General features: G+C 43.2%; 1 protein-coding gene across 1 annotated transcript; it reads left to right on the forward strand.

The window, feature by feature from the left end:
• Nucleotides 1–21,486: 21,486 nt before the first annotated feature.
• Nucleotides 21,487–59,205, forward strand: NELFA (negative elongation factor complex member A). Its single transcript, XM_050947756.1, has 11 exons — nt 21,487–21,711; nt 30,403–30,574; nt 31,813–31,974; nt 33,589–33,678; nt 39,004–39,134; nt 40,272–40,341; nt 46,709–46,797; nt 47,533–47,644; nt 51,076–51,329; nt 52,859–52,958; nt 54,871–59,205. Exons 1-11 carry the CDS (start codon nt 21,502–21,504, stop codon nt 55,053–55,055), a joined length of 1,575 nt encoding a protein of 524 aa, XP_050803713.1. The 5' UTR covers nt 21,487–21,501; the 3' UTR covers nt 55,056–59,205.
• The last annotated feature ends 1,743 nt before the right edge of the window (nt 59,206–60,948 follow it).

Here is a 60,948-nt window from a genome sequence, read left to right on the forward strand (position 1 = left end):
CCACTCTTTGCAACACCTCACAAGACCGGACATAATTAGCAACATCCTTGCCCATCCCCTCCCAGTGGAAGGACTTCCCCAACCTGTCTTTGGTTCTGTTCACCCCAGAATGGCCACTGGGATGATCATGAGCTAAGCTTAAGAGCCTTCCCTGAGACTTAGTTGGAACTACCAACTGTTTTTGAGGATGCCAGTCTTCCTGGTGTGCACCAGAAAGAGTCTCCTTGTATAAATGTCCTTGTTCTACAACAAACTGGGATCTGATAGAAGAGCTGAGAGGCAGTGGGGTGCACCGTGCCGCCACCCAAGCTTTTTGAAGGCTGTCATCTGCTTCCTGCTCAGTCTGGAACTGTTCCCTTGAGGCTGGAGACACCAGTTCCTCCTTAGACTGTGGACTTGGGCTTGGTCCCTCTGGAAGCAATGTAGGTGATGGGGTTGTTTTCGTTGATGGTGAACCGCTTTCCGCTGGTGCACTATGCGATATTTCAGGCTCTGGCTGAGCCTCTTGGGTAGGGTTGTCTGCCGCTTCTGCCAGTTCAGGCCCGCTGGAGCCCTCTGGCGTTGGGGTTGGAGATGAGTTTGCAAGCGCTGGCATCAGTGCTGGCAACGGTTCTATTGCTGGTTGCTTTTCCAGTTCCGGTTCTGGGACTGGATGCACTGTGGCTGTTGCAGTCGTTGGCAGGCGATCTGGGTTCACCACATCTGTCTGGATCTTTGGTAACATAGACAGGGCCCTTGTGGACGGCTCAGCAACAGCGATGGGTCTGGAAGCTTGCCTGGCTTGGCTGTGTGTAACCATTCCCACCGTCTTGGCCCGCTTCACCTGGTTGGCCAAGTCTTCCCCCAGTAGCATGGGGATGGGATAATTGTCATAGACTGCAAAAGTCCACATTCCTGACCAGCCTTTGTACTGGACAGGCAGTTCAGCTGTAGGCAAGTCTACAGATTTTGACATGAATTGGTAAATTGTCACTTGGGCCTCTGGGTTGATAAATTTGGGGTCCACTAAGGATTGGTGGCTAGCTGACATTTGTGCCCCCGTGTCTGTCCACGCGATAACCTTCTTTCTGCCCACTCTCAAAGTTTCCCTTCGCTTTGAGGGTATTTGAGAGGCATCTGGGCCTGGGGATCTTTGGTGTGATGGTGGTGTAATGAACTGCACTCGGTTGGGGTTCTTGGGGCAGTTGGCCTTTATATGTCCCAGTTCATTACATTTAAAGCATCGCCCAGCTGACTGGTCACTGGGCCGAGGTGGGTTGCTAGAGACTGGTGAGGGGAGACAATAAGGAGTCTGGGGCTTTTCTTGGGTTGTAGGTGGGGTCTTGGGTTGCCCTCTGTGATAGGGTTTATTTTCTGTTTGCCCCCTGTGATATTCGCTCCCCTTGCTAGTAGCTTTTTTCTTTTCTGCCACTTCCACCCATCTAGCTCCAATCTCCCCAGCCTCAGTTAAAGTTTTGCGGTTTCCCATCTAGGATGTACCTTTCTATTTCCTCAGGAATCCCCTCTAAAAACTGCTCCATTTGTATTAGGAGGGACAGCTTGTCCAAAGATTTAACATTTGCTCCTGATACCCAGGCATCCCAATTCTTTCCAATCTGGTAGGTGTGTCGGATAAATGACACATCTGGTTTCCACCTTAGCGCTCTGAACCACCGACGGGCATGCTCAGGTGTTAGCCCCATTCTGATTCCGGCCTTGGTTTGAAAAAATTTATAATCATTCATGTGTTCCTTAGGCAATTCAGCCGCCATCTCTGCTAAGGGTCCACTGAGCTGTGGCCTCAGCTCTATCAGGTACTGGTCTGCAGAGATGTTATACCCATGGCAGGTCCTTTCAAAATTTTCTAAGAAGGCCTCAGTGTCGTCACCTGCCTTGTAGGTGGGAAATTTCCTGGGATAGGGAACAGTACCTGGAGAAGGGTTGTTAGGGTTGGCTGTGTCATTCTGCTCAGCCTTTGCTAATTCCATGGCCTGCTGGTGGGCCTCCCTTTGGAGCTCCAAAGCCCTCCGGTGGACAGCCTCTTTCTCTCTTTCTTTTATCTCCACCTCTTTTTCTTTTATCTCTAGCTGTCTCCTGTGGTCAGCTTCTTTAGCTTGTTCTTCTGCACCCAGTCTTGCCTGTTCCTATTTAACTGCTTCCTTGGTGCTCATTTTCTTTTCTTTTTTTTTCTTTTTTCTGTGCTGGCCACACTACCTCTGCAGCTTACAGACTGCTTGGTTAACAGAGATTTTCTAACTAGTTATGCTCGAGAGCTAGAAAGAAAAAAAACAATTCACTTGTAAATGCCTTTTGCTGGTTGTCTGCTGGCTCACAGCTCGAGCCTCCTTTTAACAAAGACCCTTGTTAAAAAACTTAACACCTCTGCCCTCAGGCTGTCTTCCGAACAGCCAGAAAGGAGAGAAAAAGAAAAAACTCACTGGCTTTGGTTTTTAAATCCCAATCCTCTCAGGCTGCTTCCAAGCAGCTAGAAAGGAAAGCAAAAAAAATCCTACTGGCTTTTGCTTTTAAACCCAATCCCACCGCTGTACACCATGTCAAGGTCTTTTTCCCCCACTTTGAACTTTAGCGTCCAAAAAGTGGGAACCTGCATGGACCCTTTTAAGCTTAATTCCTAGCTTAGATCTGATAACGCTGCCACCAGCCAAAATATAGTGTTTGGCACACTTTCTGTTCCCCCAAAACCTTTCCTGGGGAACCCAAGACCCAAACCCCTTGGGTCTTAAAACAAGGAGAAATAAACCATTCCCCCCTCCTTTCCTCCTCTCAGACTTTCCCCTCCCTGGGTTACCCTGAGAGGCTACACTGATCCAAACTCCTTGGATCTTAAAACAAAGAGGAATTAACCTTCCCTCGCTCCTTTCCCCCCACCAATCCCTGGTGAGTTCAGACCCAATCCCCTTGGGTCTTAAACAAGGAGAAAAAAAATCAGTCAGGTTCTTAAAAAAGAAAGCTTTTAATAAAAGAAAAAAAAAAGTAAAAATTATCTCTGTAAAATCAGGGTGTAAAATGCTTACAGGGTATTCAGATTCATATAGACTAGAGGGACTTCCCCCGCTCTCAGCCTGAGATTCAAAGTTACAGCAAACAGAGGTAAAGATCCTTCCAGCAAAATACACATTTACAAGTTAAGAAAACAAACATAAGACTAATCCACCTTTCCTAGCTAGTACTTACTATTTTGAAACATGAGAGACTGATTCAGAAAGATTGGAGAAAACCTGGGTGCACGTCTGGTCCCTCTTAGCCCCAAGAGCGAACAACGAACAACACAAACAGCACAAACAAAGACTTCCCTCCACCAAGATTTGAAAGTATCTTGTCCCCCAATTGGTCCTCTAGTCAGGTGTCAGCCAGGTTCACTGAGCTTTTTAACCCTTTACAGGTAAAAGAGACATTAACCCTTAACTATCTGTTTATGACAAGGTCTTTAATACTGGTTTTGGTTTAAAGGAATTACTATAGGATGAATACCACATTATGATCCATGCTGCCCTAGCCCTTGGGCCTATGGAACATCTATCTCAGGATCCCGAAATATATGCATTGCTGGAGCAGCAAGGTAACAAGTGGCAGATGTTCTGAAATCTAGGGAAAATAAAAAATGGATTACGATATTTTAAATTATAAAAATTGGAAAAAAAAACCCATATTCTATTCGATCTCCCAGAACAGGATAATCTAGGATTCATTTATCAGGCCTCCTGTGAGAGGCAACTTTAGTCAGAATGGTGGTTTTTTAGAATGTTTGAAAGTGCTCTACTATGCCTGCTAGTTGTGATATAGATGAGGGACACATGCAGAAAAGAACCATTTATCTAGACAGTTATATCATTTAACTGACATGACTTTCATCATCATACAAAAACGTGAACCAGATTGTTTTCAAAAGCATCATGAAAGATGTACAAACTAGCCACTAGCAACAGAACTTTGAAATCACCTTTATAAGCTATTTGAAAATCTATTAAACTTTATTTTTCTAGTGCCCTGACACTTAAAGCTTTTGCCATTACTTATCTGAAAGTAAAAAGAACAGAAGTACTTGTGGCACCTTAGAGACTAACAAATTTATCTGAGCATAAGCTTTTGTGGGCTACAGTCCACTTCATCAGATGCATAGACTGGAACATACAGCAAGAAGATATTTATACAGAGAACATGAAAAGGTGGAAGTATGCATACCAACTGCAAGAGTCCAATCAATTGAGATGAGCTATCATCAGCAGGAGAAAAAAAACTTTTGAAGTGATAATCGAGATGACCCATAGAAGGTGTGAGGCTACTTAACATGGGGAAACAGATTCAATTAGTGTAATGGCCCAACCATTCCCAGTCTCTGTTCAAACCTAAGTTAATTGTATCTAATTTGCACATTAATTCAAGTTCAGCAGTCTCTCTTCGGAGCAGGGCCAGCTCTGGCTTTTCTGCCGCCCCAAGCAAAAAAAAAAAAAAAAAAAAAAAAGGAGGGGGGCGCCGGATCAGCAAAGCAGGAAAAAACAAACAAACCAACAACAAAAAACCACGGTGCGGCCGGAGCGGTAAAGCAGAGTGTGGGGGGGAATAAAAATAAAAAAATGGTGCAGCTGGAGTGGCAAAGCAAGTGAAAAAAAAAAAACCTGCAGCACGGCCGGAGCCATAAAGCGGGTGGAGGGGGAACAAAAAACCAAAAAACATGGCATGGCTGGAGCGGCAAAGCAGGTGAAAAAAAAATCTGCAGCACGGCAAAGCCGGGGGAGGGGAACAAAACAAAAACACGGCGTGGCCGGAGTGGCAAAGCAGCGGGGTGGGGGATGACAATGGCGCAGCTGGCAGAGCAGGGGAAAAAACAAAACAAAAAAACCCCTACAGGGCAGCCGGAGCCAGGGTGCAGGGGGACTTCCTGTGCTGCAGAGTGCGCACCTGGTCTAGTGCGGAGGAGGAGGGAGCGGAGCGGGGAGAGAGAGAAGGAGGCGGCCAGCACTTCAGCAGGGCACCCACCCTGCGGCCCTGACCGCCGCGCCGCCTGCGGGAGGGCTCCGCGCTGCTCCAGTAGGCAGGTAGGGAAGGACACAGGCTGCCCTGCTGAGTTTGCTGCAGGGCGCTCCCCTCCTCCGCCCCCTACGGGGCGGCCAGAGCAGCAAACAAACAAACAAAAAAGGCGGCCGTACCGCCCTAGGTTTGGGCGGAATGCCGCCCCCTAGAATTTGCCGCCCCAAGCATGAGCTTGCTCAGCTGGTGCCTGGAGTCGGCTCTGCTTTGGAGTCTGTTTTTTAAGGTTTTTTTGTTGTAAAATTGCCACCTTCAAGTCTGTCACTGACTGGTTAGAGAGGTTGAAGTGTTCTCCCACTGGTTTTTGAATGTTATGATTCCTGATGTCAGATTTGTGTCCATTTGTTCTTTTGTGTAAAGACTGTCCGGTTTGGCCCATGAAAGCATATATTCAAATAAATATGTTAGTCTCTAAGGTGCCACAAGTACTCCTGTTCTTTTTGTGGATACACACTAACACGGCTGCTACTCTGAAACTTATCTGAAAGTATAATTCATGACAATCCAGGACAATCAAATACAATGCAAGACACTGAGGGACTGAGTAACAACAATAATAATAATAATAATAATACATGGGCCTCAACATTCATACCCAGGATGGTCCTCACACAATGCAGGACAGCTCCTGCAGCGCTGCCAATAGGTTCCCTGCTGCAAACGAAGCACAAGAGTGGGCCATAACACAGCTGTACTCTGATCAATGCTCAGCCACACTTGCCGCTGCAGAAATCATGGAGGTCTTTGATTGTCACAGCAGGTGGATTTCTATCTTCTTTTGAAAGACTGGCTCTTTGGGAGGTTAGAAATTAGAAGACTCCCCTGGAACATTTTTTAAAACAAGGCACATGTTCCTTTAAATGAAGAACCCTTCGATCCTTACTACAGCAAGCCTTAGGGCCATATTTTCAGAAGAGCTCAGCATGCTGGGTACATATTGGGTGGTCAGTTCTTTTTGAAAAAGTCCAGCCCCGCATGTGTCCATGTTTCCATTTCCATAGAAACCTACCTTCTTACCCCGTAAAATAAAACACATAGCAAACAACTTACATTTGCAAACTGGAGAGAAATTCCATTAATGTCTTCAAATAATTTTCAAGGTTTCAAACTTTTTCCCCTACATTTTTGCTAGGGACGTGTTTTTCAGCTCATACACATTAACAGGGGGGGAAAAAGGCATAACTTACTGTGTTCATCAAATACTGAATGTGACTATAGCCAGCATGGAGGGAGGGACCGAGTGATCAGGGTGTAGGGGAGTCCTCTTACACGAGGAACAAAGTGAGTAGAGGTCCAGAGAAAGGAAGAGAGGGAGCTTGTTGATTAAGGGAGATTTGAGAGGGAGAGAAATGGCAGCAGGAAAGAAAGCTAGAGGCACTTTAAAGAAAAGGAGCCTGGGAGCAGGCATGAGACAGCAACCATTTTAACGATTCACTACTTGTATTTACTTAACACCAAAATGGCCAAACTCACAGATGGAGCAAGTAAAAACTGAAGATTAATCGTAGGGCTAATGTGAAAAAATAAGTGTGCTACAGTACTTTTCATCTTAGCCCTACCAGCAACCTCTCCACATGGCTGCACCTCACATATAATTGAGTTAGAATCCTTTATTATGATTTCATTGTTAGGCAGTTTTGAGGCATTTCATTCCAGTGTAAAAAGGCGTTTCAGTGAGATATTTAAGAAGTCATAGCCACTCCATTTTGTGAATCTCACTCTCAAACTGCCACAGGTCAGGACAGAACCAACATAAATTAGGGTGTTAATTTGCATGTGCCCCAGTGTGATTTTGTACTTCTATTACTGCAAACAGCAGTAAAGCAAAAGCCATGGACACTGATACAACATAGCACAATTTCACAACATAGCAGCAGTGCTATTTAGATTACAGGCAGGGACTGGATTATAGGCAGGGTTAGTAGTATCATCACCTATTATTAAGACTGCCCAACACTTTTCATTGTAAGACCATGTATTCAGTTGCTGTTGTTTGCCAAACTTTAACTGCTAGGGCTGAAATTTTCTATGCAGGACGTCAGCCTCCGGCTGAATTTTCTGGATAATTTCAGCTAAAATAGTTCAGCCATTTCCAAGACTGAGGCTAAGGAAAAATAAGGTGTTTTGCCCATGTTAAATTCTGGTGACCTTTTCTTTGAAAGGCTCTGGCACCTCCATGCTTTGAAGCAGGGCCTTAAATTTTGGCAGGGGGGTTGGCCTTTAAGTTAGGATGTGCCTTTTGCCAGTCCTTGAAAATCTGCCCAAATGTGGCAAAATTTTAAATATTTGGAAAAAAATAAATAAAATAAAATACAAATTGCATGTGCTCACCCGACACTTCTTAGGCCAGGTCTACGCTACAAAGTTAGGGTGATGCCAGGCAGCTTACGTCAAATTTGTCTCCTACCAATGCAAGTGCCCCATTACCCCGACATAGCAACACCACCTCCATGAGCGGCGTAGAACCATGGTCGATGTACTTAGGTTGATGTAGCACAAGTGTAGACACCCCATTCTCTGAGTGCCCTTAGCTTCAGTTTTCCAGAAGCAGGGAGTGGATAACCATGGATGGATCACTCATTGATTGCCTGCTCTGTTCATTCCCTCTGAAACATCTGGCACTGGCCACTGTTGGAAGACATGATTCTGGGCTAGATGAACCATTAGTCTGACCCAGTATGGCCATTCTTATGTTAGTTATATCAACCTTGACTATCCTCCAGCAGCTGTCCCACAGTGTCCCACACTGACCAGTCTGGTCACCATTGTGAACTCCACTGCCCAGGTGTCATGGAGACCAGAAGTCCCTACATCCCCTTTAAAGCCCTGCAAATGTTTGAAATTCTTTTTGCTGAATGTCTGGCTTGGCAAGCACACATAGCAGCTCTCTATTGTCGAGTACAACTGCCCAGCTGACCATGCTGGCTACATGCTCCAGATGTGCTCCTGCCTGGAGTGGACAGGAGGTATTGGATCGCCTGGGCCTGTTGGGGGAAGAGGGTAGGCAGGCACAGCTCCAAAGCAGCTGTAGAAATGTTGACCTCTAGGAGCAGATTGCTCAGGGGATGCAGCAGAAAGAGTGCAACAGAGTGTGTGTGTGTCTCTGAAAGCCGGTAGGTGGGAGGAGGATAACTAGGAGCCAGTAGGTGGAGTAAACAAAATGAGATCTCATGAGGAACTGAAGAGGGAAACTGGGACTGCTTGGGCAACGGGACTGGCACTGACAGCCTGTGAGAAAGGGGGGGAAGATGTTAACTGGGAAGAGGAGACTGATCTGAAGAGGGGCCAAGGTGTGGGAAAGGACTGGAATGGGCTGGACAAAGAGATTGAGACAAGAAACTGGGGGAGAGGACACTGAGATTGGGTGAGGAGCCCAGTGAAGGAGATTGGGATTGGGAGCCACTGGGAATGTGGGTACGGTGGGCGGCTGAAGGGAGACTGGAACTGGCTAGGTAAGGGGAATGGGACCTGGATTGGGACAAGGGGACAAGGACAGATTAGAGGGGCTGGGACAGAAGGGGTCACCCTTGGAAGGGATGGGAAGAAGACTGTACTCACAGCATGCTCCCCTCCAGAGTCTGGCATGGTATCCAAGATCCCTGAGATTCACCATTCATTCCTCTGCTGCCAGAAAAGATTTGTGAAACCTCCTGGCAAAGTATCCATCCCCTACTGGGCTGATGATGACACCTACTACTGCTATTGGTTTCTCCCTTAGTTCAAATGGCAGAGGTCTGTGTTACAGATCCAAATATTCCAACAGTGCCTGTGATGCTGGCAAACCAGCTGCCAGCTCATGCCAAAGCCCCCGTGTCTCAGTGGAACACTGACAAATACACAGCAGGAATCAGTCTGGCTTACTTATGCGTAGGGCTCTGTGGTTGTCATGGAGGTCCTGGAAGCCACAGATACTGTGACATCCTGTGACCTCCATGATTTCTGCAGCGGCAAGTGTGGCTGTCCCTGGAGCCAGTCACTCAGGTGGCCCCACAGCCAGTCTCACCAGCCGCTGCTAGAACCGACCCGGACCCAGGGCCAGCCGCTGCTCTGGAGGCCCTGGGAAGCTGGCCCCGGGGACCGCCTGAACAGCAGCTGATGCAGCTGGCCCTGGGGAATGCCTGAACAGTGCTTGGGGGGGGGTGGGAGCAGCAGCTGGCCCCTGGGAGCCCCCCTGGTGGTGGCTGGAGCAGCCACAGGTCCCTTGGGGCTCCCTCCCTGGCAGCTCCTGCCACAGGCTCCCCTTCAGGCAGTGCAAACACCTTCCCGCGCCCTCCCAAGATTCAATCCAAGGTATTTATGGTATAAGTCATGGACAGATCACGGGCTGTGATTTTTTGTTTCTTGCTCATGACCTGTCCATGACCTTTACTAAAAATGCTCATGATTAAATCATGGCCTTACTTATGTGTTATTAGTATTTAAATAGGAATTAGCATTATAAGAATGTGTGTGGACTTTACTGATTGCTAGTCAGTTGCACATGCATTAATCTCATTTACAACATCTGCATCCCTTACTGTAAGGTAGTATTTGAGCCTGTATTGTGAGCCTCTCTGACTGTGTAAATTACAAGACAGGAGAACGACATTTACAGTGAAGTGCTGATCTTCAGCAGAAGCCGTTATATCCTGCCCAACAGGAAAGGTCTGGACTATTGTGGAAAGTTACAGCGGATGAAAGACTGTTGTTCTGCTCTCCATCCCCTATGAAGACAAGTCATACACGTAGATTACCTTCTTTATTCACGTAAATAACTCTTTAATTTCCTTTTCTTATTTAATAAATCTTTATATAGTTTATTAGGATTGGCTACAAGCATTGTCTTTGCTGTGAGATCTGAGATTCAATTGAGCTAGGGTAAGTGACTGGTCCTTTGGGAGTAGGAGTAATCTGAAAATTATTGTGATTCTTGGTGTAAGGGACCATCTATCACAAAGGTATGCTGATGCAGCTAGCAATGTATTGACTGGGTACTTGTCACCTCAGGACACGATACAGAGACAAAGTTTCTTGACACCTTAAATGACCACTTCTTGGAGGAGCTAGTTCTGGAACCCTCAAGAGGAAAGGCAATTCTTGATTTAGTCCTAAGTGGAGCACAGAATATGGTCCAAGAAGTGAATATAGCTGAACCGCTTGGTAATAATGATCATAACATAATAAAACGTAACATCCCTGGGGGGGAGGGGGGACACCACCACAGCAGCCCATAGCATTTAAATTTCAGAAAGGGGATTACACAAAAATGAGGAAGTTAGTTAAACAAAAATTAAAAGGAACAGTGCCAAAAGTGAAATCTCTGCAAACTATATGAAAACTTTTTAAAGACACTATCATAGATGCTCAAATTAAATGCATATCCCAAATTTAAAAAAATGTAGTAAGAGGACCAAAAAAGTGCCACCGTGGCTAAACAAAGTCAAAGAAGCAGTTAAAGCAAAAAGGCATCCTTTAAAAAGTGGAAGTTCTTTCTATTTTCCTCAATAGAATTTGAGCATAAACTCTGACAAGTGAAATATAAAAATATAATTAGGAAGGCCAAAAAAGAATTTGAAGAATAGCTAGCCAAAGACTCAAAAAGTAATAGCAAAAACCCTAAGTATATCAGAAGCAGGGAGCCTTTCTAAACAACCAGTGGAACCACTGGACAATCAAGATGCATGTATCCCCCTTAAGGACACTGTGGAGAAACTAAATGATTTTTTTTGCATCAGTCTTCATGGCATTGGTCTTCATGGAGGGAGATTCCCAAACCTGAGACATTCTTTTTAGGTGAAAAATCTGAGGAACTGTCCCAGATTGAGATGTCATTAGAGGAGGTTTTGGAACAAATTGATAAATTAAGCAGTAATAAGTCACCAGGACCAGATGGCAATCACCCTAGAGTTCTGAAGGAACTTAAATGTGAAATTGCACAACTACTAACTGTGGTTACATAACCTATTATTTAATTCTGCTTCTGTACCAGATGACTGGAGGATAACTAATGTGGCATCAATATTTTTAAAAGGCTCCAGAGGTGATCCCAGCAATTACAGGCTGGTGAGCCTAACTTCAGTACTGGGCAAACTTGGAAACTATAGCAAAAAACAGAATGATCAGACACACAGATGAACATGATTTGTTGGAGAAGAGTCAACATGGTTTTCGTAAAGGGGGAAATCATGCCTCACCAAGCTACTAGAATTCTTTGAGGGGGTCAACAAACATGTGGACAAGGGGGAATCCAGTGGATATAGCATACTTAGATTTTCAGAAAGTCTTTGACAAGTTCCCTCACCAGAGGCTCTTCATGGATCAGTAACTGGTTAAAAGACAGGAAACAAAAGGTAGGAATTGTCATAAACAGATAGCTAAGGGTTAATGTCTCTTTCACCTGAAGCACCTGACCAGAGGACCAATCAGGAAACCGGATTTTTTCAACTTTGGGTGGAGGGAACTGAGTGTTTTTGTCTTTGTTTCTGGCTGCCTGCTTGCTCTGAGCTTTGGAGAAGTAGTTCTACTTTCTAGTCTTCTGTTTCTAAGTGTAAGGACAAAGAGATCAGATAGTAAGTTCTATGGTTTCTTTTCTTTGGTATTTGCATGAATATAAGTGCTGGAGTGCTTTGATTTGTATTCTTTTTGAATAAGGCTGTTTATTCAATATTCTTTTAAGAAATTGCCCTGTATTGTGTCATCTTAATACAGAGAGACTATTTGTATTTTTTCTTTCTTTTTTATATAAAGCTTTCTTTTAAGACCTGTTGGAGTTTTTCTTTACTGCAGGGAAATTGAGTCTGTACTCACCAGGGAATTGGTGGGAGGAAGAAATCAGGGGAGATCTGTGTGTGTTGAAGTGGCTAGCCTGATTTTGCATTCCCTCTGGGTGAAGAGGAAAGTACTTTTTGTTTCCAGGATTGGGAACAGAGAGGGAGATTCACTCTGTTTGGATTCACAGAGCTTGTGTCTGTGTATCTCTCCAGGAGCACCTGGAGGGGGGAAGGGAAAAAGGATTATTTCCCTTTGTTGTGAGACTCAAGGGATTTGGGTCTTGGGGTCCCCAGGGAAGGTTTTTCAGGGGGACCAGAGTGCCCCAAAACACTCTAATTTTTTGGGTGGTGGCAGCAGGTACCAGGTCCAAGCTGGTAACTAAGCTTGGAGGTTTTCATGCTAACCCCCATATTTTGGACGCTAAGGTCCAAATCTGGGACTAAGGTTATTACATGAGTGACAGCTGGTGGGAGACAGAATCCAGAAGCCAGTAGAAAAATTATATTTTTCTTTTCTCTGCTAAGGGCTTTTTAGCAGAGAGAAGCAGTTGGTTTTAAAAGGGAACCAGAGAGAATTTTTTTTTCTGCTCTCTCTCGCAGTTTGTGGCTTGCATGTTAAGGGTCTTTTGTCATGCAATAGCCCTCCCATTAGGAGTCAAGTACCAGCACTTATAGGCATGCAAATAAAGTGGTTTTTCTGGTTTCCCTTCATTGAACATTAGCTAGAGAGAGAAAAGGAAAATTAGCTAAAGGCACTGTTGCTAGGCAGACTTCAGGAGGCAACAGAGAACCTGCAGTGCAGAAGATAAACACCGGAGGGCACCCCAACACAAGAAAACAGGAATCATGACTTCTAAGGCAAAAATTGACGCCGAAGAGCAAATCAAAGAAGCTGAACACAGGCGACAACTGGAAATAAAACAAAAAGAGATGGAGATGAAAGAAAGAGAAGAACAGATCAAAGAGGCAGCCTTCCAAAGAGAACAGGCAGCCCAAGAGGCAGCACACAAAAGAAAACTAGAAGAAGAAGAGGTGGCCCACCGCCGAGAAATGGAAAAGCACCAAAAAGAAATGGAAAAGCACCAAAAAGAAATGGAAAAACAACAAAAAGAGAATGAAGAGAAGGAAAAACAGAGAAAACATGAACTGGAGTTGGCAAAAGCTGGGCTGCATGTGCCAGCCAACCCTAACAACCCGGTGCCAAATATTGCTCCACAGCACAGGAAATTTCCCACCTACAAGGCAGGTGATGACACCGAGGCCTTCTTGGAAAATTTTGAAAGAGCCTGTCTTGGGTACAGCATTCCCGAAGACCAGTACATGGTAGAATTGAGGTCACAGCTCAGTGGACCTTTAGCAGAGGTGGCAGCTGAAATGCCTAAGCACCAAATCAATGACTATAAACTTTTTCTAACCAAGGCCAGATACAGGATGGGGATAACCCCAGATCATGCCCGTCGGCGTTTCAGAAACCAAAAGTGGAAACCAGAGGAGTCATTTCCCAAACACGCCTACTACATTGCAAAAAACTATGAGGCCTGGCTAACAGGAAACAACATTCAAACCTTGGAAGAACTGAACCTCCTCATACAAATGGAGCAGTTCTTGGATGGTGTTCCTGAAGACATCACACGGTACATACAAGATGGAAACCCCAAGAATATCGCTGAGGCGGGGGAGATTGGAGCCAAATGGATGGAACTGGCAGAAAGCAAGAAAGCTACTGTCAAGGGGAACGATTACCCCAGGGGGCACACAGACCATAAACCCTACCACCGAGGACAGCCAAAGACCCCACATACCACCCAAGTAAAGCCACAGATACCCTACCCTTCAACCTCACCAGTCTCCAGTAACTCACCTCGGCCCAGTGACCCATCAGATGGAAGATGCTTTAAGTGTAATGAACTGGGACATATCAAGGCCAAGTGTCCCAAGAACACCATGCGAGTGCAATTCATTACACCACCATCACACCAAAGATCCCCAGGCCCGGATGCCTCCCAAATACCCTTGGAGCGAAGGGAAAATTTGAGAGTGGGCGGAAAGAAGGTTACTGCGTGGAGAGACACGGGAGCACAAGTGTCAGCTATCCACCAATCCTTCGTTGACCCCAAATTCATCAACCCAAAGGCCAAAGTTACAATTTACCCCTTCATGTCACAAGCTGTAGACTTGCCTACAGCTCAACTGCCTGTCCAGTACAAAGGCTGGTCAGGAATGTGGACTTTTGCAGTCTATGACAATTATCCTATCCCCATGCTACTGGGGGAAGACTTGGCCAACCAGGTGAGGCGGGCCAAGAGAGTGGGAATGGTTACACGTAGCCAAACCAGGCAAGCTTCCAGACCCATTCCTGTTCCTGAACCGTCCACAGAGGCCCCGTCTGTGTTACCAGAGACCCAGACAGAGGTAGTGGACCCGGATTCCATGCCTACCACTGAAACAGCCACAGCATCTCCAGTCCCAGGCCCGGAACTGGAACAGCAACCAGCACCAACAAGTGCAACTACATCTTCAAACTCAACGCCAGAGGGCGCCAGCGAGCCAAAACTGGCAGAAGCCACAGACAGCCATACCCAAAAGGCTCGGCCAGAGCCTGAAATACCCTCAGGTGCACCAGCGGAGAGCGGTTCACCAGCAACGGAAACAACCCCATCACCTACATCGCTTCCAGAGGGACCAAGCCCAAGTCCACAGTCTGAGGAAGAACTGGTGACCCCAGCCTCAAGGGAACAGTTCCAGACTGAGCAGGAAGCAGATGACAGCCTTCAGAAAGCTTGGGCGGCGGCACGGAGCACCCCACCGCCTCTCAGCTCTTCTAATCGATCCCGGTTTGTTATAGACCAAGGACTTTTATACAAGGAAATTCTTTCTGGTGGACACCGGGAAGAATGGCAGCCGCAAAAACAGTTGGTGGTTCCAACTAAGTACCGGGGGAAGCTCTTAAGCTTAGCCCATGATCATCCCAGTGGCCATGCTGGGGTGAACAGAACCAAGGACCGGTTGGGGAAGTCCTTCCACTGGGAGGGGATGGGCAAGGATGTTGCCAAGTATGTCCGGTCTTGTGAGGTATGCCAAAGAGTGGGAAAGCCTCAAGACCAGGTCAAGGCCCCTCTCCAGCCACTCCCCATAATTGAGGTCCCATTTCAGCGAGTAGCTGTGGATATTCTGGGCCCTTTCCCAAAAAAGACGCCCAGAGGAAAGCAGTACGTACTGACTTTAGTGGACTTTGCTACCCGATGGCCAGAAGCAGTAGCTCTAGGCAACACCAGGGCTAACACTGTGTGCCTGGCCCTAACAGACATCTTTGCCAGGGTAGGTTGGCCCTCCGACATCCTTACAGATTCAGGGTCTAATTTCCTGGCAGGGACCATGGAAAAACTGTGGGAAACTCATGGGGTGAATCACTTGGTTGCCACCCCATACCACCATCAAACCAATGGCCTGGTGGAAAGGTTCAATGGAACTTTGGGGGCCATGATACGAAAATTCATCAACGAATTCTCCAATAATTGGGACCTAGTGTTGCAGCAGTTGCTGTTTGCCTACAGGGCTGTACCACATCCCAGTTTAGGGTTTTCACCATTTGAACTTGTGTATGGTCACGAGGTTAAGGGGCCATTACAGTTGGTGAAGCAGCAATGGGAGGGGTTTACGCCTTCTCCAGGAACTAACATTCTGGACTTTGTAAGCAACCTACAAAGCACCCTCCGACACTCTTTAGCCCTTGCTAGAGAGAACCTAAAGGATGCTCAAGAAGAGCAAAAGGCCTGGTATGACAGACATGCCAGAGAACGTTCCTTCAAGGTAGGAGACCAGGTTATGGTCTTGAAGGCGCAACAGGCCCATAAGATGGAAGCATCATGGGAAGGGCCATTCACGGTCCAAAAGCGCCTGGGAGCTGTAAACTACCTCATAGCATTTCCCAATTCCTCACTAAAGCCTAAAGTGTACCATGTTAATTCTCTCAAGCCTTTCTATTCCAGAGACTTACAGGTTTGTCAGTTTACAGTCCAGGGAGATGATGCTGAGTGGCCTGACGGTGTCTACTACGACGGGAAAAAAGACGGTGGCGTGGAAGAGGTGAACCTCTCAACCACCCTGGAACGTCTGCAGCGGCAACAAATCAAGGAGCTGTGCACTAGCTTCGCCCCATTGTTCTCAGCCACCCCAGGACGGACTGAACGGGCATACCACTCCATTGATACAGGTAATGCTCACCCAATCAGAACCCCACCCTACCGAGTGTCTCCTCATGCCCAAGCTGCTATAGAACGGGAGATCCAGAACATGCTACAGATGGGTATAATCCGCCCATCTACCAGTGCATGGGCATCTCCAGTGGTTCTGGTACCCAAACCAGATGGAGAAATACGCTTTTGCGTGGACTACCGTAAGCTAAATGCTGTAACTCGTCCGGACAACTATCCAATGCCACGTACCGATGAGCTATTGGAGAAGTTGGGACGTGCCCAGTTCATCTCTACAATAGACTTAACCAAGGGGTACTGGCAAGTACCGCTAGATGAACCTGCCAAGGAGAGGTCAGCATTCGTCACCCATGCAGGGGTGTATGAATTCAATGTCCTTCCTTTCGGCCTTCGAAATGCACCCGCAACCTTCCAGAGGCTGGTAGATGGTCTACTAGCTGGACTGGGAGAATTTGCAGTTGCCTACCTCGATGATGTGGCCATTTTTTCAGACTCCTGGCCCGAACACCTACTACACCTGGAAAAGGTCTTTGAGCGCATCAGGCAGGCAGGACTAACTGTTAAGGCCAAAAAGTGTCAAATAGGCCAAAACAGAGTGACTTACCTGGGGCACCAGGTGGGTCGAGGAACCATAAACCCCCTACAGGCCAAGGTGGATGCTATCCAAAAGTGGCCTGTCCCAAGGTCAAAGAAACAGGTCCAATCCTTCTTAGGCTTGGCCGGATACTACAGGCGATTTGTACCACACTACAGCCAAATCGCTGCCCCACTGACCGACCTGACCAAAAAGACCCAGCCAAATGCAGTTAAGTGAACTGATAAGTGTCAAAAGGCCTTTACCCAACTTAAGGCAACGCTCATGTCTCACCCTGTGCTCAGGGCCCCGGACTTTGACAAGCCATTCCTAGTAACCACAAATGCATCTGAGCGTGGTATAGGAGCAGTGCTCATGCAGGAAGCAACAGATCACAACTTCCATCCTGTCGTGTTTCTCAGCAAGAAACTGTCTGAGAGGGAAAGTCACTGGTCAGTCAGTGAAAAGGAATGCTATGCCATTGTGTACGCCCTGGAAAAGCTACGCCCATATGTTTGGGGACGGCGGTTCCAACTACAAACTGACCATGCTGCACTAAAGTGGCTTCATACTGCCAAGGGGAACAACAAGAAACTTCTTCGTTGGAGTTTAGCTCTCCAAGATTTTGATTTTGAAATTCAACACATCACAGGAGCTTCTAATAAAGTTGCTGATGCACTCTCCCGTGAGTTTCCCAGAATTCAGTAGTTAAAAAGTGTTCCTAAATTGTAGAAGTCTGTTAGTTATATACTTAGGAGTATATGTAAAGGTGTATGTGTTGTATTAATCTGTTTATTTTCAAGTTCTAGAAGGAAATCGCCGCCAGTGAGCTTCCCCACTGTCTGCAATTTGGGGGGCGTGTCATAAACAGATAGCTAAGGGTTAATGTCTCTTTCACCTGAAGCACCTGACCAGAGGACCAATCAGGAAACCGGATTTTTTCAACTTTGGGTGGAGGGAACTGAGTGTTTTTGTCTTTGTTTCTGGCTGCCTGCTTGCTCTGAGCTTTGGAGAAGTAGTTCTACTTTCTAGTCTTCTGTTTCTAAGTGTAAGGACAAAGAGATCAGATAGTAAGTTCTATGGTTTCTTTTCTTTGGTATTTGCATGAATATAAGTGCTGGAGTGCTTTGATTTGTATTCTTTTTGAATAAGGCTGTTTATTCAATATTCTTTTAAGAAATTGCCCTGTATTGTGTCATCTTAATACAGAGAGACTATTTGTATTTTTTCTTTCTTTTTTATATAAAGCTTTCTTTTAAGACCTGTTGGAGTTTTTCTTTACTGCAGGGAAATTGAGTCTGTACTCACCAGGGAATTGGTGGGAGGAAGAAATCAGGGGAGATCTGTGTGTGTTGAAGTGGCTAGCCTGATTTTGCATTCCCTCTGGGTGAAGAGGAAAGTACTTTTTGTTTCCAGGATTGGGAACAGAGAGGGAGATTCACTCTGTTTGGATTCACAGAGCTTGTGTCTGTGTATCTCTCCAGGAGCACCTGGAGGGGGGAAGGGAAAAAGGATTATTTCCCTTTGTTGTGAGACTCAAGGGATTTGGGTCTTGGGGTCCCCAGGGAAGGTTTTTCAGGGGGACCAGAGTGCCCCAAAACACTCTAATTTTTTGGGTGGTGGCAGCAGGTACCAGGTCCAAGCTGGTAACTAAGCTTGGAGGTTTTCATGCTAACCCCCATATTTTGGACGCTAAGGTCCAAATCTGGGACTAAGGTTATTACAGGAATAAATGGTCAGTTTTCAGAATGGAGAGAGGTAAGTAGTGGAGCCCCCAGGTGCCTGTACTGGGACCAATATAGTCATAAATGATCTGGAAAGAGAGGTAAACTGCGAGATGGCAAAATCTGCAGATACAAAAGTATCCATGATAATTAAGTCCATAGGAGACTGTGAAGAGGTACAAAGGCACCTCACAAAACTGGATGATTGGGCAACAAAATGGCAGATGAAATTCAATGTTGATAAATGCAAAGTCATGCACGTTGGAAAACAGAATCCCAATTATAAATATAAAATGATGGGGTCTAAATTAGCTGTTATCAATCAAGAAAGATTTTGGAGTTGTTGTGAATAGTTCTCTGAAAACGGCCACTCAGTGTGCAGCAGCAATCAAAAAAAGCTAACAAAGTTGGGAATCATTAGGAAAGGGACAGATAAGACAACAGAAAATATCATATTGCCTCTATATTCATCCATGGTATGCCCATATCTTGAATACTTCATGCAGATCTGGTCATCTCATCTCAAAAAGGATATATTGGAATTGGAAGAGGTTCAGAAAAGGGCAACAAAAATGATTAGGGATATGGAACAGCTTCCATATGAGAAGAGATTAATAATACTGGTGTCAAGTACCAGAGGGGTAGCCGTGTTAGTATGGATCTGTAAAAGCAGCAAAGAGTCCTGTGGCACCTTATAGACTAACAGACGTTTTGGAGCATGAGCTTTCGTGGGTGAATACCCACTTCGTCAGATGCATGTCATGCATCTGACGAAGTGGGTATTCACCCACAAAAGCTCATGCTCCAAAACGTCTGTTAGTCTATAAGGTGCCACAGGACTCTTTGCTGCTAATAATACTGGGACTTTTCAGCTTGGAAAAGAGACAACTAGGGGGGGGTCTATGAAAATCATAGAGGTAGAGTCTATGAATAGACAGAGGTCTATAAAATCATGACTGGTGTGGAGAAAGTAAATAAGGAGGTGTTATTTACTCCTTCTCATAATAAAAAAAGCTAGGGATCACCAAATGAAATTAATAGGCAGCAGGTTTAAAACAAACAAAAGGAAATATTTCTTCACACAATCTGTGGAACTCTTTGCCACTGGTTGTTGTGAAGACCAAGACTATAACAGCATTCAAAAAAGAACAGGTCCCTCAGTGGATATTAGCCAGGATCGACAGGGACAGTGTGCTTAGCTTTTGTTTGCCAGAATCTAGAAATGGGTGACAGGGGATCGATCACTTGGCGATTATCTGTTCTGTTCATTCCCTCTGAAACGCCCAGCATTGGCCGCTGTCGGAAGACAGGATACGGAGCTAGATGGACCTGTGGTCTGACTCAGAATGGCCGTTCCTATGTTAAATCTTACTATGCAGCATCAGTTGGCACAATAAATTATTACTTAAAAAAAATAAGTCTATCAGATTAAAATATTGTACAGGACAGTTTCTCCCTACACTTTTATGGCATTAGCAAGCTACATCTGTTACTTGCACTCATTTCAGAAATGACTGGTTAAGAACAAAGAAAAAAAGCATGACTCTTTCCCTTGTGCTGATTTATAATAAAATCCATTCACATCACCCCTTTTCGCTCCAAAGTACTTTACAAAGCACATACAAAATCAGCACTGCATGTGCAGAATTTTAGATGCTGTGAGACACACAGCATTTCAGATATTAACAAAGAGAAAATTCCACAATAGTAGAGATACCAGAAGAGTGTGTGCCTAGAGCTCCTCACACCAATCAGATTGTCTTGCTGTAAAGAGAAGTCAGATTGTCTTGCTGTAAAGAGATTTCACAATTGCAATAAGCATGGTTTTCCAAAAATCCCTAAGCGTGTCAGGTTCACCAAATTCATTCTGTCTCTATGCAGCCCCAGAAAGATTCCCCCATTTTTATTTAGTTTATTGCTATACTAAAATAAGCAATTTAAGCTGTATTTATAAGGCCCTGAACCTGCAGAGATTTGAGCATGTGTTTGTCATTACTCAGGTGTGGAAAGCAGAGACCCCCTTGTGGTACATGAAGTTAAGCATGTGTGTATGAAAGGGGCCTATGTTTCCTAATTTCTCCTGCTTTTGGTGTGTACATTGTCTTCTTCCTGTCAACATCACCCCATACTAAAATCTTTGGGGAGATGATGAAAAAGGCAGTTAACTTTGCTTCTGTCAAAGCACAGCACTGCAAGTTGATTTCATCATCTATCAATTTGGTGGCAAGTTGGATTTGTTATTTTAAAAGGAAGGAAAGAGGGGGAACAAACAGAGGACCAAAGGAGAAGTGAGCTGCCCAGATACCACAATGGAGGATGTAGATTAGAGTATCGCGCTGACTGGTCAAAACAAGGTGGGATGCGGTTGGAGAAGTTTTTTTTTTTTTTAATTTAAATTTCAAACTTTTCCTGCCAGCTCTAGCATCCAGAGGGGGGGGATAGCTCAGTGGTTTCAGCATTGGCCTGCCAAACCCAGGGTTGTGAGTTCAGCCCTTGAGGGGGCCACTTAGGGATTGGGGTCAAAAATTGGTCCTGCTAGTGAAGGCAGGGGGCTGGACTCGATCACCTTTCAAGGTCCCTTCCAGCTCTAGGAGACTGGTATCTCTCCAATTATCATTACAAACATGCTGCTGCTACCCAGTCAGTAAGAGCATGAGCCCAGTCCGCGCAGGGCCAAGAGCTGTGCGGGGCTGAAGGAGGAGAGCGGACGGATGGAGAGGAGAGCCGGTCGCGGGGGGAGACGTGAAGACGGGAAAAGTGAGAGAAGGGCAGAGGGCAGCGGCCTGGCTCAGAGCTGCTGCTCCGCCTGGCTGTGAAGCTCGCTCCAAGACGCTTGACCTTCAGTCCCGGGTATATCCTTGGCCCTTTAATACCAAAAGGGAGTATTGAGGCCACAACCAGCCGGCGAAGAAGGGTGGGAAGCCAGTCCGACTAGAACGCTTCCCCCAGCTGGGGGCCGCCATATTGCAATACGGAAGAGGCGCCATTTTGCATCAGGAAAGATTTGCTGGCTCTTCCACACATACAGGGCGCCGCCATTTTAGATTACGGAATTCCTTGCCCCCCTCAATGGTGGAGGTTCTTCACTAGGGCGCCGCCATTTTGGGTTACGAACGAAACGGCAACGCACAGGGGTCCTCACCCTCCCTTCGTTTAGGTGTCTTCATAAAATGCCCGCTGAGAATCCCCTCTTTTTTCGCCCCGCTCTCAAGATGGCGTCGATGCGGGAGAGCGACACTGGCCTGTGGCTGCACAACAAGCTGGGCTCTACGGACGAGCTGTGGGCGCCGCCGAGCATCGCCTCGCTGCTCACGGCCTCGGTGATCGACAACATCCGCCTCTGCTTCCACAGCCTCTCCTCGGCCGTCAAGCTCAAACTGCTGCTGGGGATGCTGCACCTGCCCCGCCGGGCGGTGGATGAGGTGAGAGCGGAACATGGGCTGCACGGGAACCGGGAGGGTCGGGGCGGGCCCCGCCGCGCGGCTTGTGGCCCGCCGCGGGGGGTGAGGTGCCCGGGGCAGGCGGAGGCTGGGCGAGCCTGGCGAGGAGGGCGGCAAACGCCCCCGTGTGGAGACGGCGGCGGTTCCCGCCCCCTCCCCGTTAAATGGCTTCTGAGGAGCTGCGCGCCGAGTCTCGCCCCCGCCCGCCGGACACACCCCCGGGTCGGCGAGGGGGTATTACTGCTGCGCCCCCCCCGCCCCTGGGCGTTACACTCAGTAACAGCCCTCCGGGTATCAGTACTGCATCCCCTCCCCCCCGGCTCCTGCCCCTGCCCCCTGGGGCATTACACTCAGTAACAGCCCACTGGGTATCAGTACTGCATCCCCTCCCCTGCCCCCGGGGCATTACACTCAGTAACAGCCCACTGGGTATCAGTACTGCATCCCCTCCCCTGCCCCCGGGGCATTACACTCAGTAACAGCCCTCCGGGTATCAGTATTGCATCCCCTCCCCCCCCTGCTCCTGCCCCCTGGGGCATTACACTCAGTAACAGCTCACTGGGTATACCCCCTCTCCTGCCTGAGGGTATCAGTACTGCACCCCATCCCACCCCCCACCCTCCCCGCCTGCTCCTGCCCCTTGGGGTGCTAGTCAGTACCTACCTGATCTGACTCCACACAGGCATCACCCATGATTCCCCAGCTTCCTCCTCCCTACATCCACTCCCAGGGAGTCTGTAGGATGTATACCTGCCAAGCCCTCCCCCAGTTCCCAACTTGACTAGTCTCCCCAGTTTACACTGAAATAGCTGTTCTGGATTGAGTGGTCAGCCCATTGAGACCTCATGCCCTGTGTCTCTTAGTGGGGAGAGTGCTGGGAGCCTCTGCCTGATGGGTGACCTTGGCCAAGTCCCTTCCCACCTCTGTGCCTCAGTTTGCTCATCTGTAAAATGGCACTGTCCTCTTTTAATGAAAGTGCTCTGTAAGACCTAGGCATTTAGCATTATTTGTTTAGCCAGTACTTTGAGGTTTCAATCTGTGATGTGCCCAGAGACTTTCCTAATGGGAAGTGTAAAATGTAATCATAACTGTTACTTGTGGGTGGCACCCATATGGGTGCCGTACAATCAGTCTTAAAAAGTCCCATCATTGGCCTCTTGTCTAAAGTGTGTGTGTGTGAGGGAGGTTGTTTTTCATCTTTAGGCTGATGAGTTATGAACTGTGAGACTTTCACCAGGTACAACTGCTAGTGCTATTAGCTTCCTTTTGGGGGATTGTGTCTCTGGGCCAGCACCTGTGCTTGGAAGTAGGCCAGAGGAACAAACTATGTACGGCAGTGGTTTTCATCCTGTGGTCCGCACAGTCTGAAATTTCCAGAGGTGTCTGCTGCTCCATTTGAAATTTTTTAGGAATCCATATATGGGGGGGAAGGTTGAAAACCACTGATGAAGGAAATTTGGCATAGCCTATTTCCTATATCTCTCTTCCCTCAACTGCCATCTGCACAGAAGCTGAGTCTAAGGCTTGGTTTACACCTAAAACTTAGGTTGTTCGGGGCTGTGAAAAATTCACACCCTTCAGAGGCATAGTTAAACTGACCTAAGCCCCTTATAGATACCACTAGGTTGATGGAAGAACTTTTTTGAAAACCTCACAAGGGGGTGGATTTACCACAGCGATGGAAAACACCTTCTATTGCTGTCATCTACAATAGTGGTGTGCAAACTTTTCCAGTCACCCCTCCCTTTACCATTTATGGAATTTGTTGCCTCCAGCCCATTGCCACCCTTACATCTGTGCTGCAGGCGAAAAGCAGCAACTGCTGGCCAGGCAGTGCTGCCCTTAATTCTGCACTACTGCTGGCAGTGGCACTGCCTTCAGAGCTGGGTGGTTGGACAGTGGTTCCTACTGGTTGGAGCATTTGTGGTGTTTGCAGCACGGGAGGACTATTTTTTTTTTTTTAATCCTGCTCCTGTCCCAACCTGCATTACGTATTCAATTTTTATCCCACAATACCCACTCTATTTTTATCCTGTTCCCATTATTATGGCAGCGCATCCTGCAGGACCTGTGGGATCCCAGTTTCTTCATGTCTGGTTTCTTCCCCCTCCTGTCCCCTCCTCTCTCTCCCCCCCCACCCCCCCCCCCCCCCCCCCCCGCTCCTGAGAAACTCTTGCTCCCTGCATCCTCCCCGCACAAGTTTGCACACCACTGGTCTATAATGCATCACTACAGCTATGCTGCCGTAGCACTTGTAGTATAAACATAGCTTAAAAGCCTTACCCTAAGGAGGACAGCAGCAAGTGCTGAAACTGAGAAAGGGGAAAAGCAGGGGTCTCTAGAGGGGATAGTGGAGGGGTGTTGAAGCTCAAATCTCTAGGGGCTAGGAAATCAGAGTTGGCATGGCTGACTGGAGGTAGGAGGATGCTAACAGTCTGAGTGGGCTGTTTTGAAGTGGTATTGAGTTGGAAGTCAGGAATCTGCTGATTTGTGAGGGAATAGTTTGATAATGGGAGGGTATTCTGGAGCATACATTTCCACAACTTGAGTTTTGAGGGATCTGCACTCTACTTCATGGCCCACATTGTTCTATTTCCTTACAACACCAGTGCAGATAGTGTGCTGATTCAGCTTGAGTCTCCCTTTTTCCCAGTATATGTGCCCTTTGCAAGAGACTCATGTTTATGGATGCCATTGTCAGATAGGATATGTTGTTGTGGTGTGATAGTGGTATTCTAAACATGGTGTGGGGAGAATTGTAAATAACATGGATTAGTGCACGCTTCACCCTCGAGAAGTTACAACCAAATGTCCTAAAAGAGAAAGATGTACAAGCAATTGGTTTCAGAGTAGTGTGACTCAGAGTGGCTCTTGTAGGTTTTTTGTGCAGTCTTCACTCTGTCTCGCTGCAGTCTGCTTTAAAAATGGCGCTTTCTTAGCATATCTGCTTCCTGTGTATCTTTGAGACATACTGTAACTGCTTGCTAAGTGCCTGTCCCAGCTCTGTCTCTCATATTACAAATTCAATTATGCTAATACAAACAACATAAAGCGGCCCCTCAAAACCAGAAAATAAGAATCACTCACCCCAGTCACACATGATCCCTCCATATCAAGACACTAGCTCTCATTACACCCAGAACTAACATAAAAGCCCCAGAAAGCTTAGGTAAAGAAAGGGACCTGTTGTGTGCCCTGAAAGTTACCAGATTAGAGGTATTTTGGACCAAGAGGAGTGAATTGAAAAGTTTTGGGCTCTTCATGAAGAACACTTGACTGGCTCTTGTCTCAAATTGATGGAGCTGCAGCTCAAGTGACACTGTAAAATAATCCATTGAAATGCTGCAAAGCCATCCATCAGAACAATACTTCTGAGATACTTTTTATTAAAATATCTCCTTAAAATTAATCCAAATTTAATTAAGCTTGGCAGGTCACTTCACTCATTTTGACTTTTGTTAGGCTTGCAGACTCGTTCAAACTATTGAAGAGTGAGCTAGTTTCTGTTCTACCTCATGTATTGTCAAAACGGCCAGCTCAGTTCTGAATATAAAAACTTGTATTGATGTTGTTGACAGAAGCAGAAGTGCTGACTTTTTCAGATTCTAGATGGAGTTTGTGGAGCTAGCAGCTACAAATATTATTGTTTGACTTGTAAACTGAGCAAGCTTGGTCTGGAGAGAGACTTGCACAATGTAATTTTTTAGTCCCTTTGCAATGTACTTGTGATCTGTTAAAACTGCTAGGGTAAGTGACTTTTCCCTCCATTTTCACGCCCTTAAAACATAAACATAAAAAAAAATCATTATATAGGTAAATTCAGTTGAAGATGAAAAATTGTGTAGTCAGATCCAAAACCTTTTTTTGCATTAGTTTTGTATTGTTAATAAAATAACCCAATGGAACAAAGCTATTAACCAAAGGGAATTTAGTGATGAGCTCATTGAGTAGGAACAATTGTTACATCAAAAGTGCTTTGTTTTATAATAAACTTGCTCAGATTAAATGATGATGCTTAGGAAGTCATGTCAAACAGTGTTACAATCGCACTTGTTATAGGATTATTTTAAAACAAGTAACAGCTGCTATTGAGCATATAACCTTACAATTTCTTGGTCTTTTGCACCAGAACAGCATTCATTTTTATATATGGTACAGCACTTAGACAGTGTCATCCCTTAACAACAACTAATAGTAATAATAATTAATTAATACAGGAGAGCTGTGGCTATCTAAGAGTAAAAATTCTTAATGTATATTCAGACTGATTTTTTTTTGAATTATGTTGTATTATGAGTTGAATTGACCTGTGAAAATCAGTTGGATTCAGTGTGATTGGACTTCATTAGTGTACTGCATGTTTTTCTTTATTCCTCATGTACATGTCTGCCCTGATCAGGTGTTAGTACTCAGAGCAGTGACCTGGTTTCTGAAAATATTACGAGATTAGAAACCATGTTGCATGAGCTTTATGGCTCTGAATGATGTGTACAGTGTGTGTAACTGGTGTATCATGTGTAGTATAGGTTGTAAACATCAAATTATATTGTGCTCTGTGGATGGTAGGTTGAATATAGGCTTTTTAAAGAGACAGTATTTTTCATCCTTCTAAAATAAGCACTGGGTAAAGTATACTGGTTAACAGTGGAACAGGATAATTTGGAAACCACTTCTGGACTACAATGAATGTTGGGATTAATAGGATACATGGTGGTGTTTGATTTAAAAAGGATTTTTGATAGTCACTTGTCCATTTTTAATCCCTAAACCTCTCTTGGAAGTGTCAAGTCTATCTAAGAATATATCCAGTGAAGGTGATTCACAAACCTCCCTTGGCAAAGCTTGATCCATTGCTTAAGTGTTCTGCTTTTTTTTTTTTTCTTTTTTGGTCTCCTAATATTTTGCAACTTCCTTGGTACCTTTCATTCAGGAACTCCAAGTGTTTTACAAGTATTAATGAATTAATTCTTCCAGCACTCCTGTGGGGTAGGTAATTAACCTACATTTTCCTAACCACACCATAAACCCATTACTACTTGTCTGTCCTCACTGACTAATTAGAATAGTTGTTGCCTGTCTTTTTAACATCTCAGTGTATTTGTAGACAATTGTTAAATTCATTCATCTTACTGTTTTTCTCTAAGCTGAACATGGCAGTTCTCCTAACCATTCCCTAATGGATTCATTTCCCTAAACTTTTGTTCTTTTTCTTCTAAACCCTTTGCAGTTAATCAGAGTTTTGAAATGATATCGAAAGGTCAATGCATTTCTGAGTTCTGAGGAATAATCACCCTTATTTATTTTGCATAATGTACTCCTGTTAACATGACCCATAGTGGCATGTGCATTTTTCTGCCAGGATTGCATTTACTCCTTTATGGCTAGGTTGTGTCATTATGATCTAGCCCTGCAGTTTGGGCAATGTGATGGTGTGCTGCCCCTGGAGTACCCTGGGAGAGAGATTGTCTAAACCTGGAGTAGTGTATGCACTAGCACAGAGGTTCTCAAACTGGGGGTTGGGACCCCTCAGGGAGTCATGAGGTGATTACATGGGGGGTCATGAGCTGTCAGCCTCCACCCCAAACCCCACTTTGCCTTTAGCATTTATAGTGGTGTTAAATGTACTAAAGTGTTTTTAATTCATAAGGGGTGGGGTCGCACTCAAGAGGCTTGCTGTGTGAAAGGGGTCACCAGTACAAAAGTCTGAGGAAACTAGCATAACTACACTGAAGGGTGCGGAGTCAGGGCTCTGCCGCTTCCACCTTCGTGGGTGGGAAGCCAGCTGCCTCCTGCACACTAGAAGTGGTGGTATAAAGCACTAGAATAAGGGAGTAGGGAGTTCTTTGAGCTGCATGTAAGACAATCACTATCTGTCGTAATTTGTCATCTTTTACAGTTCCCTGGCCCTCACTCATATTTCCTATCTTACAGTTTGTTGACTCTGATTTTATATTGATCTTGGCCATTTTTCTGTTTTATTAATTATATACTGTATTTTAATCCCTTGTCACTAGAGTATATGTTATCCTTTTGACCTTTATCATCTGCAGATATTAATATACTCTCCACTCCATTCTTCAGATTAATGAAAATGCTTATTAATAATAGACCTTTGTGGACTCCTATTCAACATCACCTTCTTAATGGACACTGAACCACTAAAAACAGTTTAGGTTTCTTAGCCAGTAGTGAAACCACTTTATAATTCTATTTAATCCACACTGCATTAGTGGTAGAAATGGAAAGTAAATTAATAGGAGCTACTTGGATGAAGTCCTGGAGCTCTTGTCTGGTTTTCTTGTCTGCTGCCGATAACTTGTCCCTTCCCTCCCATCCCCAAATGCTATGATTATTTGAAATTCTGAAGGCTATTTGTTACTAGTGAAAATTAGTGGGTTTTTTTTTTCATGTTAATCTTTATAGCAATGTTTGTCCAAGTTAAAGCCTTGCCATATTTTTGGCTGTTTGTACAAAATGTAATTAGCGCTTCATTTCCACAAGTACTAATTTCACTCCCTTTTTTTAAAAGTATTTTTGCTAAGCATTGATGTTTCAGGCAAGACCCATAACGACAACTGACAAACTATGTTGGATCTGATCCTGAAGTCTATGCTTAACAAGAGACTCGTTGGAGTCAATGAGAGATTTGCCTAAGTAAGGATTTCACGATTCGGTCCATAATGAAATTAACAATGTTGAAATGTAGTTCTGCTTTGAAAAGTAACTGTAAAAATGGCATGTGAGATTCTATGTGCCTCTGACTTGCATATCATGTATGCTCAGTTTGCAAATAAATACATATTTTTCTAACTGCCAGACCTGTAAACTTAATCTGGGATCAGAGAGTCGAGTGCTGGTCTTCCTGATGCAAAACTAGAGAAAAAAAGAGTTTGAGGAGATATATAAAGGGGAGGGCATTGAGGGTGCTTGGCCATATGTGGAAAGCAGCCTGAAGATAAAGCACTAACAGAATGGTGGGAAGAGGAGACAAAAGATCTTGACACTGAGGAAACTTATGGAAAAAATTACCACCAGATCAGCTGAACCAGTGTTAAAACTGGTGGGAATCATAATATAGACAGCTTAGTCAGATTCTAGCATCCTTACCATATTACTCAAACCTACTGAAAGCTTTACTGACTGTTCTGTGTTCACACTTACAATCCCTTAATATCTCTTTTCAAGTTCTAGAATTTGTATTGTGGACTGGAGATGTCAAAGCAGCCCTTTGTCCTGAGAAGTATCATACTCTTCCCTCCCATTCCCTACTTCGTTCCTTTTTTAAAATGTAGCGGAAGCAGCTTCTGGTGGAGGCGGAAGCCCAATTTGGCCATCTTGCCCTCTGTTCTAGGATGACACTGGTTTTTTTGCAGTGCTTAATTTGTAGCAGGGCTGAGTCCAGCACCTATAGGCTTGGCAGTTCATAGCCCTGGCATCTCTGGGCTTGCTGCATCAGTTTTGAAAGTAAAAAAAAAATTGCTTGAGTCCCAGCATCTAGTTGCTTGAGCCCCGGCACCTCTTTCGCTACAAATTAAGCACTGTTTCTTGTGAGGATTTGGGAGAGGAAGGCTTTGGGGGGAGCAGGGATTAGAAACTTGTGGAGACTTCTGTGCACAGCATAAATGAGACCATAATTTAGCTTTCTGTAATTTAGGGTGTGTGTGTTGGGGCAGAGGGATCACTATATAATCAACAAAATCAAAAGGACTATTGACTTTATTTCTGAGGTCTAAAGGTGCTTGGAAAAAGAAGGGAGAACTGGGTTATAATTTAATAATGTACTATTTCGGTATAATACATTTTTTAACAAGCAAAATATGTTCAAATAATAAAAGGTCTGTTGTAAATTAATAAGAAAGGGAAATATAGAGTTAAGGATGAAGATCTCTCCTTGACTTGTCTTGTGTTTGAATATCTGAAAACAGTGTAAATTGTGCCATATGTACTGCAATGTGTGATCACAATGGGATATGGAAAGGGCCATGTCTCAGTATTAAGTCTTAGTTTCCTTGCACTTGATCTTAAAATCCTTGGTGTTAGGGCTCTGTATTGCCAATATGTCTTAATAGTGGTCACATAGTTTATGTTGATTCTAATTTTTTCTTGTTCTCTGGTAAGCACGTGCTGCCTAAACCCACATATTAGCTCTGCAAAAGTCTGGAGAGATTTAAAAAAATTTTTTTTAATGTTCAAATAAAACATTTTAAAATTTTTAAATCTGAATTTTCAACTCTCTCAGGGACTGAGCTACCTGTGATTAAAGTATAATGATTAAAATGAAATTTCAATATGTAATTTCAGTGAGATGATTGTATTTGATTTATTTTTTATTTATGCCACCAACTAATAGATATTTTGATTAGTAGCTGAAATAAACTTACTTTCCCCCGCTACAATCTCGTGACTTCTTCCCTTTTTTCCAAGTTGAACCCCTGAAATAAGTTTTTAAAAATCCTCTTTTCTTCATGTTATAACTCTGTAACAAAAAAGATGACCTTGGACATATGGCTTAAAGGCCTTGTTTAGCTGTGTTAGAGCATAATATATATGGGTTCCCCACAGGAAGTAAATATTGTGCATGTTTGTGTTGGTTTCTAAAAATATTTCCAGGTACAAAGCAACCTTCTTAAAATTGTTTCCAATTTGTTGATTTTCTTTTCTCTTTTTTGTTAGATGAAAGGTGCACTGACTGAAATTATCCAGCTCGCTACCTTGGATTCAGACCCCTGGGTCTTAATGGTAGCTGATATTTTAAAATCCTTTCCAGATACTGGCTCCCTTAACCTTGATCTTGAAGAACAGAATCCCAATGTTCAAGATATTTTAGGAGAACTTAGGGAAAAAGGTAAGCAATCTTTTTTTGTCTAAAATTACACTGCATATTTGACACTGTTGCATTCAAACCACTGTGGGTGAAAGTCAAAGAGGCCAGGATTACACCCTATGTGTTTAAGAATCTAATGGGAAGCAATAAATGTGGGTTGAATCCAGCAGCCCTTTGCCCCGGGAACTGTTCCATGTGAGGCAGTAGGACTATGTTAGGAGTGCCTGATGTATAATTTAATAAATATTACTTTGGGATTAAACTTGTATAAACTTTTAAAAGATCATAAATTAAACATTGTTTTATTCCTGTCTTGCATTTTTTTACTAATCTTCAAGGGACTTCCTGTTGTCTATTTGTTATTTAAAACTGTCACAGTAGGAGAGAGGCTCTGTGCCCTTGTTCATAGATACCATAGCATGATATTAAGCTCTCTCTCTAAGACCCTGATCCCAAAGCAGTGAGCTTTGTGTGGGCAGACCCCTGTATGGAGCCTCATTAAAAATGAGGGTGTACATCTGTACTTGGAGGAGCCAACTATTGTGCTATATAGATGGACTGCAACTATACTAGCAGTTCTTAGGAAGTGTCCCACTGGTGCAGCTTCACTACTGATGGCAGCAGTGAGAGCATTAGTGTAGACTAGACTGAGGCAGTTAAAATGCCTGGGCCATGTATATGCTAGTCTATCAGTGATGCAGTACTAGTGTTAGTGCAATACAGGAACTATCCCAAAAGTTGGAATTGTAGAAGAGCCACTGAATGGAATGGACAGGAATGGTCGTAGGAGCCAGGATGCAGCAAAGTAATAGGAAAAACTCCTTGGAAAGAGTACTTCATCGTGCTTGAAAACAGGAGTGATCATTTGCTGGTAGAAATCTTCACCTCTCAGTATTTTGTGGTCTGCCGGATTTGGTTTTTTTAAATGTAGCTTCTGAGGATTAATCTTCAGCTGTTTTTTCCAAAGTACTGAAATGTACAATACTTTTAAATTTTACACTTGACTAGATAAATCTAACATGGTTGTCTTAAAAATAATATATTTCCTGTTAAATCTTGGTGAAGGGTTACTTGCTATAACATAGCTAGTGTTGGCGGGTTTCTGGAAGGCTGATTATGAGCAAAACAGAAGCTTCCCGCAGTGCCTGAATAAATATTTAAGTTAAAAATCACCTGCACAAACTATATAAAAGTTGTCTTGTAATTATCTGTGCAAGAGGTTCTTTTACCCACATGCATTATGTTAACTCTTTATACAGTAAGTGAATGCGAAACATCAGCTATGTTGCCGTTGGAGTGCCAGTACTTAAACAAAAATGCCTTGACAACACTAGCTGGGCCACTTACTCCCCCAGTGAAACACTTCCAGCTGAAAAGAAAACCCAAAAGTGCCACTCTTCGAGCAGAACTCTTGCAGAAATGTAAGTAGTAAACCAGCTAGTTGATCAGATAGGATTGTAAAAGGAAGGCATAGAATTCAGTCTGGTTCTTCAGTACAGGAACACGTAGCATATCTTCCCTTCTTACAAGAATATGTGCTGGCTAGTTTTCCACAATACACAACAATGTGCAGAAGATCAGAACTAAGCCTATCAAAGCCATTCCGGCTGTCACCATATTAATATGCTAGTCTTGTTTTTGTAATCTTAAATGCTGTTCAGATTTGATGGCGCTAAAAAATCCATTCTCTTCCCACCCACCCTCCGTCCCCCCAAAAAACCAACCGACAAACAAAAAACAAGCAAGTTTAGATTCTCTGGTGGCAATATTTAGTAATCTCTTTTAGAGACTCATCAGGGAGAGCTTTGGTTAAGATTCTTGGGGCTCTTACCACAAAAATGAAATTGGAACCTAGCTGAGTTCTGTCATGTTTTTGCAACAGGGAACAGAGGCAGCCAGTGCATGCTTTCCCTTGCTCAGTGTGCCTACTGTGAGTGAAAGCCAAGAGGATTTTCCTTAACAGAATGCAGGAAGTCTAGCCACAGCCATTCTTTAACTGAATGAACTTAAAAATATTGTACTGTACACTGCACTTTGCTGTAGCAACTTGCTTTTACCTTTCTTTGAGTTGATTTAGTCAATTGGATTGAATTAAAATATCAACTTGAGTAGCTAAGCTTTTTAAATGAAATTTTTGCATTTTTAACTTTCTACTTTCCCACTCAAGTACAGTATATACTCATTCATTAGCCCGTTCATTTGTGAGCTGACCCCCCCCCCCAAAATGAATAGGTAAAAATAGTAAAAACTGTATGACCCTTTCATAAACTGACCCTGTATTTCAGGAGTTGGAAAACTTTGGCTCCCAGCCTGTCAGGGTGAGCCGCCGGCAGGTTAGGATGTTTTGTTTACCTGGAGCGTCTGCAGGCATGGAGCCCCTCAGCTCCCTGTGGCCACAATTCACCGTTCCGGCTCCCCCAGCTCCCATTGGCTGGGAATGGAGAACTGCGGCCACAGGGAGCTGAGGGGCTCCATGCCTGCAGACGCTACAGGTAAACAAAACGACAGTATATTAGATCAGGGATTAGCAACCTTTGGCCCAGGGTCACCAGGGTAAGTCCCCTGGTGGGCTGGGTCGGTTTGTTTACCTTCTGCGTCCACAGATTCAGCCGATCGTGGCTCCCACTGGCTGCGGTTTGCTGTTCCGGGCCAGTGGGGCGGCAGGAAGCAGCACAGGCCGAGGGATGTGCTGGCTGCTGCTTTTGGTGTAGACCATTTATAAGCCGACCCCTGCTCTTTGATGCATCACATTTTTACCAAAATATTCAGCTTATGAATGAGTATATACGGGATATTGTTTATTTTTGTTACTTTGCATACTTCTGTAACTTAGATTATCTGTTACACAATCCTTTTAATTTTTTTTTCCAAATAGTGCATTATGTGATTTGTCAAACATTGATGACCTGTGTCAATTAAAGATACTGTTTCCTATCTTGTACTAGATTAGGTCCTAAAAGAATTTTAGGTAGGATGTGCAGTAGTTTTCATTTCAAATACAAATTTTGAAATAACTAAAGCATTTCTCTTTATAGCAACAGAAACCGCACAACAGCTCAAGAAGACTGCAGGAGTGCCTTTCCATGCCAAAGGAAGGGGGCTGGTCAAAAAAATAGATACAACAAGTATGACTCGTTTTTATATTACTACTCGGTAGAGAATAATTTATATGTCTATACAGCTCATATGTAGGTAAAATAGTGTTTGCAAAGAATAAAATTGCAAGGTTTCTATTTTTAAAAACTGGATTTCAGAGAGGAGGGAAATGAAGCTCTATAGAAACACGAAAATAGAAAAATAATGATGCACTTTAGTGAAGTAATCTTAAATTGACTTTCACATATGGAAAGGAGAACATGTGATAAGCATAATATGGGGTAATTATTCCAGGTGAAATAGTTTGAAATTCCTCCTTGGAATTTTTTTTCTTACAAGTATAGATGAGGTTATATATAAAAATAGTATATTTCATTGTAATTCTTAAAATAAGGTTCAAAACTGTCAAACCTAATGCGCAGAACTGTTTACGTTCTTGGTAATTATAAGGGAAAATGCAGATAAAGCCTATCAAATACTGACTCGGAGAGATGCAAAGAATGCCGAGCCTCTTACTAAGGATATTATAGTAATTGAGAATAGTTGTTTTCTAAATGTAAATAACTATAAATGTACCATTTTTTGGTACCTTCAATATTTTATGGGAGCAGTAGCACCACTACAGTTAAAATTGCACTCAAGATTTCCATTTTAATGGAATGAAAAGAGTCTATAAAATGTCACTGCTCTGAGAGGATCAGTTCCAAGTGTTTGTTGTAATTTCTGAACTGCTTCAATTTTCTGTATCAGTTTGTAGTGGAAAAAAAGTTAAGACCAGTTATGCCAGTTTTTGAAACTGCTTTGCAACTAAACAATGTTAGTGCTTGAAGCTTTTCCTTCGGGGCCTTCCTACAGCAATCTGAAGTGTGAAAATTGGTCTGATTCTTTGCTATGAGTAGATTGGAAGAATATTTGTTAAACGTTGCATTTCATTAAAATAAATAGTTGTTTAAGCTTTAAAATGTTACTGCTTGAATGTTGACATTGATACAGTGGTACTGATCAAGGTTAACACTGGTATAAGGTAAGGTATATTGGTAGCACAGGAGCTATGTGGACACAATTTGCTGAAGACACAAGTTGTAATGGTAGTGTTAGTTATCTCAGAACAATCACAAGGGGTTTAGGATGATCTAATTTATCAGACATACTGCTTACTACCACACTACAGGAGTTCCGACCCTAATGAAGTGCCTCTTTGTCCCCAGCTAGAGGACAGACTACAGATAGTGGTTTGTCTACTCTAGACTTGGAGCTAATAAAGCTGTCTCTCTAGCTCAAGCACTAAAGGCTCATACTTTTAGATCCAGAAGTCTCAAGTTCAATCCCTTGGATACATGTGGGGATTGAAGCTTAGGACCTCAGACGTTTACAGTGTTTCTCTTTGTATCCCACTCGTCAGGCTTTTCTAGTGCAAAATAAGCCCTGGACCTCTGGCTTTAAAGCTATTGTTTTGAGCTAGAGGATTAGGCCATTTGGGCAAAGACGGGGGCAGACTCTAAAAGCTTAGTATGTGAGGTAGCCACTGTAGGAAAGTCTTACAGGGTTAACATTGGTTACACTTTTTTTTTTTTTTCATAGAGGAGGTGGTTCAGGGCATTTTAAAATAGGTTATATCTTACAAGTGCTGCAGGACAAAATCTCAGTGTATTCTGAATCCTTGTGCCATCAGACATGGCCTAGGGTTCAAACAGTGTATTAAACAGTTTAATACTTTTTGGTCATACATAACAAATGTCATCACTGTCGGCCGCTATTGGTCTTGCCTTGTGTGCAGGAGCTAGTCTCACCTGCAAGAGCCCCCATGCATGTACCCTCTTCTGTCTGACTTCCTGATTCTGGCCTCTTTTTCACCCAGCCCCCAACTTCCTCTGGCAGATTGAGAAGCTTCAGTAGGCTCAGACATGCCTGTGATCCCGGGAAAGGATGCCAGCAGGAATGTGTTGTAGGTCACTTAAGATTTTCACAAAGATATATGTTACATTTAATCCACATGTGACTCTTCTTGGGGGTACCTATGGTGAGACACACCTGTGCCACCTGCCCTCATCTGTGCTTACTGTGGGTCAGTTCCCCAGCTTCACCAGCCTCTGGAAATACAATCACTGACTTCCAGGCTCCGCAGGGACTGCTGTCTTTACAGGTTAACAATAGGCACAGTCCAACCCCCAAGTTCTCCATGTGCCCAACCTCTGATCTCTGGATGCTCACATAATTCCCAGAGCCTCTGCTCCCAAAAGAATAGTACATCTCAGTTTACCAGTTATACCTTAGATCACAGCTCTGTTTAACACCCAGGAGTTAGAGATGCTTACAGTAAAAAGAAGATATTTATTTAATGAAGAACAGATCCAAGTGATAGCAAGTAGAACTATTGGAAGCAAAGGGTTACATATAACCAAGTTCATAATATGCATTCTAGAACGTAGACTTATTTTATTGGCCAAGGGGTGTCTAAGTTTAGTTCACCCCAAAGTCTTCCCAGCATTTTTCAATGAAGCCTGGCTGTGATCCTTTTTTCATAAAGCACACGCACTCTCAGCTTACTTTCTACATGAAGGATGCAGAGTGAGTTCCTCTTTCTACAGTTATAGTACAAAAATCTATTGTCTTCACTTGTAAACTGGGATTCTCTTCTGCTGGGTTATTTCTTCATGTAAATTCCTCTCTTGAAGATTTTACAATCCCTTCATTACTGTTCATCTCAGACTATAAATGGGTATCCATTGTGAACCACACAATACTCAATTTACATATAGCCAGACAAACATCTCTTGCCTGAAAGACATGTCTCTATCACCTTCTGGTTACCAGCTCCAATTCACAGACCTTAGGAACATAATTTTCAATATATATACATGACTCCTTGAATATTATCCATGTATACATTTCACAGTGATTATGCTCACTAGGGTTACATCGCACCCTTGGCAAACTAATATGAAGACATCAGGCCCAGTGAATCCCTGTATCACTTATGCGCCCCTTTGCCTTCTGCCAGTTGGCACCAAGATGTCCTGGGTCACACCACACAACTGCTGAGGTGGAAAGTTTAGTAAACATTTTGGGCATTTGTCACATGTTAAGTGCTGGTGTCACACACTTAATGTGACCATCCACAGATTCCCAGAATACTGGGCATTCTAGCACTTCTGGGAACTGCCTGACCCCACCCCTGCCTGTATGACCCTGCATTCACAATGCATGCAAGATCACACTGGCAGGGATGGAGTGGCGCACTCTTCAAAATGGCATCCCCATCAAGCACTAAACAAAACTGTCCAGTTTTGTCCCAGTACTGGACGGAGGACAAACTAGCCAAAAAGAGGACTGCCTCGTATAAAACCAGACGAGTGAAATCTACCAGTATGTGTAGGAGACCAAGGTAGAGAGGTGCGCTGCACATTGGGTCAAATTGAGGATGCATCCAGAGTAGGAGCATGGTAGCCGGACCTGCTGTTGGAGTGCAGACATGCACCCTGCTCCTGCAGCCATTCCTGCCTGTATGCAACTTCCAGAAGTGCAGGTTAGGCTGCGGCGTTTTTTAGGAAACAAGTGATGGTGTAGACTCCTTCGCAGAGGGTTACTCTGGCTGATGGATTATCATCACTGCTAAATACAGCTGGTTGTTTTTTACATAGTTACTTTCAATAACTTTTTTCAACAGTGATAGAATGTTAGAGACAAACACCTATTCTTTTCTATGTAGCTAATGAGGCACACTGCACCTTCTCACACCTTCAGGTACATCTATGCAGCCGGAAGTAGTTTCAGGCAATGCAATTTCTCTATTTCTATTTCCTCTTCTACCTACAGTAGATGTTTTCTGGAACTACAGTTATCTGTGCTCTTATCTGCCTTTTCTCAACCAGGCAGTTGGAAAGCAGTGAGGCTGCATTATCAGTGTCTGGTGACAAGGAGATGTAGAGACATGTTGTTGTCTGCCCAAGTGCCCCCACAAGAAAAGGGAAGGTGGTAGAACAGATTTCTGCATAACACATGAGAACCTTCAGAACATCTGAACAGCTTCTCAGAATCATGCTTGGATCTCTGAGAGGAAAGAAGAGAAGCTTCAGAATGCAATCTTATCTACCCCCATCATCAGGATCTGCAGGAGAGTCTCAAAAGCTTATGGTCAATAGCATCAAAAGTTGCTGGACAATTAAAATAAAATCTCTACATGGAAACCTGAGTTCCCTCCATCCATCGGAGAAGATAATCAGCCAAGAAAATTAATGGATACACTCTGTTAAATCCAGGCCAAAAACCTGATTGAAAGCAGGAACGTCAAATAGAGCACCAATTACTTTTGTCCTCTTCCTAAGAAAGGGGAAGGTTGGAGATATGAAGGTGGCTTCTAACTGCTTGTTTGAGGGAAGTTGATAACCAGTATGTTGCTCCTTCAGATAGCTTAACTTCATAATAGCTCATGAAAATTAAGCTAAGTGCTTTCCTGCTTTATTTATGTATGCATCCAAAACACATCTTGAAGCATATTAAGGTTGCAAAGTCAAGGACTCAGAAGTTAGGAAATGTCCAAATTAAAGCTGCTTGTGTTAAAGCTTCATTTGGCACCCTTGCATTATGATTTAGACTTTAATTACATGATTACATACTATTATTTTCCACAGGGTCTCTGTCTCATTCAGGGAATGGATAGTCACTCCATGTTTCTTTTATCCTCCACATTCCCTCCATACTTCTTCTCTTATGCAATCCCACCATCACCCTCTGCTCCTATCTATCCTCGTCACCAGCTGCTGCATCCCTCTGACCCTCTCTATCCTCTGGCTCCTGCAATCTCCAATATATTTCAGCCAGAGATACACAAATAACATGGTCAATTTCATCTCAAAAGGTTAAAGCATGGTAAAGTTATAAGCAACTGAAAACTCATCATATCATGGAAAACGTCAGGCAGTCTTAACTATAGGTGGTGCTACCAGCTGCGCCTATAATTCACCTTGATTAAATTCAGCCTTTAGCCGTAAGCAGAGTTTGATGTAGTTTGGTAGCAATATGTCTCTTTTAATAGACTGCTTTATTTAAATTCTTGTGCATGAAAAGAGATCTGTATGCACCTAACTGTGTAATAATAGTGGCTCATCCTTAAACCTTTGGGTCACAAATTCTGACCCAGTGAACTCCTTTTATTAACATTTTTACAGGCTAAAATAAACCTCTGAGGTGCATCTGATGTATATCTATAGTCCATTCCATCCAAAAAGCTTTTAAAGCTACAGTACAAGAAATGAGAAGTTTCTAGGAGTCCAGATCTCCTCATTCTTTTCAACTAAGTGGATATTCGTTACAACTGATGTTGTTGGTTTTGTTTTTTTTTCTTTTCCCCAAAGCCCCACTCAAAGGAATACCAAAACAAGCTCCATTCAGGAGTCCCACAGCACCTAGTGTATTTAGCCCTGCTGGAAACAGAACCCCTATACCTCCTTCAAGAACACCTCTGCGCAAAGAAAGAGGAGTGAAGGTAAGTAGTAGCCTTTTTAAATACTCTTGCATTTTCCCATTAGTGCCCAACCTCTAATCAAAAGTGAACAATAGTTTGACATTGGTTATAGAGCAGTTAATATTTTTTTTGTTAGTTTCCAAAGTATTTCAACAAATACTACAAATCAAATACTACTCTTTTAAAAATGAAAAACCAAATGCACAATTACAAAATGTGGAATAACTGGGTAGGTTGCAGTACTGCTGAAAAGGATCTATCTGGTGGTTGTACACCTCTACCCCGATATAATGCGACCCAATATAACACGAATTCAGATATAACGTGGTAAAGCAGCGCTCCGGGGGGCGGGGCTATGCACTCCGGCGGATCAAAGCAAGTTTGATATAATGCAGTTTCACCTATAACACGGTAAGATTTTTTTGGCTCCTGAGGACAGCATTATATTAGGGTAGAGGTTTAGTGGATCACAAATTTGAATATAAGCTGACAAAGTGATTAGGTTGCAAAAAAGGCTAATATTCTGGGGTGTATTAACAGGAATGTTGTATATTAGACATAAGAGGTAATTGTCTTGCTGTGCTCAACACTGGTGAGATCTCAGCTGCAGTATCGTGTCAACTTCTGAGCGGCGCATTTTAGGAGAGATGTGGCTAAATTGGAGAGAGTTCACAGCAAAAATGATAAAAGGTTTAGAAAGCCCGATCGATGATGAAAGGTTAAAAAACTGGGCAAGTTTAGTCTTGAGAAAAGACAGGGGGAGGGAGAGAAGGTATCTGATAAGTTTCCAAATACGTTAAAGGCTGCTTTAAAGAAGACAGTGATTGATCTCCATGTCTGCTGAAAGTAGGACAAGAAGTAATGGGCTTAATCTGCAGCAAAGGAGATTTAGATTAGATATTAGGAAGAACGTTCTAACTGTAAGGATAGTTTAGCTCTGGAATACTCTTCAAAAGGAGGCTGTGGAATTGAAGGTTTTTAAGAACAGGTTAGACAAACACCCTTTAGAAGTGGTTTAGGTATACTTGGTCCTTGGCAAAGGGGACTAGACTTGATGACCTCTCAAGGTCCCTTCTAGCCCTGCATTTCTGTGATTCTATGAAATACCTTTGGTAAGGCATTTCGGTTCAATAATTAATTTATTTTTTTTTTTGATAGCTACTAGATATCTCAGAGTTGGATATGGTTGGTGCTGGTCGTGAAGCAAAGAGAAGAAGAAAGACTTTAGGTTGGTACGACATGTCTGTATGGTGTATAAATGTTAATAACTGAAACTACATTGAGAACAAGATCCAGATATATCCTATCAATTTCATTTTCTTAAATCCAACTTTTAATTTAAAATTAACATCAACTCAGATGGGTTTAAACTTGAGGGGAGGTTCCTCCCTTTGGAAAAAATGGCTACTAACCTTCCATAACTGTTCTTTGAGATGTGTTGTTCATGTCTATTCCAAAGATGATGACTCCCAAGCCATGGCGCAGGTGGAGGATTTGGAGTTTATTGGCATGCTGATTGTTAATACCGCTTGGCTGAAACCTGCATCATCTCTAGCCTGTTGGGTGATGGCGTAATGGGATGCAAAATAGTGAACTGATGACCACGTTGCCGCTCTACAGATGTCCTGGTTAGGAACTGGAGCTACAGTCACCACTGAAGATGCCTGAGCCCTCGTAAAATGCGCCGTCAGGGCAGAAGAAGCAGGGACCTTTTGCCAGGTCGTAGCATATGTGGATACGTGATGATAAAATTCTCTGGGCCAAGACTAGAAGACCTTTTGTCCTGTCTCCAATGGCTACAAAAAGCCAAGTAGACTTTTTTTTTACATGATATTTAGTCTTTCTGTATAGGCTAGTGCACGTCTGATGTCCAGTGAGTGGAGTCTCTATTCCTCCTGTTGGCATGTGGCTTCGGATAGAAGAACAGTAGGAAGATATCCTGGTTACTATGGAATTGTGAGACCACCTTTAGAAGGAAGGCCGGATGTGGCTGCAATTGAACCGTGTCCTTGAAGAAGACTGTATAAGGTGGTTCCAAAGTAAGGATTCAGATCTCCAACACCCTCTGGCAGAAATAATGGCCACCAGGAAGGCCACCTTCCAGGATAGGTAGAGCAGAGATCACATTGCCAGCAGTTCAAATGGAGGTCCTATTAGCCTTGCTAACACCAAGCGGAGGTCCCAGGGAGGGAGTGGCTGCCGTATCTGAGGGTATAACCTCTCCAGGCCCTTAAGAAAATGACTACAATTAGAGTTTGAGAAAACAGAATGACCATTCACCCATGGGTGAAGAGCCGAGATCGCAGCTAGATGGACCCTAATAGATGACATGGTTAGGCCTTGTTGTTTCAAGTGGAGTAAGTAATCTAAAATGAAAGAAGTGGTGTTGATTGTGCAGGTGAAACACACTTCTGCATAGACCAGTTCAAGAATCTTTTCCACTTTGGCAGGTAAGTGGCTCTAATGGACAGTTTTCTGCTCCTTTAAAGCCCCTCACAAACGAGCTCAGAGCATGCTAGCTCTGTGGGGTTCAGCCACGGAACTTCCAGACTGTGAGATGTTCGTATGATGTAGATGGCTGTGGTCCTGGGAGATCAGGTCCAGAAATAGAGGCAGGCAGCTTGGCGTTTCCACCGAGAGGTGTAGTAGGGTGGTGAACCGTGCTGATATAGCCATGCCAGGGCTATTAGATGCATCTTGTCCCTTCTAACCTTCAAGACCTTGTGAATGAGAGGGATGGGAGGGAATGCGTAGAAGTGATGATCCGTCCAAGGGAGGAGAAAAGTGAGTGACCCAGAAAGGAGCAGAAGTGAAGACATTTCTTATTGTTATGCTTTGTCATGAGCAGATCTAACTGGGGAGTCCCCCACGTCTCAAAGATGCCTTTCACGACATCTGGACAGAGGGACGACTCGTGGTGGTTGGAAAAGGATCTGCTGAGGTGATCCACTGGCTCATCCTGTGCCTTGGAAGATAGGAGGCTTTGAGGTAGATCAAGTGAGCTAGGCAGAATTCCCACAAGAGAGAAGCACACTCCACACTGCTTCTTTTATATAAAATATTGCTATTGTGTTTGTAAGAACCAACATGCACTTGCCCTTCAGATGGGGTTGGAAGGCCTGACAGCCTAGGCAAACTGCCCTGCGCTCCTGATGATGATGTGTTAGCAAGAGCTCTTCCAGAGACCAGAGTCCCTGAGTCCTGAGGGTCCCAAAGTAAGCTCCTCAGCCCATTGCTGACATGTCTGTGACAACAGACATTGATGGTTGGGGTCTCAAGAATAGGACTTGGTTTGGTCTAACCACCAAAGAAAGGAGGCGATCACTGATGAGGGAAGGGTGATGACCATGTTCAGGTATACCATGCCTAAAAGGGTCTGAACTGTAGTCTTGCTTGCTTCACCACATAGGTTCATGATGCCATATGGCACAGGAGCTTTAGGCAGTCTCATACCATGGTAATCGGGTGGCTTCTGAAGCTTTCTATGAGCACCCCTATTGTTTGGAACTGGGTTTCCAAGAGGAAGGCTCTGGCTTGGATCAAACAGAGTTGCCCTGATGAATTTTGTCTTTTGAACTGGAGAGAAAATAGACTTCTGTATATTTATTAACAGACCTATGTCCTAGAAAGTTGACTATGTTATACATGTCTCCATCTGGGCCTTGTTCCGACCTCTGATCAACCAGCTGTTGAGATAAGGGTAGACCTGAACCTGGTCTCCTCAGGAAGGCTGCCATGCACTTTGTGAACACCCAGAGGGCTGCTGACAGGCCAAATGGGAGAATGGCAAATTGGTAGTACACATGATTCACAATAAATCCGAGGAACCTTCTGTGTCCCTGAAAGATTGAAATATGAAAATAAGCATCCTTCAAATCGAGGGCAGCATACCAGTTCCCTGAGTACAGGAAGAGAATGATGAAGCTCTTTTATGCTAGAAGTTGCTTGTGAGAAGGGTCCCTAAAGAGAGATGGGGGAGGGGGGTTTGCGAAAGAAGGGAACAACTGAATTGAAGGGTGTATCCCAGTGATCTGAGGTAATATGGGCCCACTCCTGATAGAAGTGGAATAATGGTCCACAAAAATTGGGGAAATCTGATCCATACATTGTCCTTATATGTTGTCCCCGAGTGTCCCCTCAAAAGGTCTACCACCCTGCCGATTGTCTTGGGGGGCAGGCATGGAAGCAGATGAGGACTAGAGTAGAGGTCTTCTCTTGTACTGTCTGCTCCTCCTCTCAATATAGTCCTGTAGGGACTGGGGCAGGAAGAAGTGAGCAGCTGGTTGGGGCTTTTAGTGGTCCTAGAAAGGGCTGATGTATGTAGCCCTAGGACTTCAGGGTGGCTCTTGAGATCTTGAGGCTGTGCATTTTGATGTCTCTTTGCTCTGAGAAGAATGACATACTCTCAAAAGGGAGGTTCTGTAAGGTCTGCTACGCCTCATAGGATAGACCCGAGGATTGAAGCCAAGAGCCTCTCCTCATAACTACCGTCGAAGCCATTGACTGAGCTGCAGAATCTACCATGTCCAAGGCTGCCTGTAGAGATGCCCTTGCCACAGATTTTCCCTCCTCAACTAGGGCTCTGAATTCACTTCTGGACTCCTGTGGCAATAGCTTCTTGAATTTTGCCATCAAGTTCCAAGAATTAAACTCACAGCAACTCAGGAGCACTTGCTGGTTTGCGATCCTGAGCTGGAGGTGCCTGTTTAATAGACTTTTCTGTCAAAAATAAAGAAGTGAAGTTTTTTTACCCACGAAAGCATATGTCCAAATAAATCTGTTAGTCTTTAAGGTGCTACCAGACTCCTTGTTGCTTTTCTGCCAAAGGAGTCTAATTTTTTGGCATCTCTGGTCTTAAGGGTTGGACTTTGCTGACCCTATTGCTCCCGCTCATTGGCCACTGATACCAGTGAACCCAATGGTGGATGGATGTGAAGGAATTCAAACCCCTTTGCTGGAACAAAGTACTTTTCTCTATCCTTTTAACCATTGGTTATAGGGACACTGGGTCTGGCATAAGACCTTGATGGGGTCCATAATGGCTTCGTTTAAGGGCAAAGCCACTCATGAGGGCCTGATGCAGCAGGAATATCCACCAGGGCATGGAAGGGCTCTGTAATCTCTACGTTCCCCCAGGTTTTGAGCTACTCTTTTGAGGATCTCCTGGTGTTCCCTATAATCATCATTATACGGGAGGGTGCTATGCCTGTTCCCTCCGTTGCCTCGTCAAGAGAGAAGGAAGAGGAGGCCTGTACAGGCAAGTAGCGCTGTTCCTCATTCTCAGCATCGGCTGGGTCTCGCAGTGCTGGGTCTTGATATTTAGCACTGGGCTCAGTACTGGAACATGGGCCCTGTTCTGAGAGATGTGTTGGGGGCGCTGCAGATTCTGAAACAACGGAGTAGGATCCTCTGGACTATGACGCATGGACTGGTGGAAAGGCCCAGGCATTCCAGAAAAACTATTGTAATGACATTTGCCACTGCACTGGTGGAATGTCCTGGCCTATGTCCACCATTGGGTAACACTGGCTGGAGCAGTGCTGGCTCCTGCAGGTGACATACAACTCTGAGTCAGATTCCGAGGACTCCCTTCCAGGTGACCAGGATGGAGTGGTGCTGGGAGGGAGGATACTGGTGCTGTGCCATCATGGCTGGTTTCCCTTTTGATGGCATCTGGGGCCATGGTGCCGTGGGAGCTCTTGTCTCTGGTGCCGCCACTGACAGCTGCTGTACAGCAGGGGATGGCGGTGCTGGGAGCAATGATACCTCCCTTGGCCTCAAACACCTCTGGTGTGGATGGCATCAACAGAGTAGTTGGGCTCGAATGGACCCTCCACCACGAGAGAGCCAAAGGTGTTGGACTCAATGGTGCCCTTTCCGGGGCTGGAGTCAACAGTACTGGGCAAATTGCTGGCGCCTTAGAGCAGTCTGGCATGGGTCGCAGTCTGCCAGTGTCTCTGTGTCTCATGGATTTTGGGATTGGGAATCTCCCCCATCCATCATCTGCTACTTTCTCAGCACCGGCGATGGGAAGCGGTGCTGAGAGTTGTTTACAGGAGCGATCTTCTTTGGCATCAGAGATGCCCGGTGCCAGAAGTCCTGAAAAGCAGAAGAAACATCCTTTCTAGGCACCAGAGAAGCAGAATGGTGCTGCATCTCTCTGAGAAGCCAGGATGCTTCTTCTTGAGGCCAAAGTACTTGGTTCTGAGTCGAAGTGGCTCGGCTCCAAGGGAGGATGAAGTGCCACCACCATGAGGAATAATTTAAGTCTGATGTCCTTTTCTCTCTTAGTGTGGGACCTGAACCCTCTACAGATTCTGCAATGCTCCTGCATGTATGCTTCCCCCAGACATTTGAGGCAGCTGGAATGGCGGGTCACTAACAGACATAGGCTTGTGGCACGACGCACAAGGCTTAAACCCTGGAGACCGAGGCGTGCTCCGGTGCTAGGGGAATGGGTAACCCTGCTAAGCAGGTTACAGTAATCTAAACAGAAACTTAACCACTACAAATAATTATGTACAGTGGAAGAACAAAGCCCACTGAGAGGGGTACTTGTGGGAAAATGTAAGAACGAGCTGAAGTTCCAGCAACTGTCACAGATGGTAAGAAGGATGGGTAGAACCCTTTATAGTGGCGTTACGAGCACACCACTCCAGGGGGCACCAAAGCTGACCTGACAGATACCACTGAGGGAAAAACTTCCCAGTGGCGGTGCTCAGGGTGAGCACACACCTACTTTGGAATGGACATGGGCAAGCACTTGAAGAATTTAAAGGTAGCCATGTTTGTTTCTGAATTCCACTACTTAAAATGCCATATGCCCTGGAAATATGTTGAGAGGGTTGAACTATCTGTGCTCTTGTGAACATATAAACATCCCAACAAAGATGAATGTGACATTAGCTTTTCCTTTTGTGTTGCAGTTAAAAAAAAAAAAAAGTTCTGAAATATTTTGTATTCTATAGTTATTACATAACTAAGTGGAATTTTTAAAGGCTTAATTTTGAATCATTATCTAAGTGGTATAAAGGGTCTTCAAGATTTATGTTGAATGATCTTAAAAGAATGAAAAAACATGTTAAGCATTATTTAATAATCCTGAATGAAAAGATTGGGCTACTTAAACACATGCGGAAAACAAATTAGGTGACATGGTTTTCCTGGAACACTTTCTTCAATTTGCAGTTTGCTAAATGAAAACAAATCTCAATTCATTTTTGTAAGATACAAAACAAGTTAAATTCATTTTTATGAATGAAATCACAGTTGTAATAAGTGTTGTGATGGATAGCTGTGCTTGGTTTCTCTGAAGCTGGCCTGTTCTGTCTGATTGCTCAGATTCAATATCTTGGTGAAATATAATTTTTGTGGTTAATTTAAGCTTCAGCTTGATTATGAAACCACTTGGGTATTTTTATATGAAAAATGTTGATTTTTTTACCAGCATTGTAACACGTGTTTTTTGTTTTGGTTTTTTTAAAGTAATTTTTATCAAAATTGTCTTTATCTTTTTTACATGGATCACTCTAAAAAAATCTAGTTCAGGAATTAGGAAGGTTAACTTGAACTAACTCATCTTTTCTATCCAATAGATACAGAAGTGGTGGAAAAACAAGCCAAAGAGGAAACAGTAGTGGAAAATGCAACTCCAGATTATGCTGTTGGCCTTGTGTCTACCCAGGTAGGACTTTAAATTGCAGTGAAATTGTGCTGCATGATGCTGGGATATTTTATTCTAAAGGCTAGTTCTGTATCACCTTTAAAGCTTACCTCTAAGTGAATAATTATTTTGTAATGATTGCACAAAATATTGTTCTATTCTTGATGTATTTTGCTAATAATATACAATGCAGAATGAACACTTACATGTGTTCTAGGAAAACTAGTGAGAGCTTTTAGGGTCGATCTTCTCTTCTGAGGGTTAGAAGGGGATGCGAGGTATTTGTGGAAGCCGAAAGGTTATCATTGCAAGCTGCTAAGTCTGTATAGACTTGGAATGACTGACAACATCTCAGGGAGTTTCTGGTGTTGTACGACTTATCTGCACAGGGAAGTTATACCAGTAAAAGGTAGGCTGTGAATTCAAACTGCACTTGTTACACCAGTATAAGTCCCTGTGTGGACACTCTATTATACCAGAATAAGAGTGCCTTTTTCCAGTTTAGTTGATATTGCGTTGGAAGCCGTTTAAGATAAGGCAGTCTTATTCTGGAGTCGTTACTGATATAATTATAGCAGTTAACTATCATTGTATAATTGGAAAAATCTCCCATGTAGATAAATTCTTAAGCAAGTGCCAAAAAGAAAGCGCTAATGGAGAAATAGAGAAATGACAAAGTTGACATTACATGTAAAAGGTCAGAATTTCCATGCAGTCATGTTGTATATGGTTGCAAAACCATTTACTGTTTTACAGAAACTTGGCCCTCTGAACAATGAGTCTGCACTACCTTCTACAAGCTATTTGCCTGCAACACCCAGTGTGGTTCCATCTTCGTCCTATATCCCAAGCTCCGAAGTGCAGCCAGGTAAAATCATTTTTGCTAATGGCACTTTATTAATACATTGGTTCTCATATACATTTTTGCTGCCATTCATTTGTAATTACAAATGCAGGTCACAGTCCTTCAACCCTCCCTGGTGTAAATAATCTCACTGACTTTAATAGGACTATTAGTGTAAGGGTTGCAGGAGAAGGCTTGTAGTTTTTAGTAACAAAAGACATATCATTTACATTATTTTTAAAAGAAAATTCTTACTTTAAAAGTAGCTTTGAAATCACTTTTAATTATAGATCTGACTAAGGCAAAGATTCTTTATCCCCTTAAATGGTTCGTTTGCTTGGTCTTTTTATAGGCAATCTGATTGTAAGCCATTAGGAATGTACATTATTAGTCAAAAGATTGCCCTGTGGCCTGGGTGTGTGAAGGAGAGAGAGGTACTTTCTTAAGTGCTAAACAATAATTGTATAAATTATTAAAGGCTTACTGCTTAACACATGGTGTTCAACCACAACCTATCTTTCTGTCCACCCTCCCACGTTTTTCCTTTGCGTTTTTATGAAGGTCTTTTAGGTACAGTTGAGCGCTTAAATTTTTCAAAAATCAAGTTACATTCAATAATAGAAAATAGGGAAGGGTTAAAATAAGTGCAGAATTAACCCTGGGATCAAAAGGTTTAACACTCCCCCTCTCTCCCAAACGCACAATGGAGCAGGGACTTGTCGTCATACAGGTCTGTAAGATATCTAATACACCTAAATAATAGTGATTCGTTAACAAAGCACTTTAGGATAAATTCACAGCCAACAAAGAACTGACATTTCAATTATATGCAACTTGCTTTACCCTGGTGCCTGTATACAGGTTCCTATCGTAGCAATGTTTACTTTTCAGTTCAGGAACTTTTGGCACAGTAGTCACTGTGGACGGGCGTATGTAGAATTTATACAAGCTTGGCTCAGAAACAGAGTTCCAAATCTCTCAGAAGCCCTGTATAAATCTGTCTCTGGCTGCAGTGCAGCTTGGCAGCTCTGGAAAGTACATGGTCTGAAGCATCAGCAATGTCAGCTGCTAGTGTTTTCTCTGTTAGCATTGTATCTAACTGCAAAAAAAGCATCATGTAAAGCTCTGAGTCTTGCTAGTTGCATTTTATTTTTCCTTTCTAACTATTTCTTTTGGATCGTGTGTGATATCTGTATTTTGTAGCCAGGGAGTTTAACATTGTCTTGTTTAATTAAAGTACATATAATGAAGACCAAATATTTTGGTTTACTGTCATTTGAACTTGCATAGATCTCTCTCTTCCAAGAATCTTTAAGTGTCTTAGACAATCAACGTCCTTGTCAGATAAAAGTATTTACTGTTTTTCAGATGGAGAAGATGAGATACAGAGGTTAAGTGACTTGCCTGGGGTCACATGAGTTAATGCCAGAGCCAGGGATAGAACTAAGAGATCCTAACTCCCAGTATTGAGCTTTCATTGGCAGAAAAGACTACCTCTCACACTCTGTAATTAATACAAACCTCCCTCCTACTTCTTTAGAATAAACATGAAAGCTTGCCAAAGGTTGTGTTTTCCAGCGTCCATGTCCATTAGCTTTAGTAAATAAATGAATAAAATATAATCCACGCTAGAATTACAGGTCCCCAAATTATGTGCCCCCTAACAATTCTTATCAACCACTTTGTTTATGCAGTTCATAGTTAATCCTGAAATTCACTGTGGGTGGAAAAATTGGCTCCTAAAACTGGATGCACAATTTACAAATTGGGCAACAGTAAACAGTGTCAAAAACACAAATTATACCAGATTAAATGTCTTAAAGTAAAAAGTAGAGAACCATATGAACCTTGAATTCTGGGGGCTTATTCAAATATACCGTCTCAATTATGCATACATTTTCTATTTCTTCATACCAACTGTCCATGAAATAAATAGGCAACCTATTTTTATAGTGGCCCTCAAATTTACAAGGGGTGTACCACATTCACCATTTGATTAACCTCTTCTACCTTTACTTATGCTTCAGTTGATCTAAAAGTTCTTGAAAACCTTAGATTTATATATTGTTTGTCTGTCTTTTTTAGTCCTTTTCCCTCTTAATTTGTGGTGACTGTATCTCTTTATTTCATATACCCCTTATGGCTTTGAATGCCCTCTCTGGTTTTCACGGTCAAGGTTAAGAACCTCTTTCTTTAAATATTTTGTTTCGTCGTTGTGGCAGGAAATATTTTTAATTGGTCAGTGCCATACTTCACATATTTGGGAGCGAATTGCTTTATAGTTTGACCTTGTGTTTTATGTAATACAACAAACTGTGCATCTTGGATCACTCTGGCTACTAACAACCTCCAAGAGAAAAGCTGTTAATGTGGTGTCTTGCTGAAATCCCAACTCATGCACTTACATTCTGCCAATTTTTTTCTCCTCCTTTTGCGCTCTGTGCCCCCCCCATCGAGTTTCAATTGAAACTCGGTCATATTCATCACTTCCTGCCCTAAATTGTTTATAAAGATGCTAAGCTTTGTTAAATAGTAGAAGCATTTTCAATAGCCCCTAAGTAACTTAGGAGTCAGTGGGACTTAGGGGCTTTTGAAAATTTTACCCAGCTTCTTTGTTTAAGCCAAGAATAAGCTGCATGTCATGGTAAGCTAAGTAATTCATTGATAGGTACAGTTTGTAAAGCTGTGTGGGAGTCTTCAAATGACAAGATTATAACTGGATAAATTGTAGAATCTGTGACTGATGTCATTGTCTGTCTGGGATTTTCCTCTAAAATGTTTTGAGTTCAAACTGGATTTGAAATAGTTACTGTGTGTGGTTTTGAGGTTTAATTGTACTAGTTGCTTATCCGCTTCGGGAGAGAAGGGAGCAGGCCTCTTCAGTAACCCTTTCCTTTTCAGTGGTCCTCTAAACAACAGGTGATCCAAGGACGATTTTAATTCTGTAATTCTTGTTGCTTAGCCTGTTTTTCAATCTATCTTCTCAATATTCACTGACTGGCTGAGACTAGGAATTAATTCTGACTTCCTTTGGGAAGTTGCTTCTAATTTTAGTTTGAATAATGAAATGTTTCTCTAATTTAGCTCCTGCATAATAGGTATTCCTATAATTGTGCTATGCTTATAATTATGGAGTAGAACTCAAATTTATAAAGCAGACTCCATTAAATACAAATTTCACTGCTAAGTATAGTGCAACTCAGATTTGCCAGTTGGAAGTCCCCAAACTGTCTCCCATTATTGCTAAAGGGAATGCAGTGGAAAGGGAGAGAGAATGTAGTTTTTCAAATGTGATTAAATGAGCCATTTATTTTATTTATAGATTACATCACTAAAACATGGCTCTCTGGAACTCTTGTCTGTCTGTATCTAGGTACTTTTAAAAGGCACCGTAGTATCCAAGACCCTTATCCAATTGTAGGTGTGGGTTTTTTAAATTATGTTTCTTCATGCAGCTGGATCTGTGAGAGAGGCCATACAGACAAACAGACAACCTGAAGAGCCTACAGCTCCAAACACGACTCCTCTTCCTGCTCAGTTCAAACAACGAACACCCATGTATAATAGTAACTCAAATCCAGCTGCAGCCACACCGACTTCACCTCTAACACCTACTACGCCTCCCGCCATTTCCCCTGCCTCACAACCTCCACAAGTAGCTCCCCAGACTCCGCAGCAGCCACCACCCAAGAAAAGCCTTTCTCTCACGGTAAGTAGGAGTGTAATCTGTAGATTAGCAGTGACTGTACAGTGGAAGAAGATAGCAATTGATCATCCTAAAGTGAAAGCTTTGAATGGTCAGATATTGTAAAATGCAGGAAATGTCAGACACTCAAATTGCTGGACTACATCTCTTTTCTGTTGCTGATTAAGGTCACGATCCTGTAAACTTTAATGCACATGCCTGAAGTTAAGTACATGAGTAGTCCCAGGTCATAGAGTTCTATGGCCAGAAGGCACCATCAGATCCCTAGTCTGACATCCTGTATGTCACAGACCACCAACACTATCCAGCAGCTGCACGCTAAACCCAACAACTAAACTTAGACTGAAGTATTACAGCCTACAAGGGGATTAGACTATTATGCGCCACCGGCAGAATGGGAGGGACTGAGGTGCATCACTACCCAAGGCCTCTGCAATGGAAGGGAAATGGTTTAAGTGAGAGAGACCCAGATAATCCGGGCAAGTGACATTTCATGCTGCAGAAGAAGTCCAGACAGGGAGAGAGACTCTCTAACCTGGGGGGAAATCCCTTCTTGACCCCACATATGGCAATCAGTTAGAGCAAGAATCAGCCAGCTAAGCATGTGAGAGGGAAAATGTTCAGTACCACCTCAGAGCACAGGCCTGCCCCCATCCAGTGTCCCAGCTCCAGCTGTGGCCATCTCTGATGGTTCAGAGGTAGGAGATCAAACAAAACAGAATATATTGGGGGTGGGGAGCTGGAATTCCTTCCTGAACCCTGCAGGTGACCATGAGCATGAGCTTTAGGTCTTCAGTGTTAAGTTAAGCATGTGCATAAGGGTTGGAAGAATCATGGCCTTAAGAAAGGGTTGTGTGACTCCCCCCCCCCTTCTTTTTAATGATTTTGCTATATTAAGTCTGTCTCTCTCTCTCTCTCTCTCTCTCCAAAAAAAAAAAAAATTCTCTTTAATGAAAACTGTCCCAGCAGCAGCCCGATGGCCTGCAAGTCTGGGTAGGAAGAATCTGTAACGTCACAAAAGGGATGGAAGAAACAGATGCTCCTGAACGTCCTCAGTGATTTTTTTTTTTTTCATTTACATAAAATTTTAACACTTTGTTCCCTTGCCACCTCTCCACACACACAAGTCAGTAAAGTGGACTCTTCCCCCTCCATAAAAAGAAATTCTTCACCACATGGGTTTTTTCCGCTTAAAAAAACTTCTACAGCAGAAGCAGCTGAAGTTTGAAATGTGCTGGTGTAGTCCTTAAGGAAAAGTGGAGCAGAGGTGTCCCTGAGAGGTCTGTGCTCTGTCACAGAAGTGACTGCCTTAAAATTGTGTGAAAATGGGGCTTATAATGTGAACTCTTTTACAACCTCAACAATGTGTGCCGCTATGTGCCTGTTATAAAAAGGCATGAGTGGACTTATTTTCTATAAGAATAAAGATCACCATGTAGCCTGTGTCTCATCTTGAATGTTGAATGTAACTTACTGTGTTCTTCAGTAGCACTTTCTCCACCGAAATACACACTTTCTTTAATATGTTGCAGAGGGAGCAAATGTATGCCGCACAGGAAATGTTCAAGACTGCAAACAAAGTTACCAGGCCAGAAAAGGCTCTTATCCTTGGGTTCATGGCAGGATCCAGAGGTATGTATTACAACCAGTGTTATTTGGAGGATCAGTAGATGCTGTGAAGCACCACTAAAATGTAAAGATGTGCTGCTTTAGTGATAATCTGGGCAGGATCTTATTTTATGGCTTAAATGTAATAATTGGGAGGATCAGGGAAAGAGTCTGTTCTAAAGGTATGGAGTGCCTCACTGCGCTTTCTTGCAACAGCTGAACTATTTAGTTGCCCCTACAAGAATGCATTGGAAAGCTTGTATGGCATGGCTGTGTCAACATACCAGCTGAAGTCTAAAGTCTTGTGAGTGTTGGTTGGAGGGGTGCTGACATCTGACTGCTCTGACAAACTGTATTTTTGTAGTTATAAAATGTGCCCTTCAGGACATGCACATACTTCAGTAAATAACAAATAACTGTAATACCATTGCTCGTACACAAGCATATAGTGGACCTCAGGGGGCACCCACCCCTACAGACCAAACCAGTCCACACTCTCGTCAGGTGAAAATACTTGTGAATAGGCCTTGTGCTGTGCTCGGAAGGTCAGTAAGTGCGGGTGCTGTCAGACCAGGATGAGGAGGGAGCTCAAGAGTACAGAGCCTCTTCACTAATTCGCTAATGTTTTAAATGTGGCAAATATTGACTCAAGCACATCAGGTGACCTCAAATGCTATGATAAATCTCAGAGAGAGCAAGCCTGGTCCTAAGGTATAAACCAAAAGTTAACACTTTGGATAGTACCCAGAGGAGAATTCAGTGCCACTGCAGTTCTTGAGAACTGATGCAGTTGTCCATGAGTTAACTTCACCTCCTGCACCAGCTGTAACTTCTGTCTTAATACACAAGGCTCTCATCACCATAGTGTGAGCACTCTGGTGCGTAGCCCATGCAGAATACATTACAGTAATCCTCTCTGAAGATGACAAAGGTGTGAAATACTGTGGTGGGGCCTGGATCTGAAAGAGAGTCTTGTGCACCTTGCCAGGCACAGAGGAGGAAAGGTGCTCTTGACCCTGGACTGCTCCTGGGATTCCAGGAACAAGAGGCTCCTCATTTACCAAACTCAAGAAGTACAAACCTATCACTAAATATTTCTTAAGAGATTCAGTAACACCTGCGGACCAAATCAAGTTTAGACTCAGCCAACTCATGTAAAGTGCATCAGTTGTACAAAGTGGCATTCATGTGCAGAGCACCTCCAAACTGAGCTTCATGGACAATTTATGCAATGCTGGAGTTATTACATATCTATAATAGGATGCAGACTATTTGGAGATGTATATTCTGTAGTAATACCTGACCTTTACAATGGAGTTCGTTAAGTGGCTGCAAATGACATGACTATATTTTTTAGCTTCTATCTGTATTATCTACAGTTCATGACGTAAATGTAACATGTAATAATCTTCCTAGTGGTGGTACTGCAGTGTTGGGTTGAGAGGTTTTCACTGAAGCAATGTTCATCCCATCTTCCAAAACAAATGAAATCTGTTAGGACTTGCAGCAAACTGTGTGTTAGCATTATAATAATTTAATTAGTTTTCTAAAGCTTAAAGCTGAACTGACATTTAAGCTCCCAAAGATCTCTTCATTAAGATCTCAAATCATTACCTGCAGAAATAAGAGTGACACACTGAAAGTTTTGCAAACATTGTCCCCCCCCCACCAGTTACCTTGCTAAGTCCTTAGTTTGGTCCCAGTTCCCTTTGTTATGTACTTCATGAATTTAAACTGTGATCTGTGAAAGTATGTGGCTTCCTGCGTCATTCCAGGTGCTAGTGATACTGAAGCTCATCAGGTTTTTGGTTTCTTCCTCCCTCTGGCCCTGGCAGATCCAAAGCTTTTCCTTACTCTTTAATTTTGCTAACTGGCTGTGTTGAAATGTCTTAACTTTCAGTTTGACTATGTATTTTTTTTATTTTTGTCTCCACAGAGAATCCTTGCCAAGAGCAAGGCGACATCATTCAGATTAAACTTAGTGAGCATACAGAAGTTTTACCAAAGGCCGATGGCACTGGGAGCACCACCATGTTAGTTGACACAGTCTTTGAAATGAACTATGCTACAGGCCAGTGGACCAGACTCAAGAAGTACAAACCTATAACTAATGTTTCCTAAGAGATTCAGTAACAACAAACTGCGGACCAAACCAAGACTAGAATCAGCCAGCTCCTGTAGAGTGCGTCAGTTGTACAAAATGGCATTCATGTGTAGGTTTCTTATTCCCTTCCAGAAGACAAGTTGTGGTGATCCAAACTAACTGGGCTCAGGTGACTGCAGTATGAAGATACTGTCAAACTGACAGATTTTTTTTTTTTTAAGGTGGCAGAAAAGTTAACATTTTATTCTGTGATTCAGGGTGCCAGAAATTGAGATCACAGCTGAAAATTTTGCTCTTCACTTTGAGAGCATTTCAGTTCCAAGCACTGAGGAAAGGACAATTACAGAATCACAGTTTACCACTAAGGGCATAGATTTTATTGCAGAATTATTTACTCTGACTACATGGGTTCCATCCACATACGGACACTTGCACCACCACAGGTATTTGCAGTTATTCCAGCAATTTGATTGCAGTAAATCTAACTACTGCGAGTGGTAGATGTCTAATGGCACCCACTGTGTGTTTAGCTTGTCTTTTCCAGCATCGTAGGGTGGTTTGAGAAGTTTTGTTACTCTTACTGTATTGTGAATATTAATGCCCAGCACGAGTTAATCTGTAATCAGTTGAGATGGAGGGGAACTAAATATCTTAACCTTTTATGCAGCAAAATTTATAATTTCCTTTAGTGTCAAACTTAAGATTGCCAAAAAAAATTCTCACCTAGCTTATGGGCTGCTTAGGGATCATAGCTCTTTGCTACCACATGAGGCGCACCGTGGAGATTAATCTCTGGCTCTTGTACAGCAGGCCCCCTGGGCAACATACCTTTCTCTTGGAGGGAACGAAGCTTGTTTTGTGCTTACATGCCTCTCAAGAGCAGTTGAGTGTTACTGCAGTCTTAAGAGTGGCTCTTCCAGCCAGAAAGTGGAAGGTTAGCGAGACTTGCCTTTATGGCAAATTCCTGTTTGTTTTTTTGTTCAGTGCAAGTTTGACTAAGGAGCCACTGGGCATTTGATGACCAAGGCCTGGACTACACAGTTTTTGTACTGGTACAGCTGTTGGGTGTGACATTCTTGAAAACTGATCTAGTTATACCAGTACAACCTCTAGCATGAATGCAGTTTTATACCCACATAAAGGGGTCTTATGCTTGTATAGCTTATTCCCATTCCCATACAGGAATAGCTATACCATACATGCACAGATGCCAATATAATTGTACCAAACTAGGAGGACTGTACCACTTTAACTGAACTGGTACAGTTAAAGCGGTACAGCTTGTGTGTAGACCAGGCATAAGTAGTGACTTCAGAATTTGGCCCTTAATGGAGACTTGCGTTAAATGTCCATGTTTAAATTTCTTTCAGCCAATCTCATGTGTGGGGTTGCACTTGCCTGGGAAGGTGATGCTGGGGAGGGAGAAGTACAAGGATAAGTCACATAACATTGTGTGAGACTGATGTGGGGCCTTGTGATGACTCAAGGTTGGCCTTAAAAAGGAATGTTAATCTATGACTTACGCCAACACAAGACCTTTTTCTAAGATAAAAGCAAATATCCCCTAAGTGATACATCCGTGTGCAAACATGGCCTATAGATACTGTCATTTAAATTTTTATATTGAGCATTTTTATTTTCAGATTATCCAGCTATGTGCCTATCTGAACAGGGTGAGCATTAATGAGGATATGTATTTACAACATTTTATTGTGATTTGATCAAAAGTATGTATATTTGCTCCAACAAAATTAAGGTCCAGAATATCCTAAATTAACTATTCTAATACTTAGTGGTTGAGTTGTACTGTTGGAACTTCTATTATCACTAAAGAGTTGTGTGCATATATCAGTGAGAGAATGGGACCCCTCAGCATAACTGTCACTCTGGAAGGTGCCCTCTACTTAATTACTCCATTTCTGCAGCGAGGTAGATTATTTTCCAACTGATACAAACCATCCAAACAAGCAACAGGAACAAGTTAAGATAAGTGGAGGGTTTTAGTTTTTAGAATGAATTCACTATGAGATGCATTCATAATGGTTATAACTTCTTTGATTTAATACATTACAAATGAAAGGCTAAAGTCAGAGTATGAAGGAAGTATTTGTCTTTTTAAAAATGTGTAAGGAATAAATTACATTCCTTTTCCATCTTGTTTGCTTTCAGGTTTTAAAATAGTCCATGTGATAACTAGTTTTCTATAAACTAAACCAGTGTGACACTTCTGTCTTAATTGCTACTGCTGTAATACATTTTTGTCTTCTGCTAATTAGAAATCTAATCAGAAATTAGATGAGGGGTTGGTTTTGTTTTATAAGAATCAATGTTTAGAGGACTGGACACCTCAGGGGATGTGCACTCACATCCCAAGTTATTGGTTTAAAACTTGGCCCTGTTTGGTAGTGATCAGAAGCTGTCATTTGGTGGGTCTTTAGTTTACATGAGATGAGTTGGGGCTTCTCAGTCCAGTGTCTAGTGGACAGACATTCACATCCCCAAAATTCAGCGAACAAAAGCAAGGACGAGGACTGCATGGGCAAGATGATGCCTCCTCTCCCTAAGTAGTCCCCTCCAGAACTCAGTTGAAGCATTAGAATGAAGCAGGATGGGGGAAACTTACACTGCTGCTACCTGCTCTGTACTTACTGTATAGATGGACAGACTTCACTCTCCAGGCCTATTCAGCTAAGACTAGTCATGTGCACTAAACCAATTAGTTTTTAAATAGTAACAAAATATTTTAAATTCATTCTCAGTAGAACTGAGACAATTTAACATTGCTATAATAATTAGCAATCTTATTTTTAAATACAAAAGCTTCTTTCTCTTGGCTGGATCTAGCCCTAAGGACTGTAAACTTATTTCAGCTAGCTCTGTATCTGTTGTCCTTCTTTAAAAAAACAAAAAATGAAATGAAAGTAGCCATTTAAATGTTTTTAGAATCATTACACTGCTGAGAAACTAAACTACATGGAGAGCCCTGCATCATAGCTTGGAAACACTGAACCAGTGCTGTGAGAAGAGGACAGCTAGTGCCAGATAGCTCAGGAAACAGCAAAGCAAGCACTTGAATTCCTGTATATTACTTAATCTTTCTTTTACAAAGCAAATCTGACTCCTTGAGCTTGATATTTTTTGTCTTAACTTTTCAGTCATTTAGATGCTAGGTGGATATTGTACATGAGGCTCAGCATTGCAAAGCTAAACAAAACCCAAGTTAACTCTAGAATGATGTGCTGAAGCCCCCCACTAACTAGGCATGGGAGGTGCACACATTGTTCAGGGCTAATGTTCTTAAAATCCATTTTCTTGTTTCCCTTTACTGTAGCCCAACATTCTAGGCCCTAGTCTGTGAGCCAGAACTTCACATGTGCATTGTGGGGCAGCTTCAGCAAACAAGAATGCCCCAGGGAATTTACATTGGGAGCAAAGAGGAGACCTCTTGTCTTTTTATCTTTTTAAGTTTGTGAAAGTCCCCCCAACCTGGTTACTGAGGGGCCACTCAGAATTAGTTTCTCTTTATTTAGTATTCTAAGGTGAAGTTTAGGATAGAAACAGGTAACATGGCACCTTTCTCTCCTCCTAGCTTTCATCTCTTCTGAGGTGAGGAAACACCTTTTCCTGACAAAGCATTCTCTAGTAATTCCCATCCAGCCCCCCAAAACACTGCCCAGTTCTTAGGATGACTAACTCTGTAGTTCTGGATTGGTGCCCTAAGGGTTCTCAGTTTTTATTTGTAGGTTCGCTATTAACCTTTCAGTCAAATAAAATAGGATGCTGGATGTGACAGGGAAAATCTTCTTTGAAGTAGTTAATGAAGTAGGCCCATGTGAAGTTGCTAATTTCCCCCACTTAATCTGTCAAAGTGCAGACCACTCAAATAAAAGAAACTTGATACTTTGGCATTGTAGAGCTTGAGGTTGGCTCGCACTTTCATAGCGAGATCTGACTAGAAGAAAGACTGAAAAATGTTAAGCCAGAGCCCACTGGGAATCTGGTGCCTTTAACAAGAAATGTCATTTTGTAAAATGTTACATCTATAGCATAGCCCGTATGTTTTCTATTGTTTTTTGTACAGTTGTAAATTCAAGATCTTCTGTCTTCGGGTACGTATTTTCAGTGTACTACAGTCTGTATAATAAAAGTTTAGATTTTCTAAAGAAACTGTAAGGTCAGTTTTTACAATGGTGTATTTCTACATATTGAGCTAACAGTTACCTAGTAGTGTGTACTAGCTGCCTGACAAAATGATCTTATGTCACAGTGCATATTATATATAATATAGCCCAGCTTTAAAATAAACTCACTGGGTTATTTATAGTACTTTTATGTAGTTACATTCTTTAAAGTTAGCACAGGTCAACTTTACTATATAGAACTACATGCAGGATAGGCTGCAGTTGTTAAGATGACACTTTGTGCCTAGTTTGGGTCACTGCTTGTTAATGAGATTGACAGTAGTGAATCCTGTTAATAATCTTTGTGTCTCAATCCTGACCATTCTCTGAAGAGCCATGTGGGACTGATATGAAAATATTTCAGACTCATAGGACTGGAAGGGACCTCAGAGGTCATCTAGTCCAATCCCCTGCATTCAGGGCGGGACTAAGTATTATCTAAACCATTCCTGACAGGTGTTTGTCTAACCCAAGGGTCGGCAACCTTTCAGAAGTGGGGTGCCGAGTCTTCATTTATTCACTCTAGTTTAAGGTTTTGCGTGCCAGTAATACATTAACGATTTTAGAAGGTCTCTTTCTATTAGTTTATAATATATAACTAAACTGTTGTATGTAAAGTAAATAAGGTTTTTTAAATGTTTAAGCAGCTTCATTTAAAACTAAATTAAAGTGCAGAGCCCCCTCGGACCAGTGGCCAGGACTCAGGCAGTGTGAGTGCTGCTGAAAATCAGCTTGCGTGCTGCCTTTGGCACCTGTGCCATAGGTTGCCCACCCCTGGTCTAACCTGTTCTTAAAACATGTTGACTTCAAAATAGCAGTACCCCTCCTTGTGTTCAGGAGGCTCAATTTTAATACACTGCCCTCTTTGTACAGCTTACTGCAGAGTAGCTGTACCAGCATCTTCAGAATGACCAGTATGTTTACTCCCTGATTTGAGTAGCAGAGATGTTATGCTCACCCTGCGTTCTTAACACCAGCTGCCATTGACTTAGTTGGCACTGGTACTGTTTCACATTCTAAATGATGTGGCTCTTGGCCTCCTTTTTAACTGTCTAGGTTCTTAAATCAGCACCAACCACTTTGTCCTGACTGGTACTGTATTAGCTGGGACACCCCTACTGTCGGACCCTAGATATGGTAAGCAATCATGGCTTTGCTCGGGTGTGTAACTTTCTACCACCTCCCTAATCCAAAAATACAACCCATACCACAGAGTTAAAAATAAACTTCAGGTATTTTGTTTCAAAATGGTTTATTTAAATGATGGTTGCTGGCAATTTCTTTACCTAATCCTCCCCCTCACCTTTTGTTGGTAATTAAAAAAAGACAATTTCCCTGTTACAGGGCCTATAGAACTCTAAGAAGCCTGCTGGCAGACCTGTAATAGATTTATTAAACCAGAGATGGCTAACCTGAGCCCGAGAAGGAGCCAGAATTTACCAATGTACATTGCCAAAAAGCCACAGTAATAAATCAGCAGTCCCCCCCAACTCTCCCCCCACCTCCAAGTGTCTCCTACCCACTAGCAGCCCTGCCACTCAGCACCACCTCCTCCCTCCTTGCCCCTCCTGATCAGCTGTTTTGTGGCATGCAGGAAGCCCAGGGGAGGAGCACGGACATGGCAGGCTCAGGGAGGGGGCAGGAAGGGGTGGAGTTGGGGGCAGGGCCTGTGGCAGAACCAGGGGTTGAGCAGTGAGCATCCTGCCTCAGCACATTGGTGCCTGTAACT

The sequence above is a fragment of the Gopherus flavomarginatus genome, chromosome 3, assembly GCF_025201925.1.
Source record: "Gopherus flavomarginatus isolate rGopFla2 chromosome 3, rGopFla2.mat.asm, whole genome shotgun sequence".
NCBI classification, from domain to species: Eukaryota; Metazoa; Chordata; order Testudines; family Testudinidae; genus Gopherus; species Gopherus flavomarginatus.

What these genes read in the sequence shown, in the direction of transcription:
- NELFA (XM_050947756.1), top strand. Translation starts at nt 21,502, where the DNA reads ATGGCGTCGATGCGGGAGAGCGACACTGGCCTGTGGCTGCACAACAAG. An exon ending in CAAAAAAATAGATACAACAA is followed by an intron (nt 33,679 to 39,003) that starts GTATGACTCGTT and finishes TTTTCCCCAAAG; the next exon opens with CCCCACTCAAAGGAATACCA. An exon ending in TTGGCCTTGTGTCTACCCAG is followed by an intron (nt 46,798 to 47,532) that starts GTAGGACTTTAA and finishes ACTGTTTTACAG; the next exon opens with AAACTTGGCCCTCTGAACAA.